Raw genomic sequence first — 72,089 nt, forward strand, 5'->3', positions numbered from 1 at the left:
AGAAGAATATTATTTAACTGGTAAACGACATTTTAATACCACCTTAAAAAAGGTCTCAGTCTATCTTATTACCAAATAATGTGTTGAACAGACACCCTTGCCAAAGTGTTAACCATCACCTGACTTTATATTAAATATATTTTAAAAAGATAGCCTAAGAACAATTAAGTTACAAAAATATAAATGCTACATTTTCTCCTTAAGAAACAAACTCTTATATCCAAGATTGGGGCATAGGAAATCCAGTTATTATTTTCCTATTATAAATTTTATGAAACAAAGCTCTTGAAAATATTCCTGGTGGATCGACCTGAAAACCTCAGGAAGAATAAGAGGGAAAACTGAACTTTGTTTCTCAAAAGGGGATATCAAGTTATAAATGCTGAAAAACACTGCTCTGGAGAATGGACAACTCAACATTCTATAGGCTTCCTGAGCATGATCATTTGACTGGGTAAAATATATTACAAGTTAGGTAAGGTGGGTCAACATATGGTCTCTTATTTTAAACTCCAAACTGCAGAGGAGATTCTCAATTAAATTTGAGTGTTCTCAGAGTCATATACATATATTTAATACCACAAAATGTTTTTAGAATGATAGTTTTGGGGGAAGAACTGATATGATCGTGGAGGTTAACTCACTTTGACAGTAAAATTTTAACAGACTCATTTAGTATAAAATTAATATATATTCAATATACAAATGAAATTAAGTAATACAAAAATAGAGAGTAGAACTCTATCAAAATTGGAAAGAGATTAGGGAGGGAATAGGGTTGGAAATGTCTGTTATATGCATTACTGATAATCAAAAAATAGAAGAAGAGAATGGTGATTTTACATCAAGACAGTTGCATCAAAATGACTGTATTAAAATGTACCAGTAGTTAGAATGGCGACCATTAAACTGTCTTGCTTTGTTATTTAATGAATCACCGTTTACGATGATGACAAAGGTTTTACTTCCTTTGTTAAGTATGTATTGAAAAAGTTATTGAAAGCCAGCTTTCTATAGAGGAAAAACTGAAATTTAAAAAGTGTAAAATGTAAAAATTGAAAGAGCCCCAGCAGCTGTCCTGAGAGTGCACAGGAAGTCACTCATTATAAGTTTGTGAAGATGCTAGTTTGCCTGCAAATATTTTCACTGTGTTGGAGAAATAGGTTAAGGTGCACATGCAGGTAAGTTTACATTCTCAAGCTTCACACTGTGCTCACACAAGGCCATCTCACATAAATCAATGGCCTCATAAGCCTTGCCTTAAGACCAAGTAAAGACCAAGGTAGTAAAGACCAATGTCAGCCTTAGTAGAATGTGACGTAAGTCAATTTTATTTTTAGTATCTCCCTTTCAGCACTATTCCATCCTTACCATATTGTCTCCATTATGATTGCTCCTTGCTCTTCTCCCAGGCCTGTGCACCCCTCTTTGTACACACACCCACTGACATCTTGCTCTTATCCAGCTTTTAATTGGAGAAGACCTGATACACAAATTCATCCTAGGGTGGCAATACCTAATAAGTCCTATCCCATCCAGAGAGGCACGTTTTAACATTGAAAATGTGGCTCCAACAACTGAATTTCTTGATGGGCTGAAAGAGAAAACGTGCCCCAAATCTCATCACGTGGATATGTAAGGTTGCTGCCTACTTCACTTCTCTGAAAGGCTGGCCTTGTCAGGGCATGTTAGTGACATGAAAAATATATGTACAACCTGCTTAATATAAAGGTTAGAGACTGGTTATTTATGGTAAATAATTTTGTTAATGTTGTTAAATGTGTTAATTCTCACTGTATATAGAAGAGTACCAAGAGTTATATTATAATGTATAATGTATATGTGTACATTCACAACCTGATATTCTCCAAGTCTTTAAAATGTTGGGTACCTGGTGATTTCTGTGGCTATTTTAGCTATATAAGATTCAATTGATCTTAAAAAATAAGTCAGTTGACCTGATTTGTCTCCAGCTGTCATTCGAATTTAGTAATACCTTCCCTAAAGCCCTACTTATGCTACCTATGCTACTGTGAAATATGTATATCACAGTCAAGGTAATAATTTAGGTAATGTATTCAAAGTCTCCTGTGAAAAATGATCAGTTGGACAACTGTGCTTCTCCTGAGCTGGATAAGGTTTGTAATATCAGTAAGTATCAAAAGTAAACATTATCTTTTTTCTGTAAAGCCATATCAGCATTTAAAGTTTCTTCTCAGAAAACGCTAATGTAATGAAGAAATGGTGTACATACATTGACTCTACACTGTCATGGTAGGATTTATACTTGTTGCTCTCTTGACATATATATTAAGAATTTAAGGATTTTATCTTCTATCTTTTAACCTTTTATTTATGTGGCCTTCTATTGCTAAGAATAAATACAAATTCGCTTAGAATTTTTTTTCAGTATGAGTTCTTTGATATAACTGAGTGTCTATTATTGCAGAGTTTTTTCTCTAGATAATTAAATTACTTTAGTTAAAACCTAAGTAGACTATAACAAAAATCAAGTATTACCTACACTGATAGACAATTCCATTATTTCACTCTGAAGTGTATTGTACTTATTTGCTTTATTCACAAATAGTTTAATTTCTTGGATTTGATAAAATAAGTGTATTTTATCACTCTTCAACTCTTCATTTGGTTAAAGTAAATAATACATAATTAAAACTCATGAAATGTATACAGAATTGAGTGTTAAGTAACAGAATATAGTGTGTCCTGTGCAGAGTATATGCCTTTTATATCACCTACAGGAACAAACATGGTACAATATCTCGCACATAATATGTATTTAATAATATATTCAATAATTTGTTCAATAATAATGAACTAATAATGGTAAAATAATGGCACTTCTAGAAGAGAGGTACTCAATCAGGCATGATTTTTAGCAAATGAATATATATACACATTTAAAGCATAGGAAAACCTCAGCCTTTGTAAGACAATTCCACATGCCTCACATTTTTTTTACCTTTATTAATATTCCAAAAATTTAAGTGGCCCTTTATAATAATCAATTAAACTGAAAAACATGGCATTAACTAAGTACTTAAAGAAATATTTATTGATTTTAATAATCTAATTGAGCTAATTGATAACTTGAAAAACCACATACCATACACATTTTTCACTCTGAGTAGCCTGCACCAAAATCCACCAAGGCTGACAACATAGTTTAGAATGTACACATCCTAAGCTATTTCAACTGTTCGAAAGAAGTGAAAGTTACTTTATTTTGGAAAGGTAAGTAGCCCAGCAGTTTCAAAGGAGAGTTACATTTCCATCCATACTAGATAATAACAGTAAAATAATTTCACATGTATGTTTTCTGTTTTTGGATATATGCCTTTCAAAATATGCTTCCACTTTTAAAGTATACATTTTCAAAACATTTATATCTCCTTAAATATAAAATATGGCTATAACTTAAGTAACTGCAGTAAGCAAATTAATACATGTCATATAAGAGGATATCATGATCAAAGAGTTTATGACATAAATGTTGATTTTTTTACTTCACTCTTTTAAAATATTTATTAGTCTTAAGTTTAGTACATATTGCTCTAATTTAAATAATACCACATACTTTAAAAATAAAATACAGATATTTTAGTGGAGTGGAATTTTTATGTGTTGTGTGAAATGAATATTTGTGTACTGAGTCATGTTTCTATTGCATTTTACTCTAATTTTAAAATTACTTTACCTCCACCAAAATTATACATGTGATCCTGACAAGTAATACATTGCATAGGTTAGCTTGCTAACAATTGCTTTCTGAAATATTCCCTTTTTGTAAATCTAGGTACGGTCATTCATTTAAATTTCTCAAAATTAAATATCTTTATTTGTATTTTTAGAGATACTAATAAGCTAGTACTAAACTAATAAAAAGACAATAAGAAAACATGAAAATCAAATATTTATGGTATGTTCATTAAAATCTGTATATAGTTAACTGCCATTCCACTGAGTATTCTCATTGACTTCATAAGGTTTTGATTACGAGAGAACAAACTTTCAATGTGTTGCAAGTTTCTTAGCATCATTACTAATGGCACTATCACTTAGATAGCTAGATTAGGCAAGAAACTGTCAGTCATCCTTGAACATCTTCCTACCCCTTATGTCCCATAACCAAATTCATCACTAACTCCTGTCAGCTTTAGCTCCTAAATGTCTTCACTCCATTTCTACCATCATTATACCAGTTTGGCCTTCCATCATCTTTTGTCTGAGTACTGGAATAGGCTCCTAACTAATATGCACCCAATTATACATTTGCACTCCCAAATTCATTCTTCCAAATCTTATTTCTCTTAGAATAAATACCCATATATTTATCATGGTTTATAAGGGACCACCTGATCTGGCCCCTGCCAACCTCTTCAGCATCATATTTTACACTTTCCCCTCACCCTCCTCATGAATGCTTCAGCGGCATAGTCTACTTCCAGTTCCTCGAACTCATCTTCTCTCTCTTCTGTTGTGAAAACTTCCTTGCATTTCCCACCTCTCCTAACACATCGCCAGTTAACTTCTTTTAAACCTTCAAAACATAACCTAGAAGATATTTCTTCTGGGAACAGGGAAGCCCTCTTGCCTACCTACCTCCCAAGACTAAGTCAGCTTCCTCTGTTATATACCCTCATAGGTAACACTGTGTAACTTCCCACCATAGCACTTACCACAGTCCATAATTATACATTTATGTTTGTGATTAGTTGAGGATTGCTACAGCCTCCACTAGATGTGAACTCCATGAGATCAGGAACTGTATTTGCTTTTGCTCAGTATTATATTCTTAGTGACTAGCAGAGTGCCCAACATATGATTCAGTAACTATTCATTGACTGACTAACTGAATGAACAAATTTAGGTATTATCTATTAAAAGTCATTTGTGTAACTTTTTGAGATGGTTAATCTGTGGTTGTTCAATTGCAGAGGATTTTTTCTACTCCCCCCCAGTGGTAGTTATAAATATTGCAGCCTGGTGAAAACTTAAACCCCTCAGTTACTAAGGCCTTAACATAGGGTTGCAAATGTGAGCTACCTACTAAGTTTGACAGCAGTAAAAGTATTGCCATGACTTTAAATGTAACATTAGCTATACAAGCAGCTGACACTTATAAATGCCTAATACCACATATGAATTGTTGAATGGTCCAAGAGGGATATTGAATAGGTCTCTCTTGCCCTGTTCCATGCACTAAGAGCTTCATATTCACATAATCAAATTATATCACTGCTATGCATTATTAAATAAGTAAACTGAAATTTGTGGCAAATGAATTAAGCATAAGTTGTAAAGTATTAAGGATTACTGCTAATGGAGCTTACGTTTCACACTAAAAAAGAATGGGGGTAGGGGAGGGATGAACTGGGAGTTCGGGGTTGGTAGATATAAGATATTACATATAGAATGGATAAACAACAAGGTCCTACTGTATAGCACAGGGAAACATATTCAATATCCTGGGATAAACCATAATGGAAAAGAATATAGAAAATAATGTGTATAACTGAGTCACTTTGCTGTACAGCAGAAATTAATGCAATATTGTAAATCAACTATACTTCAATAAAAAATTAATTTAAAAAGAATATATATATTCACTACATATACTGCATTTAATTATGAATAATAATTGATTATATGAATATATGGAATATATTTAATGAGTATATATATAATATAATTGAAATGTGATGTTACTAAATGAATACATTGCTAAGTAGTCTAATTCTTAGTTCATATTTCCTCCTGGCTAACGAAGCTTTCTCATTTCTACTTTAGTCTCATACTGTACTTTATTTATTTATTTTTTTTAATTCCTTCCTTTCAGTTTATTTATTTATTTATGTATTTTTGGCTGTGTTGGGTCTTCGTTTCTGTGTGAGGGCCTTCTCCAGTTGCAGCAAGCGGGGGCCACTCTTCATTGCAGTGCGGGGGCCACTCTTCATCGTGGTGCGCGGGCCTCTCACTATCGCGGCCTCTCTTGTTGCGGAGCACAGGCTCCAGACGCGCAGGCCCAGTAATTGTGGCTCACGGGCCCAGTTGCTCCACGGCATGTGGGATCTTCCCAGACCAGGGCTCGAACCCGTGTCCCCTGCATTGGCAGGCAGATTCCCAACCACTACACCACCAGGGAAGCCCTGTACTTTATTTTTATTCCACTGAATTGCACTTTGCTATCTTGCAGTGGCCCAAGTTTGTCTTAAATTACATATATCTGCCATAACTCATACATTTTAATATCCTAGTCATGTTTCCATTTTTTCATCTGTTAAAACATCGACAAACAATTTTAAGACAGCACAAGGAGTGCTAGAGCAATGTTTCACAAAACTTACTGTGGATAGAATCATCTGGGGATCCTTTAAATCTGCAGATTCTGATTCATTAGGTCTGAGAAGGAGCCAGAGAGTCTGCGTTTCTAACAAGCTCCCAGGTGATGTTGATGCTGCTGGTGCTTGGCCTATATTTGGAGTAGTAAGATAACAGCAGGAGTCAACAAACTTTTTATGTAAAGGGTCAGATAGTAAATATTTTTGATGTTGTGGACCATATGGTCTCTTGAAACTTTTCAGCTCTGCTGTTGTAGCATGAAGTCAGCCATAGACAACATATACATAAATGAGTATGGGTGTGGCTAGGTTCGAAGAAACCCTTATGAATACTGAAATTTGAATTTTATACCGTTTTCACTTAGTATGATATATTATTCATCTTTTTATTTTTTTCCCAACCATATAAAATGTAAATGCCATTCTTAGCTCATAGGCCATACAAAAACAATCCGTAGTCTATCGACCACACTGCTAGTCCATAAAGTACCAATGGGTAACTTTGCCTGAGGCTGGAGGTGTGTGGTAAGATAGGTTCTGTAGAAAAGATTACAGCTGCCTTGAAGAAGTAATGGTTTTCTGGACAGAGAAGAAGTGGGAAGTAGTGAAAGAGAGAGCTATAGGCAAGCAACAGCATTAGTGGTTTCTAAACTGAAAGCATAGGAGTGTGACATAAGAACAACAAGCCTGCCTAGGTGGAGAAGGCTCAAAGGAAATGGGAATTACTTATATGCATATCTAAATAGTTTCCAGTTTTAATGAGTAGTGATGTCAGGTGAGCAGAATGAGGAGTGGGGGATCCTATTAAGTTCCACATTTTAGAATTTCCAGAGAGTACTGGTACACTGGGAGGGAGAAAGAGAATAGAAATGATTAAGTAAACCCGGACAAAATGCATTTGGAAGGTCAGGACTCTCTGCAAGTGACTACAGACTGTTCTCAGTTGAAAGCTTTGGAGAAGCATTGATGTAAATGATCAGGGTTTGCAAATTCATTGATGAATAGTGAAATGAGTATCACAAAGATAGGCAGAGCAAGGCAGGCAAGCCATTTGTCCACTGTTAAAAAGCACACAGCAAACTCAAAAGGGCACCTAAGAACTGACAACTGAAAATTAAAAAGATGGTCTCAGGAGGCGGAGTCAAGATGGCAGTGTGGGAAGATGCAAAGTTAGTGTCTCCCCACAACTAGGGCGCCTGCCGGCTGCTAGTGGGGAACTCTGATGCCCAAGGAGACAGGAGAAACCCCAAGTGAACTGGTGGCTTTTGGGATCTTGGTTCATGAGCCTGGGGTCAGGCCGAAGCTCCTGCAGTGGGAGCTCCAAGTCCTAATCACTGAACTAACAGAGAACCTCAGACCCCAGGAAATATTCACTGGAGTGAGGTCTCACGGAGGTCCTCATCTCAGCACCAAGACCCAGCTCTACTCAATAGCCTACAAACTCCAGTATTGGAAGCCTCAGGCCAAACAACCAGTAAGACAGGAACACAATCCTACTCATAAAAAAAAAAAAAAAAAAAAAATGAGATGGCAAAAAAATATGTCACAGGTGAAGGAGCAAGGTAAAAGCCTACAAGACCAAATAAATGAAGACGAAATAGGTAATCTACCTGAAAAAGAATTCAGAGTAATGATAGTAAAGATGATCCAGAATCTCAGAAATAGAATGGAAGCACAGATTGAGAAAATACAAGAAATGTTTAACAAAGATCTAGAAGAAATAAAGAACAAACAGAGATGAACAACACAATAACTAAAATGAAAAATACACTAGAAGGAATCAATAACAGAATAACTGAGGCAGAAGAATGAATAAGTGAGCTGGAAGGCAAAATGGTGGAAATAACTGCCGAGGAGCAGAATTAAGAAAAAAGAATGAAAAGAATTAAAGACAATCTCAGAGACCTCTGGGACAGTACTAAATGCACCAACATTCGAATTATAGGGGTCCCAGAAGAAGAAGAGAAAAAGAAAGGGTCTGAGAAAATATTTGAAGAGATTATAGTTGAAAACTTCCCTAACATGGGAAAAGAAATAGTCACCCAAGTCCAGGAAGCACAGAGAGTCCGATACAGGATAAACCCTAGAAAAAACACACCAAGACACATATTAATCAAACTAACAAAAATTAAATTCAAAGAAAAACTATTAAAAGCAGCAAGGGGAAAACAAAAAATAACATACAAAGGAATCCCATAAGGTTATCAGCTGATTTTTCAGCAGAAACTCTGCAGGCCAGAAGGGAGTGGCAGAATATACGTAAAGTGATGAAAGAGAAAAACCTACAACCAAGATTACTCTGCCCAGCAAGGATCTCATTCAGATTCAATGGAGAAGTCAACAGCTTTTCAGAGAAGTAAAAGCTAAGAGAATTCAGCACCACCAAACCAGCTTTACAACAAATGCTAAAGAAACTTCTCTAAGCGGGAAACACAAGAGAAGAAAAAGACCCACAAAAACAAACCCAAAACAATTAAGAAAATGGCAACAGGAACATACATATCAATAATAACTTTGAATGTAAATGGATTAAATGCCCCAAACGAAAGACACAGACTGGCTGAATGGATACAAAACCAAGATTCATATTTATGCTGTCTACAAGAGAGCCACTTCAGACCTAGGGAAACATACAGACTGAAAGTGAAGGGATGGAAAAAGATATTCCATGCAAATGGAAGTCAAAAGAAAGCTGGAGTAGCAATACTCATATCAGGTGAAATAGACTTTAAAATAAAGATTGTTACAAGAGATAAGAAGGGACACTACATAATGATCAAAGGATCAATCCAAGAAGAAGATATAACAGTTATAAATGTTTATGCATCCAACATAGGAGCACCTCAATACATAAGGCAAATGCTAACAACCATGAAAGGAGAAATCGACAGTAACACAATAATAGTAGGGGACTTTAACACACCACTTACACCAATGGACAGATCATCCAAACAGAAAATAAATAAGGAAACACAAGCTTTAAATGACACAATAGACCAGATAGATCTAATTGATATTTATAGAACATTCCACCCAAAAGTGGCAGAATGCACTTTCTTCTCAAGTGCACACGGAACATTCCCCAGGATAGATCACATCTTGGGTAACAAATCAAGCCTCAGAAAATTTAAGAAAATTGAAATCGTATCAAGCTTCTCTTCTGACCACAACACTATGAGATTGGAAATAAATTACAGGAAAAAAAACTGTAAAAAACACAAATACATGGAGGCTAAACAGTGCACTATTAAATAACCAAGAGATCACTGTAGAAATCAAAGGAAAAAAAAATACATAGAAACAAATGACCATGAAACACGACGATCCAAAACCTATGGGATGCAGCAAAAGCAGTTCTAAGAGGGAAGTTTATAGCAATACAATCTCACCTCAAGAAACAAGAAAAATCTCAATCTCAAATAATAAATCTAACCCTACACACTCAAACAACTAGAGGAAGAAGAACAAACAAAACCCAAAGTCAGTAAAAGGAAAGAAATCATAAAAATTAGAGCAGAAATAAATGAAATAGAAATGAAGAAAACAATAGCAAAGATCAATAAAACTAAAAGCTGGTTCTTTGAGAAGATAAACAAAATTGATAAACCATTAGCCAGACTCATCAAGAAAAAAGGGAGAGGAGACAAATCAATAAAATTAGAAATGAAAAAGGAGAAATCACAACTGACACTGCAGAAATACGAAGGATTATAAGAGACTACTACAAACAACTATATGCCAATAAAATGGACAACCACAAAGAAATGGACAAATTCTTGGAAAGGTACAATTTTCCAAGACTGAACCAGGAAGAATTAGGAAATATAAACAGACCTATCACACATAATGAAACTGAAACCGTAATTAAAAATCACGGCAATCAGAGAAGAAAAAGAAATAAAAGAATACAAATTGGATAAGAAGAAGTAAAACTGTCACTGTTTGCTGATGACATGATACTATACATAGAAAATCCTAAAGATGCCACCAGAAAACTACTAGAACTAATCAGTTAATTTGGTAAGGTTGCAGACACAAAATTAATGCACAGAAATCTCTGGCATTCCTACACACCAACAACAAAAAATCAGAAAGAGAAATTAAGGAAACACTCCCATTTACCATTGCAACAAAAAGAATAAAATACCTAGGAATAAACCTGCCTAAGGAGGCAAAAAACTTGTACTCAGAAAACTATAAAACACTGATGAAAGAAATCAAAGATGACATAAATAGATGGAGAAATATACCATGTTCTTGGATTGGAAGAATCAATATTGTGAAAATGACTATACTACCCAAAGCAATCTACAGATTCAGTGCAATCCCCATCAAACTACCAATGGCATTCTTCACAAAATTAGAACAAAATATTTTACAATTCGAATGGAAACGCAAAAGACCCCAAATAGCCAAAGCAATCTTGAGAAAGAAAAACGGAGTTGGGGGAATCAGGCTCCCCGACTTCAAACTATACCACAAAGCTACAGTAATCAAGACAGTATGGTACTGGCACTAAAACAGAAATATAGATCAATGGAACAGGATAGAAAGCCCAGAGATAAACCCATGCACCTATGGTCAACTAATCTATGACAAAGGAGGCAAGAATATACAATGGAGAAAAGACAGTCTCTTCAATAAGTGGTGCTGGGAAAACTGGACAGCTATATGTAAAAGAATGAAATTAGAACACTACCTAACATCATACATAAAAATAAACTCCAAATGGATTAAAGACTTAAACGTAATACCAGACACTCTAAAACTCTTAGAGGAACATATAGGAAAAAACACTCTTTGACATAAACCACAGCAAGATCTTTTTTGACCCACCTCCTAGAGTAACGGAAATAAAAACAAAAATAAACAATTGGGACTGAATTAAACTTAAAATCTTTTGCACAGCAAAGGAAACCATAAACAAGACAAAAAGACAACCCTCAAAATGGGAGAAAATATTTGCAAATGAAACAACAGACAAAGGATTAATCTCCAAAATATACAAACAGCCCATGGAGCTCAATATCAAAAAAACAAAAAATCCAATTGAAAAATGGGTGGAACACCTAAGTAGACATTTCACCAAGGAAGACATACAGATGACCAAGAGTCACATGAAAAGATGCTCAACATCACTAATTATTAGAGAAATGCAAATCAAAACTACAATGAGGTATCACCTCGTGCCAGTCAGAATGGCCATTATCAAAAACTCTAGAAACAATAAATGGTGGAAAGGGTGTGGTGAAAAGGGAACCCTCCTGCACTGTTGGTGAGAATGTAAATTGATACAGCCACTATGGAAAACAGTATGGGGGCTCCTTAAAAAACTAAAAATAGAAATACCATATGACGCAGCAATCCCACTACTGGGCATATACCCTGAGAAAACCATAATTCAAAAAGATATATGTACCACAATGTTCATTGCAGCACTATTTACAATAGCCAGGACATGGAACCAACCTAAATGTCCATCGACAGATGAATGGATCAAGAAGATGTGGCACATATATACAATGGAATGTTACGCAGCCATAAAAAGAAACAAAATTGAGTTATTTGTAGTGAGGTGGATGGACCTAGAGACTGTCATACAGAGTGAAGTAGGTGAGAAAGACAAAAACAAATACCGTATGCTAACACATATATATGGAATCTAAAAAAAAAAAAAAAAATGATACTGATGAACCTAGTTGCAGGGCAAGAATAAAGAGGTAGACATAGAAAATGGACTTGAGGACCTGGGGTGAGAGGGCGAAGCTGGGGCGAAGTGAGAGTAGCATCGACATATATACACTACAATAGATAGCTAGTGGGAAGCAACAGCATAGCACAGGGAGATCAGCTCAGTGCTTTGCGATGACCTAGAGGGGTGGGATAGGGAGGATGGGAGGGAGGCTCAAGAGGGACGGGATATGGGGACATGTGTATGTATATGTCTGATTCACTTTGTTGTGCAACAGAAACTAACACAGTATTGTTAAGCAATTATACTCCAATAAAGATCTATTTGAAAAAAGAAAAAAAGATGGTCTCTACCAATGTCTCAGCATCTGACAGACTTTGCTGATGAGCTACAGTGTAGGCATACACAATGACAGGCACAACAAGCATATAGATTTTATAGAAGATGTTTCTATTACTTCTGTGGAAGTGGCAGTGGAGTGAGATGATGAAATATTACAAAAAACATCAGAGTTAGGAATTATGAAAGATGGAATATCAAGTACAAAATTAACTCAATCCAAATACGTTTTGGAAGTCTTACTCTTCCTCTAATTCTCTTTCCGTTTTCCATCTCATCCCTCCCAAAAGGACTTTGTCCAGTTGTTTTGGAGTTTTGTTTCATTGGAATGCTAGACGTGAAATAAGATTTAATGAGAAATTATTATACACAAGAGACTTCAGAATTAAAAAGAAATTCTCCCAACAAGCTAATAAATGGGGAATTTTTGCTACCACTTATTTACCTATATCTCCCCCAAAACAGGGAGTGCATCTACTAGTAGCTGTGGCTTAGTCATAACCCAGGGATAAAAAACAGAAGGCAGAGCAAAGGGAGAGTTTTCACTTTTCCACACTAGAGGGAACACGCAAATTTTGATCAGAAAATTTTAGGTAATTTTTAAATACTGACTAACCATGAGAGGAAAGGCAACATAGTTTTATTAATCAGAGTTAGAATAGCAAATGTAGACATAGGGAATTGTAAGTTTTTTTAACATTCAAAGGACCTGTGACCAAGTTTCCCATCAAATGAGGAGAGATGTTATACATAGTTATAAGTTATCATTTACTGAACACTACTCAATGTCAGGCAATATGCTGAAAATTATACAAATTATTCCATTTAATTTTCACAACATTCCAATGAAAGTGCTTATTATTACCTGTACTTAATATATGAGGCCTCAAGGCCTTAAGTGAGTTATCCAAAGTCTCCTGAGTCCTATGGACTTGCCAAAGAAAAACTGCTATTATGTCAATCCAGTAATATTAAGTGCCTAGCACATACCAGATGCTAGACAAAAGTTAGCTATTGTTGTTTTTCTTGCTATTATTGTTATTAGTATTATTGCCATTTACTAACCTCCTCTAAGCCTTGTTTAGTTCAACAATAACATGGAAGTTAGTATGATATAAATTTGTCAGATGGATTACATGCAACAACCCACTTAAAGTTTCTAGCATATAAAAGCCACTTAGTAAATGTCAAAACTGTATGAACTGTTCTCTTGAAGGATACTTTTTATTTTTAAATGAGGTCAAACAAGGCAGTAGATATTGATATTTCCAATTATTTAGTGGCATACCCCTGGATAATGAACTGGACAGTTTGTCTTCAGAAAACAATGTTTGACTAGAAAATGAATTTGGTTTAAGTACCTGGTGTCAGGAGGTTAAGAGAGTTTATGGCTAAAATACTCAGCACATACTTCAAAGTTTCTGAGCTTTTTTCCTGCTCCATCTACTACTTCCTATAGTTTGTATCTCTAAAGACTTGCACAGATATTTCCAAAGTATTTGTGTATTTGACAAAATAGTATTATTCATAATGTTATTAAAATAGTATAATTCATTCATTTGTGCCCCAGTTTAAACATTGTCTTTTAATAGTTCAAGCAATGTTTATCGATAATGTGGGAGTACTCAATAAATGTGTTCAATAAATGTATGAAAGTGTGAATGAATGACTCGTACGTTATTATTTATTATTTTTATATCTTTAGATTTCTGCACAGAAAGCTTCCTTTAAATTGCATATATACTTATCTCTGCAAATTCATTTTAACAAAACAAATAATGTTCCCCTGGATATAAAAACATAAATGAATTAGTCTTTTTTTTTTTGGCTGTGTTGGGTCTTTGTTGCTGCGCGCAGGCTTTCTCTAGTTGCAGTGAGCGGGGGCTACTCTTCGTTGCGGTGCGCGGGCTTCTCTTTACAGTGGTTTCTGTTGCAGAGCATGGGCTCTAGGCACACGGGCTTCAGTAGTTGTGGTGTGCGGGCTTCAGGAGTTGTGGCTCACAGGCTCTAGAGCGCAGGCTCAGTAGTTGCGGCACACGGGCTTAGTTGCTCCGCGGCATGTAGGATCTTCCCAGACCAGGGATCGAACCCGTGTCCCCTGCATTGGCAGGCGGATTCTTAACCACTGCATCACCAGGGAAGCCCATGAATTAGTCTTTATTACACTTTATTTTTTTAAATTATATTTAAAATTGACTTTGGTACTTGATGTGCTAACAGTTAAGTGCAGCACACCTTCCTTACATTGTTTGCTCCTTGGTGCTTTTCTTTATTTAATATTCATTTTGATGAGTTGGCACTCCTCGTGCCTTTAAAGTGTAAGCCAAATTTTCAGTCTACAAACAGATCTTTATGTTATTGGCTAACAGTAACCTCTCATTCTAAAAGGGAAAAAATGACCAAGTATCTCTAACATCCTAAAGAAACCTAAAATTTCAGTGTCTTCTCCCAATTTGTCCAATAAAGGCAGAGCTAGAAGGTACTTCTGTTTTCCGGTAAGGACAGGAGAGTCAAATCCACCAGTTCTATAGTTTGTTCCAGCTCCAGAAAAGAATTTGGTGGAGGGGATTATAACTCATGGGTTAAAGAAGATTTAGACTTTTCTGTGGGATTGAATTTTTCAGGTGTATATGGAATTTATAAAGTAAATTCTGTTCCTTGCCAGAACTTTAATTTATGAGATCAGAAAAATGTTTGTGGGCTTCCCTGGTGGCTCAGTGGTTGAGAGTCCGCCTGCCAGTGCAGGGGACATGGGTTCGAGCCCTGGTCCAGGAAGATCCCACATGCCGCAGAGCAACTAAGCCCGTGCACCACAACTACTGAGCCTGCGCTCTAGAGCCTGTGAGCCACAACTGCTGAAGCCCATGCGCCTGGAGCCCATGCTCCGCAACAGAAGCCACAGCAATGAGAAGCCCCATGCACCACAGCGAAGAGTGGCCCCTGCTGGCTGCAACTAGAGAAAGCCCCCTCGCAGCAACGAAGACTGAACGCAGCCAAAAATAAATAAATAAAATAAATAAATTTATTTTAAAAAAAAATGTTAGTTTTGGTACCATGCAAGTCATCGGTGATTTTGATAAGAGTTTTGTGTAGCAGTGGAGACAAGCCAGATTGGAGAGGGTTTAGCTGTAAGTAAGTGAAGACAGCGTGTCCAGACAACATGGTGGAATGGGGTGGTGGGAATTGACAGTAGTTGTCCTAGTTGAGGGTCAGGACTTGGTGACTGGTTGTGAACAAGTAAGAGACAAGGAAGAGCCAAGGATGATTCTCAGCTCTCTGGCTTGTGCAGTTAGTGATATGAGATACTTTCTGCTGAGATGGGGTATACAGGAGGAGGGGAAGCAGTTTTGTTTGGGGAAAGGGACAGAGATAAATTTAGTTTAGACATGTTGGATTTGAGTTGCCTCTAAGACGCCCATTGGGTGATATCTAGTAGGCAGGTGGGTAGGAAGTTTTTCTATGGCTTCCACTTCCATCTCAGCTGTCTCCCATTGTAGACAGCCACTTCCCCATCGTTGATTTACCTGTCAGTACAAACACATCACTTTCCTTCTTCTAGAAATTTGTCTGTAGTTCACTTCCCTTTCTGACGCTATTTTTTTAATTGAGATATAATTGACACATAATACTAAAAAGTACATTTTTAAAGAGAGTGATTCTATGGGGAAAAATTTTTTACTTGAGAGTTGATCATTGAAAAGATAGCTTAGGGAAAGAAAGCTGTAAAGTCAATGAGGGAAAAGAAATGAAGAATGGGTAAGATTTGCTTGTGTTGTAATAAGGTATAAGAAGTGTCTCTGAACTCAGCACTGAAGATGGAGTTGAATTTAGAGTGTGGAGAGGGCAGGAGGAAGAGCATTTCAAATGTGTGTGTCGGGGGTGGGGGAGGGCTGCATGAAAAGATTGGAAACGAATGCGCATTGAATGAGGCAGAGTTGATGGGGCCTGTGACCTTATTGGGTCATACTCAGTAATGAAATAAGGTGGGGTAGACCAAGTGAGAGCAACATGGAAATGATAGAGGAAGATGTTGACTAAGGGGTTTTGATAATATTTATAGCAGCTCTTCTAAAGAGAAACTCCTATAAGTATTTAGAAATATGGGACTGGATCTCTCATCTTTCAGTTCTGATGCTTTGGTATTGTGCTCTCCAATGATTACACCTGTAACAAACATCCCCTACCACCAGGTGGCTATAGAGTCGTGTCATGCTAGGTAGCTTTCCCGTGTTTGGGACTCTAGTGGGACGAAAGTCCTTCCAAGCCACAACTTTTAAAATCTGATCATCTACTTAATGTCCCATCTACTATCTAGACAACCTTTTAGGAAAAGTTGAATTAAGATCTTCACTTCTCAATATTCCCAAGCTTAGGGAATTGACTTATGTGTTAAATTCCCAAGGGAGGCACCAAAACAAATGAAACAGAAGGAGTAAATATGATTTGTATTTAGTTTCTGTGTACTTTACACTGTAACATATGACTTGTTCCCAGACAACTTTCTTTATGTTTGCTATCCAACATTGAATTCTGCCAGTTAAAAATAATTTTTTTACTCCTCTCCAACAATTGACTAATTGAGATTTCCTATGGCAGAGTTATAGCTGTGAGAAGGGATATCAACTGAATTACAGGAAAAGAAAAGTATAGCTAGGCTCTCTAAAGCCTTCAGGAGAAGGTCAGTGGCAATTTGGATAGTAGGAGTTGGCAGAATACAGATCCAGTAGTTCTGCCTTCATTATACTTTATATCACGCCCCAGAGAACATAAAGTTCTCAGTTTATTTTTTGGGAAAAATATGTAAATCCAAGATCATTATTTTTGACTCTTCATATTAATAAGTAGTGCCTTAAGTTTGCATTAGAACTAAAATGATTTAACCTAGTTTTTAAAAAGCAAAACACTACAATTTACATACCAAAGTACCCCATCACAGGAAAAGGACGATGTTTATTGCTCTAAATTATTCAGTTTTCACACAATTCGCTGTAAACATTTGACTAATAGAAGAGTCCAGAACTAGTAGTTGATGGTGATAACAGTGAATTTTATCTTTTTTCCTCCCACTTGAGTCTCTGGTGGTTAGAATAAAGAATGATTGGACTAAGTTATCTGAATAATATACCCTTAATTATTAGATTAATTAACCAAAATAATCATGGAGAATTACTATGTGATGAGCAGTATGCCAGGAATTGTGGGCGTTGCAGATAACTCTTAGCTAGGATCTATGACATCTCAGGTTGCTTATAATCCTATTGGTGAGATACGATTAATTATGGAAAAACAAACAAAAAAGGAAGAATGTTACAGAAAGCCAAATCATGTGCTCTGAGCAATAAAGATTATACAGGTACAAAGGGGAGGAATCAATGAAGCCTGCATTTCAGCCTTTCAGAATCTTCAGGAAGTGAGCTTACAAATTGGGATGAATTGTACACAAATTTGCCATCATTATCTCTTCCATCTCATTAAGCAGTCTATTTGTCTTTTTACACCTTACCCAGACATTCACGTAAGTATTTTGTACATAAGTATCTTATATGCATAAATATTTGCTGTTTGATCAATTACATTTTTGAGAAGGATATTAGTAAAAGCAAGCAAAAGAGAGACATTTTGCTTTTCTGTCCAATATATAGTTATCTTGATAAAAATCTGTATTGACCATGGATAGAGTACCTTATCATTAGATCATAGTGCCAGTCTGAAAGTAAAGCTTATAGATCTGCTTCTTAAAGAGTGCAGTGCCCAGTAGCTCACCCTCACGACATTGAAGAATGAAGGTAAAAATGTGAATGCTTGTTGGATTCTGAAAACAATTTTGGTTCACTGGTCTGCATCAATTAGTCATGACTTAGAATATCAAGATTTTAATAATGCCAGTAGTTAGCTTTTCAGCAGAAATGTTTCTCTAATGCTTCATATATCCAAAAATTGAAGCAAATATTTAAATAGTGTGAGTTTGGTCTCCTTTTAGGAGCAGTATTTAAGTAGTATCTATCTTATGCTTAAGAAAAGCAGGTTTTGTTTTTTTTTTAATCTTCATATCTTTATATTAAGGAACTTTTGTTTGTTTAGACATGCTCCTCTTCCACAAAAACAAGAGGCATTGAATGATATTGTTGCAATTAATGCTAGGCACGTACATAATTTTACTGGGACATGGTTAGACAATAATGACACATCATCATAGATAGGGATAGAATGGCTACCACTGATGAAGTATTGATAAAAACCTTGACTAAATTTCTTTTAGGTGAATTATCTCTACTACAGCATTGCATTTTGATGAGTATACATACTGGAAGTAATATTATAATTTAGCATTAAGGCTGTTGCAATCATACTTACATATAAAATAATTACTCTAGGAAACTGAAAATGCTTTTCAAAATTGTGGAATAATGAACACATATTTTTCTGCCTGATGAATTAAATGGGATGACAACTTCATAAATGAATAGTCTTCTAAAGAAAATGTGAACTATTAGAACACATAATTAATAAACAGTTTATCACATGTTATTTTCCATCTTTTTGTACTTATATCCATCAAATAGTCTGCACACTGAAGACAGTATTTATATTCTAACAGGTTAACCAACAGTTTGGAAATAAGTCTCCTTTGTTGGAAAAATAGAAACAAGTGTGAATTCATATTTTTCTCTTCAATTTGCCATTATTCTAGAATTTTAGGCAGGAAAATACGTTCTTTATCAGTCATAGATAAGCATCATTGTACACTTTAAATTTGGGAGTGCACTTTTTCTCTACTCTTAAATTAGGTATTGCTTACTTTTAAATTGTTTTCTTCCTCCTCATTTTTAAAAACGGTTCACCAACAAGGGCCTAGAATATCACCGGTAGTTCTCATTTTGCTGAGAAAGTTCTCGTATTTGATTCCATTCTCTTTCAGGTGTGTAAGAAAAGTTCTAAACCTCAACTTTGGTAATGAACCTTCCTTATCCAGGGAGGGCAGGCAAGAAGGAAATGGAACATTTTATACCTCCTGTATTGATAAAATCTTTAAAGTTTGAAAGAACCAAGCATTTGAGGGAATGTGAATCAACTAGATTTCTTATGCATTACTGGCAGAAGTATACACTGTACAACTACTAGGGGAAAAAAGTTGGCATTATCTCCTAAAAGTGAATATTCACAATGTGTATACAATGTATTGTTTTATTTTTTCATTGATTAATCGATTTTGTCAATGGAGCCGTGTTGATGAGATGATAATGGTGATTCACATAGCAATGGTTATAGTTAATCCAGTCCTACGCACTTAAGGCCAGACCATTTTTCAAATTCCAGGATGGCTGAGCACCCAAGGGGGCATCATTTGGTAAGGCAGCATAATAGGCTAGGGCAAAACTAGAAGGGGTATAGAAAAAGGCTTTTTTTAAATAGGAACACTCTACATTTAGAGTAGTGCTTGGTTCACAGAATTTTATCAATGACTTCATGAAGCAAATAATGAAAAAGAAGTAATAATGATTATTTGCCAATGGCTGCTTGAGGTGACAAATTTTTAGTCATAACCAGGGGAAAAAATGGGAGGCACATCAAATGGATAGTTTTCTGTTTTGTACATTTGGGAGAATGTGAGTTCCTTCCAGATACACAGGAAAAATGTGTCTTTGTCTTTTACATAATTTCAGAGTAATGATCTACAAATTCTCATCAGGAAACTTTAGGCAATTTTAAATAGTCATATTCAACATTTAAGCCAACATAAACAATTAGGTATAAAGCAACTTGGCTTTTGTAAGGGAAAATTATAAGACAAGTAGAAAAATATGGAATTATTAACAAAAAAAATATCTAAAAATGTTTAAGTAACTTCCTTACAAATGTAATTTGAAAAAGAAAAAGAGAATTGCCATTGGTTACGTGGGAGGCGCTTAGTTGTGACAATAGCTATTATTGATTGAACATCTGCTAATGTCACCTACTGGACTGGACTCTATGAGTTATTTCTTCTAACTCTCGCAACAGTCACATATGAGGAAACATAGGCCAAGAGGGCTTTAATGAGTTTCCAAGTTTCCATAGCTAGTGAGTGTCAGAGCCTGGATTCTGAACCCGGACCTGCCTGATTCTAAACTCACAATTCCTTCACCTGAAGCTGACCCAGGTGTGAGGTAGCCATGCCGAGGGAATGAAGCAATGGATCCTGAGATGTTTCAGGTCTCCCATCCACACCCTCCTTCAAGCTGGTTCTTCGGCACAAAACACAGCGTCCCGACCCTAGCTCCACTGTCAACAGCACTGGCAAGTGACCCACTGGGCTCCTCCTTGACCAACTGGGCATCGAGCAGTGCCAAAGCAAATCCCTCCACAAAGCTGGGAGAGTCATGCTGTGGGCTACTCCTGCATGCAGGTGGGTACATATCTCCTGGGTCCTGGGACCCTGTCTAAGAAAAATGAGGAGGTGGAGAAACAAATCAAGCAGCTCAGTATCTGCTACTACTAGATAAAAGTGACTATGTTTGAATCAGCTTAATAGCAGGTGCTCAATAAATGTTATCACCGTTATTGCTTATTATCATCATAATTGCTAGCTGCTTAGCAATTCACATTAACCCTTTTAGACTCAGTGCCCTAGTCCATAAAATAAGCTTGACACTACTGGAATGATCTAAGATTGTCATAGTGATTATATTACAAGATAAATTCATTTATATTCACTGGCATATTGCTCACTAAGTGTTAGGATAGGAGAGATAAGTTGTTTTCTCCTTTTGATGTGACAAAAATAGATGATAATTATCTTACAGATTTTGGCTCTTGTGTATTTTATTTGCCCCACATTCTTACCAGCTTCCTGACAAACTAGCCTTCCACTGCCTCTTCATTCCCTGTAGATAGTTTAACAGTCTATTTAAATCTAGTGCTGACAGAATTTCTTTCCCAATTATTTCTTGTAATTTAGATCTACGCTCAAGACCCATTCCTAGCCCCTTCTTTCATTCATAATACCTTTGAATACTCAAGTCCCTCTTGAACCTCTCCCTCTATCACACAGTTTGGCAATAACTAGTTTCCCATTTTTTGTACTCATTTATGTTGGTAACTTATTGGCTAAGTTGTAAACTCTTTGAAAACAAAGACCCTATCTTCTCATACATCTTAGTACTTACTGCAGCACCTAGCCCCTTGCCTTGCATAAAGTAGAAGCTCAATAAATAATTACTGATGGAAAAATTCATGTAAGTTACCTATGAAGTCATTCATTAATTCTTACAACCAGGACTTGAAGACAAGATCTAGAAAGTTGAATACCCTAGTTTTAGTACCATACAAAACATGGCACTGTTTTATGTGGCAAATAAAACATAGACTGAAAACTCATTTAAAATCAAGAAAAGATTAGTTTGTGAGAGATGAATTCATGATAAGTTATTTAAGTGAAAATAATTATTTTGAAGTAAGACCTCACACTTTTTTTGTGTTAACATTGTGGATGGTAAACTTGCCTTCCCAGGAAATGTCTTTAGGGCCTTCAGCCAGAAAGGACGTTGGGCTCATAGGTCTAACCTCAGGTCATAGCTATGTTCTGACAATTAGGCCAACATTGTAATATAGTATACACAACTTGCAGCTTATTATAATTTTACTATTTTCAGACAATTGAGATGAAATATATCAGTGAAAAATATATATCGCACTAAATAAATCCTTGTTGATTGAAATACAAAATGAAATAAAAACTATGACACATTTTTTCTGACAATTGATAAGGAATAGACTTTTTATACAGTATATATATTTTTTAAATTTCTTTCAACTATCTTTCAAACTATCATCTTTATTGCCACCCTTGAACCAAAGATAAAAGTAGTTTGAACATCAAGTATGTGAGTGATATGAAATGAAAGTAGAAAATGGGCCATGTGCCTCTATGTAAATTTCCTTGTCTTGAGGTTCCAAAAATTGGCCTCTTTTTTAAAAATGAAAGTAAATATCTTCTTTCTTAGACATATGGCAAGATATTTATATGATCTAACTTTGTGAATTAATGTGTTATAATGATACAGAGTTTTATTTTTCCCCTTATTATTTTAATGTAGAACAAATGCTATTTGAACACTCCCCTATTCCTCCTCAGCCATATACACCCATATTACACTGATAACAGGATGTGGGAAGACAGTCTTTTAAACAGATTTTTAAAACAATTTCTTAAAATAATGTAGTCTAGGGGCTTGTCTTGGAAGTCCGTGTGGGTAGGTGAGAATCTGTCAACATAATGTCTGTTCTCAGCATTTTTCCTAAGGGCAACATGCTATTTTGTTTCCCATGTGATTATTTTTGCTTTTTTTTTTTTTTTTCCTGTTTGTGTACTTTAATTTCATTTAGGAAATGAATGGAATGAGGAATGGCAAAGTACGATTGTTTAGATTCTCTCATAATATAGAACGATTTTTCTGATAAAGGTTATGAATATGAATTCTCTTTGATAAACATCTGCTTATAGTTGAATGAAGTATTATTTAGTTTGGAATGTAGTATTCAAAAGAAAAAGCAATTTATCTAGGAAATGCTTCTTCCCTTGTTGCATTTACCCTCTTGCTGGCTTGATGTATCTGTTTTGCCTATTTGTCCTTTATTACTGTCAAGACAGCAAATTTCTATCTGGAGCAGATGGTGTAACTGCCATTGTTCAAGTGCTTAAAATTCATTCTGCTTCAGGGAATTTTTATCATTAAACCTCTAATTTGGCAATATTAATAAATTGAAACTATGGACTGTTCTGTCTGGGATGTCTGAACCTTTGTTACATATCTGAAGAGAAAAATACATATTTATATGTATGAAAATGAAAACTGTATCAAAAAACTTGTTTGATTATTTCTTAACAAATGAATGTAAAGATTTTTTTCATTAAGTGAGTATATAGTATGATGGGTAAATGCTATAAAATTTTAGTCAGTCATTTTTTGTATATAAATTTATTGTGGACTTTGTTTCCTTTATTAATGTCTCCATGTTTTATCCCAAAAGAAATTTTAAATCATGATGTGTCTTGATATTTTTGAATAGAGTGTTTAAATTTAAATCTATTTTTAAACTTCAAACTTAGGCCTTTTTGTCCATAGCTCCTAACAGCACCCTGCCCGACCTACCCCACATGAAAGTCATGAGATTTCATATTTTACCATCAGGAAAATAGAGAGAATGCCATTTTTCCCACTCTTAGCCACATTTTCAATATTGGAATGATTAAAACTGGACCAGCAGAAGTTTTGCACTTAACTTTACCCTTACAACTTTAAGGCAATAAATGAATATTTTGTGGAAATATTCATAATAACTTGTAAACAAATAACACATACATATACGTATTCAGTAAATAGAATTCCACAATATTCATGATTTTTCAGTGATTACTACTTTAGAAATAATTCCACTCAGTGTAATAAGGTAAACTATAAACAGTATCCCATAGTTGGACGATTATGCAATCATTGGTGAATGATTCTAATTGAACACGTGATGAGCAAGTCAACTGCTGTTAGGGAGATCCTACATTCCAGTTTGTCCAGGATAGTCACAGTTTACACTTATCAAGCAAATATGAATACTTTCTTTGACTCTCAAGAGTGTACCAATTTGGATTCTAAGTTACATGCTTATTCGATCTCTTCTGTACCCATACAAACCTAAGAGTTACATGCTGACATATGTGAAAGAAGTATAAGCAAATGTCCATTACCCAGAGGAGCATGCAAACTTATTAAATGACAAAAGAAATACATGTGACATCATTGCAAAATAATCCATAATTCTTTGTATTAAAATTCTAAATATGTGGTACAGGCAATAAGCAGTGTTGGAATTCAGAGAGATAAATGGAGGTAGACTAGAGCTGTTAAGCTTAGTTTAAGCTACTGCTCTGCTAAAGGGCCTTGCAGCAATGAGGTCACATGGACAAATTTCTAGGGATGGATATGATTATAGTTCACTGCTGATCAATCAACAGTGGAAATGACTGAATACAAAGAAGGGTATGGTAGAGAGAGTAATCACTAAGGACTTGGAAATTCTGGTCTCTCATCCTGGCTCTGCCACTGGTCAACTTTATGTCATTGAGTAAATTACTTCTTCCCTTTGGCTTTATTCCCTTCACCTGTAAAAAGAGGGAGCGAACTGGATGCATCCATTCATCAGTTATTTATTGTGAGATTACTTTGTGCAAGGTACTCTACTAAGGGCTATGTAAAGGATCTCTAAAGTTCATTTCCTGCTCTAACTTCTACAGAAATGTCACTTCCATCACCAATGTTTCCAGGGACATAGTTGTAACTTGGTTTGGGATCATGTGCTTCTCTGTCACAAAAAAAGAACATTTCTTGCAGGTAAGTTAACCCAAACCAGCAAATATTTGTTGTGTTGACTTGAAACTTCTCCTAGCAAGTGTCCTTTATTTCCTAACTGGATTAAGACCGTATTTTCATTCCCTCTGATAATGATGCAACCCTAGAATGGTGGGGGACTCTTGCAGGAGAAGCTGGCATTGCATATTTTCAGAGTGTGAAAACTACCATTATGCTACAGGTAACCAAGGCTTCAGACAGCTCAGCTGGGAAGCCTGGATACCATGCACTGGTCTCCTTTGTCACTTCTCACAACTGAGGCCTGTTACCCATTCTGATATCATAAAGCTTGCTCTTGTTCCCAGTTCTAATCACCTAAAAGGAGAGATCATGCTCTCTGGAGTAAAGTTGTAGCACCTGCACAAGGAACTGTACCACCTCAAAGAAGCTGAGATGTCTTATGTGAATCCAGCTGGTTCAAGGCTGTAGGCTCACTTGCCTTGGCAGTTTTTCCTATCGCAGAGAGTGGAGAAAGCGGCCCAAACCATCAGAATGGATTATACATCACTTTTGATAATGCACATGGATCCTCCACTCCATTAACTGGAGAAGTTGGAGGTAGATCTAGTCTAAAAAGAATCTGAGCAACAAGAGAAAAATTGTACTGGTCTAATATTTATTCTGTCCTTTAAAATTGTGGTGTAATATCCACAAATAATTCTGAGCCTTCTTAATATAGTAAATATAAAATACAAGATCAAATATTAACAACTTTTAAGTTGCTACTTAGTTCATTTACGTTTGGTGCATCATTAAACAGAGACAGATTTTTTTTTTTTTTGGTAGAAGTGCCAGGATGTATTTAAACCCAGCTGCAAGTTCACCTGTCTGCTGTCAGTGTTGTTAGTGGTGGTCATGGTCATGGTGGGAGGGGATGAGAGGGAGAGAAGTCAAGATTTTATAAAGAATAGTTGAATGAAAAACAGAAGTAACAGAAGAAATAGGAGCTATAATAGATGTTTTATCATAAATGATTGCTGCAATGAAAGCAAGTTATGAAATTTAGAACTGAGGGTATTAATTTTCTCCGTATTGTAACTTTGCTTAGGATGGTGTAAACATTGCTGTAAGGGGTTTCCCCTTACTTTTTGCATGGTTAGGCATGAAACGGAAAATTGAAGTCCTTTTAGGAAAATATTCCAAGTGAATTCCAAGTGCTAAGAAATTTCTACTAACCTTACAGGTAGTCCCACTGAAAATGTTAAACTTTCAGTGCATTTTTTTCAGAAATACATATTCCTGTACATTTAAATCTGTAAATGTACTAAAGCAACTACATAAAGCATTAAATCAGAGATATGAACAGCTGAAAACTGATAGGAGCTGAAAATAGAGTTGTAAGTAAATCACTGAGAATCTGTCTTTTCAAATATACTGCTCGTGAATTTTAAATCAATCTGTTTTATTCTGCCACTCATAGTAGACTATTCTACCCCTTGATTTACAAAACACTTAAACTTCAAATACTTCTGACTAAAAGGGGGGAAATGGGAAGAGGAAAAATAAAAGACATATGGAATCACTTGACAATGTGCTGAAATATTAATCCACAGGCATCTCTAAGTGTATTTTAAAATTAAGGCCAAATTCAAAAGTAGATTATTTCTTTTGAAAATGGCCTCAATTATTTCAGGGTGTAGAAGTAAAAACAATTTAAACCTCTACTCATTTTCTGTCTCTGTGTGTGTGTGTGTGTGTGTGTGTGTGTGTGTTTAATCATTGTTCTGGCAAAATAAGAGCATGATCCAAATTCTATGCCTCATTCCCAAACTTCTGGAGATTGGTGACACCTTACAGAGCTGTTGGAAGGTGTAAGACAAGAGAAGGAAAATGAAGGTGTTAACTCACACTGAGATCTGGAGGGGTAACCAGCCGTAGACAACCCAAAAAGCTGAGAACCTGAGCAAGACAAACTTGTTTTTAAAAAGACATTGTAATTGCAATTGAAGAAAGCCAGGACTGGCTAAGGGAGAGCGAGTGTAAGAACAAAAAGAAAGGAATTTGACTTGAGACCAACAGGATGATGGGTACTTTCTTCCTGATGCCATACGAAACATTTCTAGGATAGAAAGCATCATAAGAAGATAGATCTGCACCCATGGTGTTTTAGAGCAACTGACTGGGCTCTATAACAAAGTTATAGATTATTTTGTCTTTTTAATGTAGAAGGAAATAACTGATTAAATAGAATGTTTCACTGATTTTTCCAAACAAGCCTACTTATAGAATTTCAGAAATGGGGAGTGCCTTCTCAGATGAGCTCACGTGAACCTACTCATTTCCTGACCATGTATTGAGAACAAGTTGAGAGGCAGCAGCAAAATAGCCTGACAGTTCAATACAATAAACAAATTCATAATTTAAGGACAAAGTCTATCAGTTTTAATACCTTCAAATAGGGATTTAATGGCATCTGTTGCTATCCATTATTGAAATGCAGAGGCATGAGATGTTATATTCCCTGGGCCTGTAGGTTAGTAAATACATAGATCAAATATGTTGTAAATGGAATTCTTGTACAACTTTAAAAGTGATCATTTGTGATATGTTTTGGGCCATTATGTAATACTATGTCATTACATCATATAATAATATGTCAACTGTTTCAATAATATTCTAAGAGAAGAATTAATATCCTTACTGATCTTTAACATTTTGGGTTTTGCTTTTGCTTGAGCAGCTCCATAAATGAATATTCATTTTGTACATTATTTTTATTGTGAAAAGAAAAATAAATGGCTTCTCTTGTTACAAAAAATAGCTCTATGAATATTCTGATCAAACTTTTATTGATTTCTATTGTGATAAACAATGTGACATTAACATCTAAAAGCCATTTCCTGATGATTAAATTGTACATATTGTTAAATTCCATTTACAAATTATGTGAGGAATTTGTTTTTTAAGGAAAACATGATCAGAGCATTGACACATCTGTTAGGGCAGTCCCACCCAGCCTTTTTCAGAAGGTTGTATTCTGCCATAGTATAAAGAATCCTGATTTGTTCAAGAAATATTTCCAATCTAAAATCTTGGAGGCAGGTGCTCACTTGTCCTCCTCCATGCTTCGAAAATACAGGGAGGAGGCCAGAGTGGCAACTGTCACCATGATTGATTTCGTTGGGATAGAAGATTGACCAGCTGATTGTAATCCATGGATTGAGAATTCTCTCAGAACAGTGAAACTGTTAAAACTCCTCAAGGTAGAACAAAGCAGTAATGTTTCAAAATTTAAGTATTTTGAAATGCAAGATACTTTTCTCATATCATCTATTCTTCTAAACAACACAATGTTTAAGCCATATGTTGTTCACAGATTATAATGTTGTAATGGTAAAATGTACACCCAATGACAAAAATAGTGATAAATGACTGAGATTCTTTATTTTAATTTTATATTGAACTTTGTATAATGCTATTTGGAAAAGTTTTTGTAGAATTATTAGTAAATGTAAGAAGATTCATATATGATCAAAATATTTTACAATCTTCCTGTCCTTAAGTTTGAAGTGTATTACAGGTTAAGCTCAAGCCAGGAAGTAAGATTGTTTTATAGAACTCCATGATTCTCAAAACTGAAATTTGAAGTGAATGTGGTATATCATAATAGTGCAATTAAAATATAAATTAATCATTCATTTTTTATTCAACAAATAACTTATATAACCCTTAATATGTACAAGGTATTTTCCATGCATACTCTATTCTTAATGGTAACCATCTTAGCAACCTAGTAATGCAGGTAGTATTATCTTCAATTGACTGTTGATAATGCATCCCTGAACCATGGAATGTAGGATTGGATGTCATCACTCTCTACGTTTCTGCTTAAAAATATTTTACTCTCACTTTGAATGAAAAGGTGAAACCTAAATATCATTAGGAGTGATTATTGAGTAGGAACAATCAAGGGAGGCTTCCTACATGGCATGGACCTCTGGCTAGAGGGAAGTACACAGATGGGCCATTAGCAAGTGGAACATTAAAGACTTTGTCAATAACATCTTATCTTTTGCAAGACCACAGGTAGAATTGTATCCACATTTTGATCTTATGAGACTCCAATCTCATTCTTCACAGAAGGTGAGTGTCACAGAGTGTTCCCAGGCTATGCCACGTCACAGTGAAGTTTGAGAGCAAATGTTTAACAGCTGCAGTTTTGGTAACAAATTATGCACATTTTAAAAATTATTGAAACTTATTTGAATTTGATATTCAGTGCAGTCACACAAACATCTTTTGAAGACTTAATAGATACCAGACTCTATGCTAAATACAATGAAAACAAAAGCATATTCTGTGCATTCAAGTAGTTTACAGCCTGGAGGTAGAGAGCTCTCAACCCCTTTCAAAAGTAGGACTCTTCAAAATAAAAAAAAAGTAGAACGCTTCTACCTTATGCATTTGAGTTACATCACCTATTATTATATTGTGCTTTCTGTTTCTCCTTGTTTCTTAAACTCAAAGGATTAAGTGTTCACTGGTAGTAGATTTTCTGCTTAAGTGCTACCTGACTACACTGGCATATAAAATTCACAAATAGACTCAGATATTTTTTCCTAACATAAAACTGTTTTCTGCTTTTGCTGAGTCCTTATATTTAAGAACATGAAATCAGGGCCCTTATACTCTGTTGGAACCTCTTCTGATATGGAGACTTTGGTTAGTATAGTCTCATTCAAAGATGAAGAATGGGGGAGTTCCCTGGTTTGCCTAGTGGTTAGGATTCTGGGTTTTCACTGCTGTGGCCCAGGTTCAATTCCTGGTCAGGGAACTGAGATCCCTCGGGGTGTGGCCAAATAAATAAATCTGGTTTCACATAAAGATTTTTAAATAAATAAAGGTGAAGAACCAATTCTGAAATATTGAGAATTGGTGAATATTTGAGAGTGAAATATTGAGAGTGATTTTCTGACTAGCTCTTATATTGAAGGTTTTTTTTGCTAATTGATTAGCTTTTGAAATTAAAAAAAAAAATTCTTGTTATTCCATACTTGTTTAGATGCAAGTGGCTATCCATATAAGATCAACAAGGGAAAACTTAATTTTCTTTCAATAATTACTTTCAACTTTCAATAAAGTTCAAATTGCTCTCAAGAACAAAGTATAACTATTTCCCAGTAGATGATAATTTAAACAGGTCATTAAAAAAGAATATTATCCCATTCCATCAGGATGTAGACTTCATTCAGGCAGTGATAAAATAAACTGCATTAATATTTGTACATCTTTGGAAATATCAAGTCTACATTTTCATAGCTTAGATCTTATTACTGTACCTTACATGAAAAAAAAGATACAATTCAAGTGGAGAATTTTAACTGAATTTTTTTATTAATACTATGTGATATCTATATCAAAACTTTTTAAAAACCTGAGCAAATGTCTTATTTTGAAACTACCGTGGGAATATACAAGTTAGTATTTTATATATAACATAGTAGATGCCATTCAGAGTAATAAATGGGACATATTTTTTTGCATTTTTTAAATGTATTTACTTATGTTTTAATGGTTGTTTCTTGGTTTTTGCTTTGTTTGTGGGGTTACTATACCAAAATGATAACATTTTTTTCTAGGTTCCAAGTTTATTTAGAAAAGTGTGTAATGTTGTAATTTAGGGTATTGAACCATACTAGTTTTATGCAAATTAGTATTTTCTTTTTTTAGAAACACAATTCCAACCATCTTAACTAAATATGGCAAATTCAGTGGCTCATATATCCAAACTAAAATAAGGTAAGGAGTAGTACAGGACTTGGAATTGATGGCATCCTGGAATTTGAAAAGTGTCACAACCACCCCTTTACCCCATTGTTTTACTTCTTATTTCAGCTCTTGTGCATGTGCTATCCTCATTTTCTTAGACTGTTCTATGTGTCAGGAAATGTGACTATTATCATCTTTAGAGAGCCATCCTTACAGATGATCATCCAGGAGAATTGAGAATGCGTTCCCTTAATTTCCACCTTGGAATAATTGAGAAGGACTATAATTGACTTACGTGGATCAAATCATGGTCTCTAGGATCATTAGAGTGACCAAGAGGCTAAGTTACTATTATAGACCCAGACTGAGAGAGTAGCCTCCTCTGGTTGGGGGAGGGAGCTTCCACAGAACCATACAGATTAGCGAAAGTAGAGTTCCTCAAAAGAAGGAAGACACTGGTAACAAAAAAAGGGAGGAGAAAATACTGGAAAGACAAAAGCAACTGATGTCAACTACATAATCCAATAACAAAATTACATATATACAAATATATGTATATCTATATCTACACATACATGTATATACATATGTATATCTCCTTTTAGATCATCAGTAGATTTTTATAGTCATGTTTATATAGATCCTATATACTATCTATTAATATTATTTCGATTTGTTCTTTTTTATTGTGGTATAATTGCAAATTAGTTTTTAACAGATTAGTTTTTTGCAGAAAGATTTCTTGGATTGTTCATGAATTTTCAGTTTTCCACTGACACACATTTGTTTTCTTGTTAACAATAAATTTTAGCTCACCACAATGATTTGATAATTAACCCCCAACTTTTGCATACTGGTGTTACTGATGAGTAAATAAGGAAAAAGAAATTTAACAATGAATTTTGTAAAACAGAACCCATTTCCTAAGAAAATATTTAGAAACTAGGAGACATGATTTTTTTAAAAGTAGAAACAATGCTATTATTAATGAAGTGGATGTGACCTTTGTGATAACATATTACTTTTGCTTCCTTTCTGTGTGCAATTTTGTTCTATATAAATGATGTTTCTGGATAAATCAGTTGCTGCCGTTTACAGAGCATCTGAAAAACAGATCTCTTTTAGTGTTCACAGGAGCCCTAGAAGCTAGGTTACTTATTTGTGTCTTAGAAAAGGATGAAGCAAAAAAAAAAAAAAAAAAAGGATGAAGCAATATTGATTACTTTGGCTCTCTATTTTGTCTTCTTTAATGTATGTTATGTGCTGGTGTTTTTTAATGCAGACTTCTCACTGCCATAATGCTTTGTCAGCCTTCACATATTATTTATTAACATCTTGGTTTTTAAAGATGAAAATATGAACCACAGACAAATTGAATGATTTAACCTAGATAGTACAGGGTAGGATCAGGGTAGGGGAGAGCCTTTGGGCTTTGAGTTTCTGTCCTCTTTGCAGAACCAAAATGAATCAGTTTTAACAGGAAAAACCTTGCAGTGTAAAGGAACTTTGCTAAGAAATTATAAAAGTGCAAGTTAATTAGAATACAGAGCTACTTGCAAGGACTGACAGTTATTAACTACATGTTCTTAGGCTGGCTCAATTTCAGGCAATTTGCTGCTAAACTAAACAATTTCTGTTAGTTTTCAGTCTTGCAGAGAAAAAAAACCCTTCAAAGCACCAACCAAGAAATAACTGCTCTATAAGGTGCAAAGAAAGCAGATTTTAGATTTAAATTTTTGAGCCAGTGTTTTTGGAGGCTTATTCTCTTCGCTATATAACACAATTCTATCAATAGTTAGTGGAACAGTTTGGGAGCTCGTGTGCTTACCTAAGTGAATAGCTGAAATTGTTCAAAAATCGATGTAGCTAGTGGGAGATAAGTGTGAGTTTGCCTTGTTTTAGGCAATAGATACATTTCTGAGAAGTTATATGTAACTGAACTTTCATTAAGTCATATTTTAAGTGCATGGAAACTATCTATAGCACCTCACGAGTCTCCTGGATTCACATAGGAGGATGACTAGAACTACTTGCTAGAAAACAAAATTCAACTGAGTAAATTTTAAAGATCTAATTGGCTTTATTGAATGACTCATTTGTAGGGCAGCACATCCCATCTAGCAGATAGAAAGGAGCTCCAAGGAGTTGTACAAAATGGAAGCCCTTTATAGGCAAAAGCGGGGGAAAGAGTGGATTATTCCAGTCTTAGGTAACCTACCTATGGGGACGGAAGGAGACTATGTGGCAGATTATTTTATTGGTTCTGACTAGAAAATTCCAAACTGACCAGTTAAGACTACATTCCTGGGGGTGGTTGTAACTGTGGTTAGGTCAGGTATTAAGTCTTGGCTTGCTGACATAGAGCTTAGCACAAGTAACTCCATTTGGGGCCTATTGTTTCTTTTTAAACACACTGAATTGTTCCCGTTTAATTTTTTTCCCCTCACACTTTAATCAGATTAGCATCGTATCCTTGAAAATTAGACATGTCGTTCCTATTTAATGGTTTATTAATTTGGCATATCACCTGCTTATAGGATCTGAAGGTTTTGGTATTTGAGCCTTTGTAGATAAGAGTTACACGCCCCTGCTAATAAAATAAGTACTGCTAGAGGCTTTGAAGTAATTCTTTTCTCAGAATTGAAAGTATTAAAAATTGGTGGCAACATGTTATAGAAATAAATGAAAAGTGAGAGCATACTAAATAAAGTTTTAGTCCTCAATACTGAGTTTCTTAATTGTGCTTAGTCCATAGTCGTGATGTAAGCGGCCTCGGGCCTCGGGTATGGGCCAGACATTGAGAAGAAGGTGAGTCAACAGAGAATGGTAGCTCAAATAATCCCCAAAGTAGATTCTCTATGAAAAACATTTCAGGCAGAGAGAACCAGAATACAGCATTTTTCAGGAAGGGACCGTGAGTAATTGGAGAGGAAAGACATATGAAAACAGCCCATAGAAAAGCCGAAGAAAAGGCAGCACTTAATACCTCTATTGTTTTGGGGGGACAAAAGGATTTCTGAGCTGGTGACAATAGTCCCTGTTCTATTGAATGCCAAAAAGCCACTTGACACTTACAAAAGAGAGGAAGGAAGTATGAGGAAGCTCAGGAAGTAACAGAGGAAAATATATATATAAATATCAGGTGGTGACAGGAATGGAAACTATGGAAGAAAATAGATACATTAAGGCTCATGTAAAGAAAAAAGTGCCTTAAGAAAACAGCATGAAGGCGATAGCCCCATGGAGGAGAAAATAATGAATATGAGAAAATACAATGGAAAGCCTGAAAAACAGTCAGCAGCTTCCCCGGGGAGCCACCAGGGGATCAAGAGAGATAGAAGAAGGAAGGAGAGAGAAAAAAAACAAAACCACGAATGAATGACAAAGAATTAGGGAAACAAGCTGCCCTAGTTGGAAGCTGACTTTGAAAGTATAAAGGGCAAAGTCAGGAGAATTTAAGAAAGTTTAAAGGGAATCTTGAAGAATTATTTAAAATCAGACAACCAAGTGTAACACAGTTGAAAGCATGTGCATGCAATGTGTAGTATAAGAATGCAAAAGGCAGGATTATAAAAATTCAGAAGGTTGTGGTGGTTTATGCAATTTCAGGTCAATAAATCAGATTTAATAATGAAAAAACCACTTTTATGAAAAGGGGTGAATATAGATTATTTCTGAATGACCTATATCAGTCACTAGATTTTTTTTTTACAAAACAAACATAGAAGAGTCATTAAAAATATGATTGTGGATGAGAAACAGTATTTTGGCAACATGCTTTGATTCTCATTTTCCAGTATGAACAAAGGTTTTTATGTTCTGTTTTAAAATCAGCATGTCTATTTTCCTCAACTTCAGGTATCTGCAGGTAGTTTGCTTAACACTGCTCAGTTCAGTAATAGTTTACTAAATGCCTACTGTATGCAGGCACTATGCCAGGTGTTGGGGGCCCAAAAAAGATTCAGTTATATTTGTTGTTAATTGCTCCCAGTCTCACAGAGGAGAGAGATATGCAGACAAATAATGAAAATAAAATGGCATGAAGGCAATGATGGAATAAGTATGAGATCCACAGGTACTGTAGAGAAGGGAATGGTTGGCACTGTCAGAGCAGGCTTCACAGAGGACATGATATCTAGCAGTGCTCTATGTCATGACTCTGAGATGGCCAAGCATGGAACGGGTCAAAGGTCATTCCAGACAGAAGAAATAGCATGTTCCAAGACAGGGATGTCTTAAAACAGTGTAGTCTGTGTAAGGAAGGAAAAATAATTTTCCCTCTACCATTCCGAGTTCTTGGCTGAGACCCCCTATAATAAAAGACAGGTTAAGAAGTTTATTAACATGTGTACCTCCTGAATACATGAGAGATACTCAGGAAACTAACTCCCTGAGATGGCCCCAGAGACCAACTTAAATGCTGTCTTCAGCCAAAGACAAAAGAGGATGTTGAGGGTAGTGGTTTGGGACTTCAAAGGGGAGGAAGGCAATTCACATGGAGATGGAAAAGCAAAACGTTTGGTAAATAAATATTTACTGGGCCAGGCAGAGACAATGAGACACAGGGTGGACTCTGAACTCTAGGCCCTCTTTGCCCCCCACCACCATCACACTGAGCCCATATTCTTTGCAGCTATCTCTGGTCATAGCTCTATTCTGGGAAGAGGCCCTCTATCTAAATTCTTTTAGGCAGTTAGGGGGAAGGTCAAAGTTTCTTCCTGAGTCTTTTGGGCCTTGATTGTTTTCAGCTTGAAATAATCTGCATGCCAAAGAGACATTTTGTTCCCCTAAAATATCCACAGTCCTTGGCTCCAAGGGACTAGTAGTACGTCAGTTCAGATGCAGGCATTATATTCTCCATTTTCTCCCCAATTATTTCATGTAAGTGTTTTCCACATATGATCATGACAATTACAGTACTAAATCCATAGTGCCTAATACACTTTTCAAGCATTTGGGAGGATATTCTATTTTCACTTATCAAATTCAGGTTTTCTTTCAACACTATCTAAATATTATGCAGAAACTATTAACAGTTGGGAGCACATTTTGTCATTTTTGTCTACTGGCGAACAATGCAAATAGTAATTTTTATTCTTGTGGGGTTTTTTCTTGATGATTAATTTATTTTGATTATTCCCAATACAATATGATACAGCAGTCTTTCTTTTAGAATAGAGAAACCCAGTACTTATTGCACTGTAAATTGCATTTTTCTCTGAAAGAAGGCTTTGTTTTTTCATAGGTGGGGCACGGGTCAGGGAAGGGAGAGGATGTCAGCAGGGCTTTTAGCTGTAGCTGTAGCAGCCTGAGAAAAACAAGGTAGTCTTTTAGGCTTTCCTCTTTAGTTTTTTAAAATATCCGTATATCATCATTCAATCATTTCGTCATTGAATGACAGGTGAGAAGTAGGATAAAACATGGTTTTATCCACATACAGAGTGGTTCTGTCATTCTGCATGACTTCCTATGAAATGGAAATAGCACAAGACTGATTTGTCAGTCTTTTTTGGCATATCTGGAGAATGAGGACAAAACGGATGGCATAGATCTCTAAGTTGACTAAATTTAATGTCAGTCGTTACTCTATTGCAAAGTATCACATAAACAACTAATTAATGCTTACTAAACACAGATGAAAGGAAAACCCTAAAGTCCAATTTGCAGATCATTTACAAAGTAAAAGAAACCCATCTGATATTCAGTTGAATGTATTGAGAGGATTCAGAAATCACTGGGTAACTCTGAAGGTTGGTTTTTTAGTTCGTTGTAACACATCATTCCATCTTTAAAACCATTCAATGCCTTCTTATCATCATACCATGACTTCAAACACCTTAATGATAGGGTCCCAGGCTTTTCTCTCTAGCTTTTTCTTAAACAACTCATTCACTATTCCCCAGCCTCAGTGGCTCACACCCACCTTAAGCCATTTGCATTTGATGCTCTTTCTGGAACACTATTCTCCCAGATCCTCAACTGACTAATCCCCCTCCTTCTTCAAGTCTCAGGTCATACATCACTGTCTCAAAAATTCTACCCTGATGACCCCATCCAAACTACTCACCCTCACCTCTCATGTTTATCTGTTTTATTTTTCACAGCACTAATACTATATAAAATTATCTTATTTGTTCACTCCCTTACTGACTCTCTCCCTGTCCCTATATTGTAAATTCCATGGTAGCCAGGACCTTATCTGTCTTGTTCACAGCTATATCTCAAGCAACCAGTTTGCATGTTTATTGAAGTAAGAATGATAAGTAATAAAAATAGACCTCAGCCAACTAATTGATTAAATCTTAGGTCTAGTTCAGGGTGGTGGAATTGCATAATGATGTAAGAGAAAAGATTGAAAAGATTTCAGAGAAGAGATACAGAGATGATGAAAGGATTAGAAAATAAGACCTACGAAGAGGAGAAAATGGTGATATGAATTGGAGTATTACTACTCCAGAGAAAGAATCCGTTATAATTGCTTGTTTTTTATAGTTTACAGACTACTTTTGCATGTGTAAAGTCCCTTAACCTTTCACATAATAAATATGTAAATTTGTTATTATTATCCCTGTTTTACAGGCATAGAAACTGCGGCACAGAGAATTTAACTGACTTGTCACATAGTTATAAGGTATAATTCATGTTTTCTTAGTCTCATGTCCAATATTTTTTTCCATGACACCACTTTTGGTTTAGTCTGCAGAACAAGGAATTTAATTTGGATGTAATAAACAAAGACATTTCTTATTACAGTTTGTAAATTCTGATAAGAGTTATCCCAGGTTGTTCCCAAATATCTTTGAAATGCACTTGGAATAGATATTCATCTGTCTGGTATGGTTTGGGAAAGGGTAAAGGATATGGCTAGAGGGTAAGAGATTACTTCAATATGGTCTCTTCAAGTGCTAAGATTTTAGTATAGTCTTTTGGCCAAATTTTCGACTTTCAGAATAAATCATTTCAAATTTATTTAACATTTAAAATTTGACCAAATGATAACTACGTTTTGAGCTTTATATCACAGCTGGACTTGGCTCTAGGATGTGCTCATTGCATGGGCTGTGTATATTTTTATTCAATACCCAGAGCGTGCAGTGTGAACATAATAGAGATTGAAAGACAGCCAGAGGGTAAAACACAAATTCTTAAAAAGTAATTTTGTGTTTCATGTAGATTTATTAACTCTTCATTTCAAGCTTTGTACTAAACCTGCCTTCGAACTTTCAATTCCACAATCTAGATTCCAAACTCATAACTGGAATCTGCGTACTTCTATTTTTATAATACATTTTTTATTCCTCTTTTATTTAGATTAAAAGTTTGCTAAAGTTTCACATGGGTAGTCCAAGTTAGCTTTCAGTAACAGAAGAATTCTTTTAATAGAACTATAAAAAGCACATTTGGAAGAACATAATTATTATGATTTTTTTATCATTTTATTGGTATTTCTTTGCTGACACATCAGATGCTCTCTATTTACAGTTGATAATTAAAATCTCCATAGCATGATTTTACCCCATGATAATATTGGTGAACATATCATCTTGTGATCAGCTAAATGGATGTTTCTTTAACCACCTTGTTAAAAATTTTCTATAATTTCCAATATTTTTACAATGAGAATCTATTACTTCAATGATTATAAATTGATTTTATATCCTTAAGTTGAAACAGAAAAAATATTTCCTAGAGTATTAGAATGAATTAGTTTGACTTGACAGCTGTGTGATCTTTGCATAAAATTCCAAATATAAAATATACTTGCTCCAATCATGACTATAGTCCTCATAATTAGAAAATTGTTTTGTTATTCTTATTTTGGTATCTCCTTGCTTATATTAAGAACCAAAAGCTGGACTTTTAGACATCTAATAGCAAAATATATATTTATAAGTTCTTCTTAAGAGACCTGGACTTGGTTCAAAAGATGAATAAAAAGATATTATAGAAAAGAAAAATAACAAAAGTACATTTGAGTGAACCTATAAACAGAATAGAGATAGAAAATGGGCTTATAGGGAAAGAGGAATTTTAATAAATGCTCGTTTGAAATATTGGGATATTTTCTATAATATTATCAAACAAAATTATGGTGTAATAGTTTTAAAGAAAATGTCAGAATATGTTCAACACATTGTGTTTCTTCATGCCTGGCATATAGCAGGTCCTCAATAAGTATTTGTTGCAAGAATAAGAGAACCAACAAGTCTTATTTGAGCACCTGTTATGTGGAGGATAAAAACCTACGAGCCAAACAGAGCTTATGATCTAATATGGGAGAGAAGAAATATAAGGCTGATGCACAAATAACCACCACATAAGAAAGTGTGTGATAAGAATAAACGTATCTTGAAAGGTCGAGGAAAGCCAGATCATTTCCCATCTGGGAAGGTTTTAGAGAGAAGAGGTGACTTGAGCCTCAGAATTAGTAAAAATTAAGTGAGCAAAATTATTTATTGTAGACGTTTAAGCAAATATATAAAGATTACTAAATCAATATTACTATAAGACACTTAATGAATCAAAAACATCAGATCATCAAGAAATCTTTTTATAATCATCCATTCTTTAAAATTCCATTTGCCTTTTACCTTCTTATAATATGAAATAGTCTAGGTTCCTGGAAGCCTCTTTGTCTCTTGGCTTTTTTTTTCCTTAATATGTCACATATATCAATTCTAGTAGAGCATATGCAAAACATTTCAGTAATTACTCTGTCAATCATTTTATTCTTCAGGTTAAACTTCTAGACTAAGTTATTAGAAATTAATTTAAATCATGAAAACAGCATTAGTTGTTTCTAGTATAAAAACTTGTAACTGTTTTCCTTCCTGGGAAGATCAAAGAGTTTAATTTTTTTTCTCTTTATTTCCTCTTTGGTCACCTTTGTGCGAAGTACACAGTATTAGGAAATGTTGATTTCATCAGGGTAGGGAGCAGTGTTAGGGGTAAAGCAAGCTGATCGCCCCAGCCAAGACATTTATGCCTATCGTATGAATGATATGAAAATCACTTGGATTCTAAACTAGTTTTCTCGCCCCTTTCATGCATATTGCTCCTAACCCACTTTCCCATTTATCAGATAGAATTTAGCTACGCCCATTTTCTTTTTCCTCTTTTTCCTTCTCTATCTCCTGTTTCTTCTTGTTGTTCTTTCTTCTTTATTTATTAAGTGTGCAGAGATCATGCAGGTTTTGTTCACCATTCTTTACCAACTACTAACACAGCCCATGGGCTTGAATGAGCATCCATATAAATATTTGTTGAATAAATTAATAACCACTTGGTCTGGAAAAGAAAACCCAATTAAATATAGCAATCTAATCAAGAAACACAATATAGGAATCAATCTGACTCCTGAGTATACATAGTGCATACTAAAATAAAATGCAAATGCTTTTTATTTTATTAACTCTTTTAAAATATTTCTACTACTGCTTCTCTACCCAACTCTGCCTAAGAGCACAGAAGACTTAGGGCCTGCCTGCCTCACACCCCTTCAACACTTTTTAGCTGTGTAACCTGAAGTCAGTGAATTCATATTCCTGAACTTCAGGTTTTCTAAATATAAAATCTGACTAATAATATCTTGCCGATCTGAAGGCAGTGGATTGAATGAGAAAATCTATTGCTCCAACTTATTATGGATGAAAATGTGAATACAATTTTTTAAAATTTATGTGGAAAAATGCATGTGGAGTATTTTGCTCTTTGCTTATTAATTAAAACTAATTAGTTACTGTAACTAATTCCACATGAGATTCTAAAACCCCCTAAATTAAAAATAAAACATAAATATATATATATCTTTTAATAACAGAACTCATGACACCTACTTAGTAATGCTGATTAATATTATCATTTCGAAGTATGTAATCCGTGACATTTCTAAACACAAATTTTTAAGATCAAAAGCTTTGTCATACACGATTGTATCCCTAGATGTTTAATAATCCTATATTTTGAAGGATTAAAAGTTAAAGAACCATTGATAATGGCCCTTCAATTGAAGTAATTGTAGAATACTTTTTATTGGTGAGCTCCTTTTTTTTTTTAACTTGCACTGCAAATTTATCCATATTGTTCTTTTATTCATTTAATAAAGTTGTATCTAATGTCTGGTATTGTGCTAGGAGCTGCAGATGCAACGATAAATAAGACTCAATCCCTCTCCTCAAAGAGATCAAATTTTATTGGGAGAAGTGAGCAAGTAAGCATACAATTAAAATACCGTGTTGGAAGTGCTACAGCAGGAGTAGCCCAGGATGCTTTGAGAGCACATGAAAGCTCTCCGAATCCAGCCTCCAGGTGAGGGAGTCAGTCAGGGAAGCGCTCCTAGAGAAGGTGGTATCAGCGTTGCATGTCTCCTGCCTATTCATGTCCTTCCCACAGAGGTTGAAATGCAAATTATTTAAATATTTAATGTCTAACTGAGAGATATAGCAAGAATTTATTGTTTGATTACTTTGAGTTTTGTACTACAAGGAACTACAAAACACGTTTCTGGGACTAGCGGTGGAGATGAAAAGAAAAGAAAAGAAAAACTAAGAAACAAAGAGGCAGTTTTCACGAACCTAGTAAGTAAATAAGGTGTGATGAGGAATCAGATGGTCACGGGTACAATTCATGGATATTGTGAATTATGAGGTTGAATGCAATCTGATAGGTGACAATGCTAAGGATTTTTCTTAGAGGGTAATGTACTTAGATTTTTTAAGTACCAAACAAGACACACATTTTGAGTTGTGTGCATTAGGTTGTAGAACTGAACATTGCTAGGAGGGCAATTTGCCATTACACTACTTCTTTAGATGTGTTAAATGGTCTGGCAAACCACCTGTCCAATCTGTTAGCCAAAATGTGTTAATGTGTTATAATGGCTACTTTAATATCTATTCTTAATTACACTCCTTCAATGTGTTCTCAACCCATATTAGTGTATTGCTAATGAATTATGTTAATATTCTTTTGCTGTATATGCTCACCTCATGGTTATTACTTTTTTCATTGTTTCTCAAGTTCTTATGTAATTTCGGCACATATCATAGACTAAGTGTTCCTTTACTATATTTTTACAAATAATTTTACAACTACCTCATGTACCAAGCCAAAAAATGTTAGTAAATGAATTGGTTTACTAAAAATCCCAGAGGAGCTATATCTAGATCTGCCATTTTAGGAGACTGATGAGGCTACACATTGTAGAAATCTTTTCTGCCTCTTAAATTCCTTTCACTGGTTTGACTGGATTCTTTTGGAAGATACTGTACCTTCCCAAGTTTTAACTGTGTAAAACTCTACTCATTTGAATTGACCTGCTAATTAAGGTTACAAAAATAACTTGCTGAATCATAGCACATTTATTTTGATTTTTCCATCCTGGCTTTCTTCGTATTTCCATTATTATTTCAAATATGCATTTACTTTTTGTTTGCATGGTAATTTCAGCCAACTTACCTTCATCTAGCTCACTTTGTACAAGAAAATGAATTATCTCATTGTTTCATCCATTTGATTGATTTCTGCTACTGTATATACTTTTGAACTGTCCCAGATCTTTTCTGAGCTTCTCTATTATCTTTTCTGAACTTTTTATCTCAGAATCACCTGTCATTGTTTTATATGCTCACTTTGTTGCTCTTGGATACTTTGTCTCCCTGCTTATTGTTTAACTGGAGAACTTAAAGATGGAGAGAAAAATAATTAGTTTAGTTTAATCTCCGAATTTATTCCTGTCCTCTCTGCTTTTACACAGTGTTTTTCCTAAGGTATTGCTTCAACATGAAAAAAAAAGAATTCTCCTTTAATCACCCATTGATCCATTTATTCATTTATTTTGTAACTATCATTAACACAGTTGGTTACAAAGGAATGGATATACCCATTAGCTTCTTAATGCAATAAATTCCTATTTCCACTGAGTCAAGTTCTCTTTTGCTTTACCTTTAACTCCCTGTAGTCTAAAAAAGAAGACAGAGAGAGAATATATATATGTGTATGTGTGTGTGTGTGTGTGTGTGTGTGTGTGTGTATATATATATATATATATACACACACACACACACACATATATCTCAAGCATTACTTAGAAAGGGTTTGCTAAAGTTGAGTCAAGTGTCAGGTAATATCAGGTAATTTTTTTTTCTGGAATAGATTTTAAATTGAGCAAAAATTATCTAATATGAAAATATTCTGTTTGAAATAGCCGTCCATTATCACAGACCTTACACAAAACCTTCTCCTGGAAATGAATATTTTTTCTGAAGTCACTTTTAGATATAGTCAAATTGTATCAGGTCATATAGTTTGAAAAGTTAACACACTGATAATTTCATTTAATTTCAATTTGGTCAAAAGACATCTTGATCTAGAAAAGGGCATCTGGGAAAAACAAACAAAAAATTAAATATACTTATATCATGTTTAACTTGGTAGGGAAAAGGCCTAAGTTATCTCAAGAAATGAATATTACATAATAATAAAATAATAAATAAATAATGTTTACAGTGAGATAGTCTTAACTCCAAAAATGAATTTTCAAGTTGTGATTATGAAACAATCTTATAAATAAATAGCTGCAGCTCAATGAAATTGAGAGGCATGTATCTTCAGCATAATTCAATTAGTTGCTATGTCTTTTGTCACACTTCCTTATTTTTAATAAATTAGTTTAAAATAGAAATATTTTCATACATTTCCCATAACTTGATTGCTCTTTCATTTCAAAATAAGGATGGAATGGAACCAGAAAAAAAATCATCTAAAAAATATTCATTCATGTGATATTTTATGTTTTTAAAGACCATTGATGTTTTAGGGTATTTACCTAAATTACCTTTCATTTTTAATTGTTTAAATCTTTATTTGCTGGCAATCAATAGCAGGTTACATGCACAAAACACGTGATAATAAGAATATGGGCAAAACTTTTCTGCTTTGTAAATAATTGATGCAAATTCAGCAATGCAGCCTGAAAATGCATTTTTATAACCTACATGTAATATGGAAAGTATTTAGTGATATTAACAAGTAACCAATTTTAATGAATAGAAGAAATCTGTTTTAATGTGATAAGTCTACTTCCCTTAGGATACAGTTTGTCTAGAGCAGGCATGAATATGTTTTTATACATCATGATCCACCTAATCAAATTCTTCAGGAGATGTAATTATTTTATTTCCTTTTCATATTTTTAGAGTTCATAATTTCCATGAAAAAAAACTGATTATTGATAACTATAGCTTAGAACTCCTGAAGAATAAGCTAACAGCTTGTTCTTTTCTTTTGATGCCTTCTTTAAAACTATTGACCCTTGTCGATTAATTGATGATTTGGGAAGCAGTCAATCATGCTCTGAAGATCTAATGTATCTAGGCTAAAAACCAAGGTACCTCGGCTTAAAATCTCTTGGTTACTACTGGCAAAGCCCTTGATTTATTCATCTTTGAATTTCTAGTATGTAGATCAGTATACAGTAGTTTCTCATTAAACGTTACTGACTGAATTAATTAGTTCCTTTCAGCAGGCATTTATAGGGCACCTGTTATTCTGCCTTCTGTCTCCAAACTCCTACTATACTTCTTGTTTGTACTGTTTTATCAGTACTGTTTTAATACATACCCTGTCTTATGATTGTTTCCCTAGATAGTTTAGGACTTTATTTTATTCATATGTAGTTTATCAACAGAATTAAATTACATGCTCCTTGTAGGCAGGAATCAGGTCACTCATTTCATTTGACTCTTTCATAAAGCCAGCACGTAAATACACAATAAATATTTTGCTGGTTAATTTGAACAGTATGAGAAAACATGGAAAAAATGCTGCCATATTCCCTTATACCACTCAACAAACTATTACACAAAGTAACACGTATTTTAAGGGAAATGAGAGTATATATGTGTTATAAAGTAAAAATAATTTTTACTCCAGAATGTCAGCTAGGAATGCTGAAAACCAAACTTGCATAAAATAATTTGTTTAAAAGAACAAATCAATGCTGGGGGAAGTCTTCTATTTTTTATCTTGCAGAATATACTTGTTTCTTAAATTTTGAGTTAGGTTTTTATTTGAAATTGAGTTATAAATTATATTTATTGCCTAATTTCTTATTTCATGGATAATATCTTGGTCTTCTGTGCCTATTTACTTTCCAACTAATATTAAGACTAGACTGCAATGTGTGTGCACTTCATTGTTTTATTTGTATGATCTAATGTTTCCTTTGTTTACCAAAGAGGTTTAAATAATGTGAAAATAATGTATTCAGTATACAGAGTTTTTCTGTGCATATCTTCATTACCCAATGCCAAGACTAGAGATTCAAAGAATAGGTTGTGTACATTTAAACCTAGTAGGTTTATGAGTATGACTTCATAGCATCTATAATCTCCTAGGATACCTAGCATGAGACTCAGTAACAACAGCAGATAAGATATACTTAATTTTTTCATTCTTCTCAAATCAATCAGTATTCAACACTTATCAAGGAATCTATCTATAAAAAACTATATCTCACATATCTATCCATATTCTGCCCTCCTTTTGGCTTCCAGTACTCTCAAATCCCTAAGCTGTTTAGGGACCACTATTGTAATGCCCAACTGTGGGTTTTTTCTTAACTTTTACTTAAATCTCCCAAGCAAACACACACATCGATCAAGTCTTACTTTCCCTAGGTCTCATTCTTTTTTAACGTTCAATTTGCCAGTTAATCTACAATGCTATAGTAGTCAGCTTGTCAGCCCTTTCAGATAGAATCTTACTGCAAACTAGCCATTTCAAAGTGTTTAAACATATGTAATGAATTTTTATGTATTGTACAGCCAATATGTTGTTTCATTCTATATTGATTTTTCTTTATCAGCAATTATCTTCCTCTTTGGGGCTAAAATATATGCTGAAATAAAAGAGTGGCAGAATTTTTCAATATTATCTGGGAATACGAGATGAAGAGATTGGCTCTTTGAAATAGCAAGGCATTTTAATACCTCACTTAGTACTTCTTAATTTCATATTTATCACACTCATGATAGAGAATGTTGACAAGTATAGAGAATTATTGAATATTTTGCTTAATTTTCTTTACATAGGTGTGAATATTATAAAGTTACATCTTTCTTTTTTTTAACATCTTTATTGGAGTATAATTGCTTTACAATGGTGTATTAGTTTCTGTTTTATAACACAGGGAATCAGTTATACATATACGTATATCCCCATATCTCCTCCTTCCTGCGTCTCCCTCCCACTCTCCCTATCCCACCCCTCTAGGTGGTCACAAAGCACCGAGCTGATCTCCCTGTGCTATGCGGCTGCTTCCCACTAGCTATCTACTTTACATTTGGTAGTATATATAAGTCCACGCCACTCTCTCACTTCGTCCCAGCTTACCCTTCCCCCTCCCCATTGTCGTCAAGTCCATTCTCTACCTCTGCGTCTTTATTCCTGTCGTGCCCCTAGGTGCTTCAGAACCCTTTTTTTTTTTTTTTTTAGATTTCATATATATGTGTTACCATACGGCATTTGTTTTTCTCTTTCTGACTTACTTCACTCTGTATGACAGACTCTAGGTCCATCCACCTCACTACAAATAACTCAATTTCATTTCTTTTTATGGCTGAGTAATATTCCATTGTATTATCTGTGCCACATCTTCTTTATCCATTCATCTGTCGATGGACACTTGGGTTGCTTCCACGTCCTGGCTATTGTAAATAGTGCTACAATGAACATTGTGGTGCATGACTCTTATTGAATTATGGTTTTCTCAGAGTATATGCCCAGTAGTGGGATTGCTGGGTCGTATGGTAGTTCTACTTTTAGCTTTTTAAGGAACATCCCTGCTGTCCACTGTAGTGGCTGTATCAATTTACATTCCCACCAAAAGTGCAAGAGAGTTCCCTTTTCTCCACACCCGCTCCAGCATTTATTGTTTGTAGAGTTTTTGATGATGGCCATTCTGACTGATGTGAGGTGATACCTCATTGTAGTTCTGATTTGCATTTCTCTAATGATTAGTGATGTTGAGCATCCTTTCATGTGTTTGTTGGCAATCTATATATCTTCTTTGGAGAAATATCTGTTTAGGTCTTCTGCCCATTTTTGGATTGGGTTGTTTGTTTTTTGGATATTGAGCTGCATGAGTTGCTTGTATGTTTTGGAGATTAATCCTTTGTCAGTTGCTTCATTTGCAAATATTTTCTCCCATTCTGAGGGTTGTCTTTTCATCTTGTTTATGGTTTCCTTTGCTGTGCAAAAGCTTTTAAGTTTCATTAAGTCCCATTTGTTTATTTTTGTTTTTATTTCCATTTCTCTGGGAGGTGGGTCAAAAAGGATCTTGCTGTGATTTATGTCATAGAGTGTTCTGCCTAGGTTTTCCTCAAAGAGTTTTATAGTGTCTGGCCTTATATTTGGGGCTTTAATCCATTTTGAGTTTATTTTTGTGTATGGTGTTAGGGAGTGTACAAATTTCATTCTTTTACATGTAGCTGTCCAGTTGTCCCAGCACCACTTATTGAAGAGGCTGTCTTTTCTCCATCGTATATTCTTTTTTGTAAATATTTATTTATTTATTTGGTTGTGCCGGGTCTTATTTATTTATTTATTTATTTTTATATTTATTTTTGGCTGTGTTGTGTCTTCGTTTCTGTGCGAGGGCTTTCTCTAGTTGCGGCGAGCGGGGGTCACTCTTCATCGCGGTGCGCGGGCCTCTTCACTATCGCAGCCTCTCTTGTTGCAGAGCACAGGCTCCAGAAGCGCAGGCTCAGTAGTTGTGGCTCACAGGCCTAGTTGCTCCGCGGCATGTGGGATCTTCCCAGACCAGGGCTCGAACCCGTGTCCCCTGCATTAGCAGGCAGATTCCCAACCACTGCACCACCAGGGAAGCCCCATTGTATATTCTTGCCTCCTTTTTGAAAAATAAGGTGACCATATGTGCGTGAGTCTCTCTCTGGGCTTTCTATTCTGTTCCATTGATCTATATTTCTGTTTTTGTGCCAGTATCATTCTGTCTTGATTACTGTAGCTTTGTAGTATAGTCTGAAGTCAGGGAGCCTGATTCCTCCAGCTCTGCTTTTCTTTCTCAAGATTGCTTTGGCTGTTTGGGGCCTTTTATGTTTCCATACAAGCAGTGAAAATTTTTTTTCTAGTTCTGTGAAAAATGCCATTGGTAGTTTGATAGGGACTGCATTAAATCTGTAGATTGCTTTGGGTAGTAGAGTCATTTTCACAATGTTGATTCTTCCAATCCAAGAACATGGTATATCTCTCCATCTGTTGGTATCATCTTTAATTTCTTTCCTCAGTGTCTTATAGCTTTCTGCATACAGGTCTTTTGTCTCCTTGGGTAGGTTTATTCCTAGGTATTTTATTCTTTTTGTTGCAATGGTAAATGGGAGTGTTTCCAGAATTTCTCTTTCAGATTTTTCATCGTTAGTGTAGAGGAATGCAAGAGATTTCTGTGCATTAATTTTGTACCCTGCTACTTTACCAAATTCACTGATTAGCTCTAGTAGTTTTCTGGTAGCATCTTTAGGATTCTCTATGTATACTATCATGTCATCTGCAAACAGTGACAGCTTTACTTCTTCTTTTCTAATTTGGATTCCTTTTATTTCTTTTTCTTCTCTGATTGCTGTGGCTAAAACTTCCAAAACTATGTTGAATAATTGTGGTGAGTGGACAACCTTGTCTTGTCCCTGATCTTAGTGGAAATGGTTTCAGTTTTTCACCATTGAGAACAATGTTAGCTGTGGGTTTGTCATATATGGCCTTTATTATGTTGAGGTAAGTGACCTCTATGCCTACTTTCTGGAGGGTTTTTATCATAATTGGGTGTTGAATTTTGTTGAAAGCTTTTTCTGCATCTATTGAGATGATCATATAGTTTTTCTCCTTCAATTTGTTAATATGGTTTATCACATCAATTGATTGGCGTATATTGAAGAATCCTTGCATGCCTGGGATAAACCCCACTTGATCATGGTGTATGATCCTTTTTTTTTTTTTTCATGGACCCAGTAAGATATTACAACTAGTTCAGACAAGAACTCAACATACCACCTTTACAGTCAGATAGGGATGCTGAAATAAATTTGCAAATGGATGCAAAACTGGGCAATATTCATAGGGTTACAATTACTTGCATTTTACTAGATACAATTTGTATTTCTATGGACAGAAATTGTTTGCATTATTATCAGTTTTCTGCAACTTCTACCTCTACAGAATTGTGCGATAGTCTTGTCAAGGACAAAGGTGGAAGGACTTCCCTGGCGATCCAGTGGTTAAAGACTTCTCGCTTCCGCCACAGGGGGCATGGGTTCCATCCCTGGTTGGGGGAACTAAGATCTCACATGCCGTGCAGCTCGGCCCCCCGCAAAAAAAAAAAAAAGGACAAAGGTGGAGATAACCCAGTTGAAACCATGCACCTCAGACTGGGACTCAAACCCAGCCAAAACTCAGATTGGGACTTGAACCCACGTGGCAGGGACTTGAACCTGGCCAAAACCTGGATTGGGACTTGAACCCACGAGGCTGGGACTTGAACCTGGCCAAAACCCACAGTCTTCCAACTGAGATCACACACCTGGTTTCAGAACTTAATGAAGCTCAGGTTCTTGATGTCACATCACAGAAAGAATTCAGTGAGAGACAAAGTGATAGGTAAGAAGTGTATTTATTTAGAGAGAAACACACTCCACAGACAGAGTGTAGGCCACCTCAGAAGGTGAGAAAGGCTGGTGTATGATCCTTTTAATGTGCTGTTGGATTCAATCTGCTAGTATTTTGTTGAGGATTTTTGCATCTATATTCATCAGTGATATTGGCCTGTAGTTTTCTTTCCTTGTGACATCTTTGTCTGGTTTTGGTATCAGGGTGATGGTGGCCTCGTAGAATGAGTTTGGGAGTGTTCTTCCCTCTGCTATATTTTGGAAGAGTTTGAGAAGGATAGGTGTTAGCTCTTCTCTCAATGTTTGATAGAGTTTGCCTGGGAAGCCATCTGGTCCTGGGCTTTTGTTTGTTGGAAGATTTTTAATCACAGTCTCAATTTCAGTGCTTGTGATTGGTCTGTTTATATTTTCTATTTCTTCCTGGTTCAGTCTCGGAAGGTTGTGCTGTTCTAAGAATTTGTCCATTTCTTCCAGGTTGTCCATTTTATTGGCATATAGTTGCTTGTAGTAATCTCTCATGATCCTTTGTATTTCTGCAGTGTCAGTTGTTACTTCTCCTTTTTCATTTCTAATTCTATTGATTTGAGTTTTCCCCCTTTTTTTCTTGATGAGTCTGGCTAATGGTTTATCAATTTTGTTTATCTTCTCAAAGAACCAGCTTTTAGTTTATTGCTCTTTGCTACTGTTTCCTTCATTTCTTTTTCATTAATTTCTGATCTGACCTTTATGATTTCTTTCCTTCTGCTAACGTTGGGTTTTTTTGGTTCTTCTTTCTCTAATTGCTTTAGGTGTAAGGTTAGGTTGTTTATTTGAGATGTTTCTTGTTTCTTGAGGTAGGATTGTATTGCTATAAACATCCCTCTTAGAATTGCTTTTGCTGCATCGCCTAGGTTTTGGGTCATCGTGTTTTCATTGTCATTTGTTTCTAGGTATTTTTTTAATTTCCTCTTTGATTTCTTCGGTGATCTCTTGGTTATTTAGTAGCATATTGTTTAGCCTCCATGTGTTTGTATTTTTTACAGTTTTTTTTCCTGTAATTGAAATATAGTCTCATAGCATTGTGGTCAGAAAAGATGCTTGATACGATTTCAATTTTCTTAAATTTACCAAGGCTTGACTTGTGACCCAAGATATGATCTATCTTGCAGAATGTTCCATGAGCACTTGAGATGAAAGTGTATTCTGTTGTTTTGGATGTAATGTACTATAAATATCAATTAAGTCCATCTTGTTTACTGTATCATTTAAAGCTTGTGTTTCCTTATTTATTTTAAATTTGGATGATCTGTCCATTGGTGAAAGTGGGGTGTTAAAGTCCCCTACTATGATTGTGTTACTCTCAATTTCCCCGTTTATGGCTGTTAGCATTTGCCTTATGTATTTAGGTGCTCCTATGTTGAGTGCATAAATATTTACAATTGTTGTATCTTCTTCTTGGATTGATCCCTTGATCATTTTGTAGTGTCCTTCTTTGTCTCTTGTCTCTTTGTCTTTATTTTAAAGTCTATTTTGTCTGATGTGAGAATTGCTACTCCAGCTTTCTTTTGATTTCCATTTGCATGGAATATCTTTTTCCATCCCCTCACTTTCGGTCTGTATGTGTCCCTAGGTGTGAAGTGGGTCTCTTGTAGACAGCATATATACGGGTCTTGTTTTTGGATCCATTCAGCCAGTCTGTGTCTTTTGGTTGGAGCATTTAATCCATTTACATTTAAGGTAATTATCAATATGTATGTTCCTATTATCATTTTCTTAATTGTTTTGGGTTTGTTATTGTAGGTCTTTTCCTCCTCTTGTGTTTCCTGCCTAGAGAAATTCCTTTAGCATTTGTTGTAAAGCTGGTTTGGTGGTGCTGAATTCTCTTAGCTATTGCTTGTCTGTAAAGGTTTTAATTTCTCCGTCGAATCTGAATGAGATCCTTGCTGGATTGCGTAATCCTGGTTGTAGGTTTCATCCTTTCATCACTTTAAATATGTCCTGCCACTCCCTTCTGGCTTGCAGAGTTTCTGCTGAAAGATCAGCTCTTAACCTTATGGGGAATCCCTTGCATGTTATTTGTTGTTTTCCCTTGCTGCTTTTAATATTTTTTCTTGTATTTAATTTTTGATAGTTTGATTAATATGTGTCTTGGCGTGTTTCTCCTTGGATTTATCCTGAATGGGACTCTCTGCACTTCCTGGACTTGATTAACTATTTCCTTTCCCATATTAGGGAACTTTTCAACTATAATCTCTTAAATATTTTCTCAGATGCTTTCTTTTTCTCTTCTTCTGAGACCCCTATAATTCGAATGTTGGTGCATTTAATGTTGTCTCAGAGGTCTCTAAGGCTGTCCTCAATTCGTTTCATTTTTTTTTTTTTTTTCTTTATTCTGCTTGGCAGTAGTTATTTCCACTATTTTATCTTCCAGGTCACTTATCCGTTCTTCTGCCTCAGTTATTCTGCTATTGATTCCTTCTAGAGAATTTTTAATTTCATTTTTTGTGCTGTTCATCATTGTTTGTTTGCTCTTTAGTTCTTCTAGGTCCTTGTTAAACATTTCTTGTATTTTCTCCATTCTATTTCCAAGAACTTGGATCGTCTTTACTATCATTACTCTGAATTCTTTTTCAGGTAGACTGCCTATTTCCTCTTCATTTGTTTGGTCTGGTGGGTTTTTACCTTGCTCCTTCATCTGCTGTGTGTTTCTCTGTCTTCTCATTTTGCTTAACTTACTGTGTTTGGGGTCTCCTTTTCGCAGGCTGCAGGTTCGTAGTTCCCGTTGTTTTTGGTGTCTGCCCCCAGTGGCTAAGGTTGGTTCAGTGGGTTGTGTAGGCTTCCTGGTGGAGGGGACTAGTGCCTGTGTTCGGGTGGATGAGGCTGGATCTTGTCTTTCTGGTGGGCAGGACCGTGTCCGGTGGTGTGTTTTGGGATGTCTGTGACCTTATTATGATTTTAGGCAGCCGCTCTGCTAATGGGTGGGGTTGTGTTCCTGTCTTGCTAGTTGTTTGGCATAGGGTGTCCTGCACTGTAGCTTGCTGGTCGCTGAGTGGAGTAACTGTGAGTAGTAGTAACTCCCATAGTCTATTAAATAATGCTAATCTTGCCAGAAGGAGATCACCTCTTATTCTTTTTGAAATTTTCAAAAAAATTGTCAACAAATCAGACACTATATTTTGTTTTGGGAATAAGTGAGGAATCACATGGATTTAGGGAGAAAAATCAACCTAAAATAAAATGTGTACAATAGTATTGCCTTTTATTGTAAAGTACTTGCATAAGTAACAGGAAAATCATGATACTTAATGTAAATGTCCCAAGTATAAGAGGGGCTACTCACATGAAAAAGTACTATGAATTTTCGCAGGACACATTCAGACCATAGCAGATACGTAGTTGCATTCTGTGTGAAGCTTAGAGTGAAAATATGACGAGAAGAGGCTCAAAAACAACTGACATCTATGCTTGCAATTTTCATCCAAATCTCTCAGACGAGTCAACAAAAACCAAACACACATTTTTAAAAAATCATTTCCATCTCCTTGTAGTTTTTGTTTTGCTTGTGCTTTTGGTGAATTGGTTTTATATGATGCTAAGATCTCTGAAACAGCAAGGCTATCTTCCAAATTTAACCACCACCGAGTGAGGGAAAAGTGTTTCTAACAAACCTGTGTTTGCTTTTAATTATTTATTTACTAGGTTGGCCTTTCTCCAGAAGATAAACAGGAAGACAATAAGTTAACTTACCTTGAATGTATTTTTATCAATTGAGCCAGAAGGATAGGTTGAATCTTTGTCTCAGCAGGTAGGACTCTCTAGGAAGAAGAATCACATGAGATCAGGAGGGGACAAGGCAGGCAATTTACTAAGGTCCTAATTAGTAACCAACCAGGAGAATCTCTGATTAGGCACATTACGAATACTGACAGCATTTAAGGTCCAGGCATACAGGAGGTTTATGTCAAAAGACCAAACCTATGCAGCAGGTAGACATCCCAGAAATTAGGCAAATCATGAGATCAGTGGAGACTAGACAGGTATATCTCTTCCCATCTGACATACACCTGTATGGCTGCCACTGGCTGTGAAAGTCATCTCAATTTACCCAAGTACTTCAAGCTGATTCGTAGCTTAAGTTGGAGTTTTCCACAGTGCTGAACAAGTGTTCTGTTTCCTCTTGCTGGTTTTCATGTAAATTTGTAGTTTCATTTTTAAACAGACTTATTGAGATATAATTCAAATATTTGCTTAGTTTTTGATATGCCTTTCTTCTTGGCACATATACCCTGTAAGAAACTAAAGGTCCCTTTCTTTTTTTAGTATCCATGACACATTATTTTCTCCTTTCCTTAAGAGAGATTTTTCTACTTAAAATGTATTCTTTATCTATCTGATGTAACAGTTGTCATTTTTCCATCCCTATCATTTACAACCTAATTATTTCTTGGACTAACACCTGTTTATAAGGAGATATGTTTGCCTGTTTCATGCTGCTGACAAAAGGTTCATAGTGATAGTAGGCAAAGCAACATGTTCAGTTATCAATTAAATATACTAAGGCAGGGGAAACATTAGAAATAAGATCTAATGACCTAGAGACTAAGCAGCAGATTGAAAACACAAGCTACAGTTGTGAGTATTGAGCTCAATTCTGTTCTGAGCTTGCTCTCTTTGCTTCAGCTGTCTCTGCAGAAATGGAGTAAGTCATACTAACCAACCTTCAAAGATAGTTGTGAGGAATGTTGCTAAAAATAATAAAATGTAATAGTCACTAACATAATTTTCTAGAGAAATTGAAATGAAAAGCAAACTGAGTATCGAAGAAATAGTTTTTCTAAAGTTTATTCAGAGAACAACCTTTCTAACAGTCATCTTATTTCTCTTTACGATTATCTAGTTTTACCATATTAGTGTTACCAAGGTGCCATATTATGTAGGATGAGTAGAAAACTTGAATTCTGAGCAAAAATTACATTTTAGGTTTTGTAATAACATGAGGCAATTCAAGATATGAGATTTGTGTTTGGTTATTTACATCAATATTGAACACACTGTGTTTCTTTTTCCTTCTAGTAGACTTGATTTTTAAGGTCATTTACATTAGAGCTTTATTTTTTCTAACACATACCCGTAACTATTATTTTTTTTAAACTATAATCCATTGTACAGCCAAATTTTAAAATGTTTTGAAGGAGTTTGATAATACCTTAGGTTCAATGAATAGCAATATTGGATACTATTGGATACCAAATGCCTTGGGTAAATTATTTGTAATAGAGCTTTATTTTTAAAGCACAGTTTATATTTCAGAAAATGTACAGTAACTAAATTACTTCCCTACACTTTTCCTGACTAATCTTTTACTGTCTTCTGGTTTTTTGGTTGTTGTTTTTTTGTCTGTTTGTTTTTTTACTTAAAATGTTACTTAGTAACTGAAGCAGTAATGTAAATAATAGAGCTCCCTTAAAACATCCTTGCATTATACGTTCATTTTCTGCTCGGATTTATAGTATTCTATATAGTCTGTGGACTATCGGAATCATTGAACTCTTTTTTTAGTCAAACTTCATTAATTCAGAATGGACATAAATTGAGGATGACTAAGTAAAAAACAAAAGAAAAGTATGGGGTTTAGGAAATACTCTAAATTCCTTGAGAAACAATAATGTTGTTCACTAGAAACTCCAGTTTTTTTTTCCCTTGAAAACATTTTTTTTTTTTGCATCATGCACGATTTCTTAGCAATGTGACTGTCACATTATATCAGAACACACAAGTGAGATGATGGGGCACTGTTAATTTGATCTTGAGCAATGATTTCAAACATTCTATAGTATTCAATGATATCTATTATTAAAATAGGTTACAGCAAGACCTTTGCTAGTTACTTCAATCATTACTTGTTATCACTATATAATTATGAAAATAATTTAATAGTTTTACATTTTTATAATTCATGGTATCATTGAACTATTAATCATTTGTTTCTTGAGTTTTAAGCGAACTCTGGGCTCTACTAAATAGAGGAAAACAATGTCACATTCTGGGGATCTTAATATATTCAAACTTGTAAGCAACAATTCTATTACACTTGTGTTCTCTTCTTTTTGGTTTTGTGAATCTATTGTATGTTTTTGATTTGTGGTTGTATGCAACAATTCTAAACAGTAGATTATGAGCTAATCTGAAAATAATACTATCATTTATAGAATCTGTTGCTTTTTAACAATAAAAGATCCCTAGAGAACAACAATAAAGTATTGCTTACAGCAGTGCATTCAGCCGTCCCCCAGATCTGTCTTTTGCTTCAATGGTGTTTGGACAGAACAGACCCAGGGACGCCCCTTGTTCCAGCCTCAACCATCCTCCAACCCTTTTTTCCAGTCGCAGCTTTTGGAAACAGCCACTCAGCCATCCTCAGCTTTTGGGACCAGCCAACACCATTTTTTGAGCTTAACTCCTTATTACTGATCAACCACGAGCTCCCAGATTCCTCAGAATTATTCCGCTGAGGTGGAGGCCGCCGCCAACCTCCTGGTCAACCTGCATCTGGGTCCTCCTACACCTACTTCTCTCTGGGCTTCTATTTCCACTGCGAGGATGTGGCTCTGGACGGCATGGGCCACTTTTTCTGTGAATTGTCCAAGGAGAGGCAGGAGGATACTGACAGCCTCTTGAAGATGCAAAACCAGTGCCGCGACACTACCTTCTTCCAGGACGTGCAGAAGCCGTCCCAAGATGAGTGGGGTAAAATCCAGGACGCTATGGAAGTCGCTATTCTCATGGAGAAGAACCTGAGCCAGGCCCTTGCGGACCCGCAGGCCCTGGGTTCTGCCGGCACAGACATGCACCCCTGTGACTTCCTGGAGAGCCGTTTCCTGCAGGAGCAGCTGAAAATCATCAAGCAGATGGCGACCACCCGACTAACCTCCATAGGCTGCTGGTCCCAGGCTGGGCTCGGCCAGTATCTCATTGAAAAGCTCATCCTCAAGCATAACTAGGAGCCTCCAGAGCCCAGAGGCCTTTGAGGAGCCCCCCTAGTGTCAGGGCTTCTGCCTGAAGCCCCTCTCCGCAGCCACTAGGCAGCTTTTTAACCACCCTGGAGCCTTCGCCCAAGCCTTGGACCAAATGAAAACAATAAAGCTTTTTGCAGCAAAAAAAAACCCAATTATTTACACATGACTTTAATTCTGCTCTCTGTGAAAGGATACTTGGTTTCTGTCTTTGCTTTCCTGAGACCTTGAGAATAAGACAAGTAAATTTTGGAGAAGAGGATTTCTTTAGTTGTGTCTCATTTTCTTTTAGTATTAGTTACTGAACCTATTTGTAATCTGGCATAAACAATTGAATTATTGAATTAATCTAAAAGGAGCAAAGATCAGGCATCTATGCTAGGACGCTAACTTATTTTTTTATTCCTCAATCCAACACTCAAAGCTTAGTCTTTCCTTCCAGTGTCCTATAAAAGATATATTGATACTATAAAATATATACTGACTTGTATTTTGAGGAGTCTAAACTAAATGAAAATAGGACTAATTTGGACTTTGGAAACCTTACAAGAATATTTATGTTATTTATTATATATTGAGGCAACTGAAGGTGAAACTGGAGCTGTGGAACTAGATGGCATTGAAGTCAAATGCAGCATTAATTTCTAAGAAGCCAAGTAACCAAATTGGACCCAATTAGCTTTTCTCAGTGTTGTGACCACAGATTGCACACAGACTCTCTTCCAAATGTGTGTCACAGACCCAAGGCAGCTATGGAAGAAGTCAGAGTGTGTGTCCTGATTATGAGCCAGACACATGACCTTTACTGATAGGCAATGACATATTATGGGGTGTTTAAACATTTCTAGAAATCCACAAACTTTTAAAATGCTTGCATTCCAATAATTTTAGCTAAATTCATTTACATACTTTCTTCTTATGTATGGCAAAATTTACTCTCCTCTAGTAAAACATATCACCTATATCTGCCCATGTCTTGGAAGAGAGAGGACATACTAAAACTTCTGCTTCACTGATACTGAAGAGCAATATATGCATATATCCAGAATACAAACATACATTAGATTTAGTAAACATAGTAAATAATGGGAGGGTTTTAATATCAATATAATAGACTCTCAATGACAAGTCCTATGATTTTTTTCCTTCTCAGTACTTTTTCCTTTGTACAAGATATTGCCTTATGTTTCCAGAATGAGACTGATAATGGGTTTATCCTCCTAACATAGATGCCTGATCTATGCTCCTTTTAGAGTAAAATAAATTCTCTTAGCAAGGGCCTTACACAATAGGTTTGAAGGTACTTTGTGAACACGTTTTGAGAATACCTGAAGTTAATTACTAATCATCTAATTCAAAATGTCAGGTACTCTGATTTACTTTTTCACCTCACCCACACATTTTTAAAAAATTTTAAAATTTTTATTTAGCTCTCAGAAATTCTGTGAGGGAATCCATCCCCTGAAGGACCAAAGTTCTATAATTATTTAAAAGATGTGTATTTATGGCTAGATTTAAATTTAAGATAGGTGGGTGCAGAACCCGAAAAGGCATAGATAGAAGGAGTAAAAGTAGGTTTTATAGCACGTGCCCCAATAAGTAAATTCCACTCCATACACTTCTTTCTTGCAAATACTCTAAATCCAGTGTCATTCTACTGTGTAGGTGCAAAGTGCATATCTCATAACCATTGAAACAGTAATATAATCATAAAAATGGGTACCAGGAATGATTTTTCTTTGTCTATAATATTTCATAAAGATGCTCTTATAACCGTTCTGCTTGGGAGGATCTAAAATTCAAAATGGAAGGGAGATTATACAGTCACAATAGTTCTTTGGAATCATTTAGCTCTTTCAAGTAAAGTTACATACTTTAGACCAAAAATTAACCTCTACTTCAATAAAACATATACATATACATGATATAGTTTAGGCTATTGTCTAAACCAAGTAATTTTTGAAGGGTAGTGGTACTGCTGATGCACACGGCATGAAGAGATATTTTCTTTCAAATGACTTAGAGAGGTCAAAAGTAAAGATGCTTGTGTTATGCTTGTGTTATACTATATTTTCTATGTTTGTGTCAATTTTTGATATATAGAAGAGTCTTTTTTCACTCCATTTCCTTTCAACAGGTTTTTTTATTTTATAAAGTGCATTTTAATAGGTAAGATGTCACAGTAAGAACTGATAAAAAGGATAGCAATCATACGTTGGTTTTTAATCTTTCAAATTAAGCTAAGAATTATATTTACACATAAATAATTTTCTGGTAATAAATTAGAGTTCTCTCAGCATGTGAAATATTACTTTAATTTGATGAGCAGGTTGGTATATTAGAGCTCTTTTATTGGAGTAGAAAAACATAAAGCCTAATTCCCTGGTGATTTATGTAATAGGGCCCAAACCATTACTAAGCCCACTTTGTCTATTAATTAGAATTTTGATGATCAGATGAATTATGAGTCATTTAATTGAGCATAATCATCATCAGGTAAGCCAGTATGAGCCACGCCATTGAACAAATTAAGCTCACTAAGAATGCCGATTTCAAACTAATATAATATTGCAAGTCAACTATACTTCAATTTTAAAAAAACGCTGGTTTCAACTCTTCCCATTCAGTACTTGCCAAACAAGATTATATCTTTTCTCTTTAAAGTTTTCTTTGCAGAGAAAAAATAAATGGTGACCTTGGCATAACAATAATTGGTTATTTCCAGACTCTCCTAACCTAAAGATGAATTAGTTGAACCTCTGAGCTACAAAATTTTCCATGCAACTTTCATTTCTTCTCTGCATACTGGGAACCAAGTCAAACAGTTTTTTAAAGAGACTTTTAGTTAGCATTTACTTTTGAGTAGTACTTTTGAAAAGATATAGTTAACTATGTTACTGATGAATACATACATTTCTACCCTTTAAGCAATGAGTTGAAAGAATACTTTTGTGCAATAAACTAGGAGTGTTGTGCACTGATAACAGCTCACATTCATTGAACATTTACTGTATGCTCAGAATCATTCTAAGAGTATTACATGCATTTTTCACTATCTCTTCCAACAACCTTTTATGATAAGTTTTGCTACTATCCCTATTTAAAAGATAAGGAAATAAACACATAGAAATTAAATAACTGGCCCAAGATATACAGCTTGTACACGGCAAAGCTGAGATAGCTCCTTTAGCAATTTATGGCATAAAGTTTTCCATTTTTATGCTCAGAAATCATTCTTTTGTGTTTGGTCTTTATTAACTATGTAAATATCGTACTGACCTTTGCCCCAAAGCAGTGCACACTTACCCTGAAAAAAGCAGTTGAACAGTTGTACAGTTAAAAGAGAATTGATATTTTTCTTCTCAGCCTAGCGTGCAATAAATAACATATCTTATGGTGTTTACTAATCTAACAATGTGGATTCACTGTGTATAATGACTCTGTATTGACCAAAACTGAAATTTATGCAGTATATTAAATTTCTCATTAAATATATACATTTGTGGCAGATCGATGATTAATACCCCTGCAAGCAAACCCACAGACTGTTATTATGAGTTGGCCATGTGTTTGCTTTTAGGCACTTTGCCTGAATAAAATGTATTCAGGACCAAAATATTCTTCTCTTACACAAAAGTAGTCTGTTTTTTATAATTAATGTATGAGTTTAACTGGAGAACAGACCTGAATAAAGAATGGACTTAAAATGTATTCCTATTTAAAGTTATTGGATGCAGTCAGAAAGAGAAAAACAAATACCGTATGCTAACACACATATATGGAATCTAAAAAAATTAGGGTTCTGATAAACCTAGGGGCAGGACAGGAATAAAGACGCAGAAGTAGAGAATGGACTTGAAGACACGGGGAGGGGGAAGGGTAAGCTGGGACGAAGTGAGAGAGTAGCATTGACATATATACACTACCAAATGTGAAATAGATAGTTAGTGGGAGGCAGCTGCGTAGCACAGGGAGATCAGCTCGGTGCTTTGTGACCACCTTGAGGGGTGGGATAGGGAGGGTGGGAGGGAGACACAAGAGGGAGGAGATATGGGGATATATGTGTATGTATAGCTGATTCACTTTGTTATACAGCAGAAACTAACACAATATTGTAAAGCAATTATACTCCAATAAAGATGTAAAAAAAATAAACTTACTGGATGCATTCAGTGAATTATCTATTCTTGGTTATATATATATATGCATGGTGGCATGCCATGTAAACCATGGACTAGCCTCATCATCGGACTTATGGCCTTTATTTGATATTTTTTGGTCAATGATTTTAATTAGGACATATCCAATATCTTCCACTTTGTGAAACTGTTTCTATACAGTTCTTAACACACCATGGGGGAAATCAAGCTGAAGATTTACATTTAAATATTCATGTATGCCCACTGGTATTCACAGACGGAAAAAATTCTAGAGTGCTTTCTTTACTGAAATATATGAATGGTTCTTGACAAATAAATTTCATCAATTTCAGATAAATTTAAGTGAAAATCTAATTAAAATGACAAAAGCAATTATATGTAAATATAATTATATGCCTTGTTTTCAGATCCCAGATGCCCAACCCCCAAATTACATAAAAATTATTGTTAATCTCAGTAACAAATATTAAAATAAGCATTTTGCTGCATTACTGGTATCTTGCACTTTTTAATCAACAGACTGAAAATTCAAAAGATTTGGGTTTGTAGCATTTAGACTGCTTTGGATTTGACTTTAACTGTGAATTCAGTTATTTTTACATTTCCATCGTGGTTGACGTCTTACAACAATATGGTATTTATTTCTGCAGTTGTTAAGCTGATCTGTGATGGCTTAGAAATTATGTCACACTCCATAATGTGTAGATCTTTTGAAACACCATAAAACTTTTAGAATATTTCTTTGATCATTAGAATTATTAAATGCTAGTCATTGACATTATTGACAGGGACCATATTTTTAAGAATTTGGCATGCACAGTATTGTGCTCAGGCATTACCATTATTCATAGTTGACAGTTCATTGGAAAGTAAAAAAAATATTCAGATACTATTACCGTCTCTTCTCTAAAAGTGCAGACAGTCCTCAACTTACAATGGTTCAACTTAACGATTTTTTTCAACTTTACTGATGGTGCAAAAGTGGTACAAATTCAGTAGAAACCATACTTCAAATTTTTGACTTTTAATCTTTTCCTGGGCTAGCAGAATACAGTATGATACTCTCTCATGATGCTGGGCAAGCTGCAGCTCCCAGTCAGCCATGTGATCACAAAGGTAAACAACCTATACACTTACAACCAGTCTGTTTTTCACTTTCAGTACAGTAGTCAATAAATTACATGAGGTATTCAACACTTTATTATAAAATAGGCTTTGTGTTAGATGATTTTGCCCATCTGTAGGCTAATGTAAGTGTTCTGAGCACGTTTAAAGTGGGCTAGGCTAAGCTATGGTTAGGTGTATTAGTAGGTTAGGTGTATTAAATGCATTTTTGACTTACGATATTCTCAACTTACTATGGGTTTGGGCACATAACACCATTGTAAGTCAAGGAAGATTTGTATAGACAGTTGCATTCACTTGCAACATACTTGAGAATGAGTCTAATATGCACTTGTCATAGAGCCTGTTCATAGAAAATGAGCAATGACAGTACCCAAACACTTATCTTTTCCTTTCTAAAGTACAGAAATGAAAATGTCAGGATTCTGTTAGACATAGGCAAACAAGAAACAAGAAAAAAAAAAACTCTTTGGGAGCATTTACCTTTATAAGAGAGAAGTGTTAAATCTTAAAAGTAGAGTAACTTGGACTACAGAATTAAATTTATCTGAAATACACTGTAAAATAATATTTCACATCACTTGGATAAAATCACTTAAAAATTTCAATTCCATTTTATATTTTGGATTAAGTAACTTCACGCATAAGCATTTATTTATACAAAATAATTTTTAAAGGAATATGCTAGCTATATGACCTTGGGCAATTTACTTAGCTTTCCTGTAAAATAAATATTTCTCACCTTTAAAATGGGGATAACAGCTTTGCTACAAAGATTAAATGAAATAATATAATTACATACATAGTTTTAAATAGCTACAGCTAATATCGATGTTAACAACATTCACTACATGTACAAACAGCCTCAAATTGAGGTGCATACACGTATTCTGTGGATTTTCAAATATGACTTTGGAAAAATGGCAGCCATATGTACACATATGTTTTAAAGTTAATATGCAGAAATTGAGATTATTAGACTGTGTTACAATTTGCTATTCTTAACTAGATTGTTTGGTCAGTGTTTCCTGCCTTAAATTTTCATTATTAAATGAAACATGAACAGCATAGCTATGAAGGAAGGTTATCTTCATTTAGCTATAACAAGATTAATATGGATCAGGAGACTTATCTGATTGCATCCTTAAGATCATCAGGATTTAAAGTGCTGCTTCCCCATGCATAATTGGGCTTTAAAAATTCTATGATTCTCCATTAGTGAGTCAGATATTCTAAGGGCAAAAGCTCTTTCCCAGTTGTCAAGTAGACAAACTTGAAAGCTATATTAACTCTTTAGGTTGCCAAAGAACTATAATGGGCCTAAGGTAATAACTCACTGAATCTGACTTTAGTGACCTGAATTAATTAGAAATTAACTTCAGTTTGGGGTAAACCTTATACTAAATAGTAAATTCCAAGAAAACAAAAACACTAAGAGGTAAATTATTTCACTACATTATTCAAATTTTTATTTTAAACTTCATTTGTATCTTTATATTCCTATGACTATTTTAATGGATTTGATGGAAAATATATGATTGATAAATTTGACAAATATGAGCACTCGCTTCAGCAGCACATATACTAAAATTGAAATGATACAGAGACACTTAGCATGGCCCCTGCGCAAGAATGACACACAAATTCATGAAGCAATCCGTGTTTTCAAGACCTTTGGACTGCAAAAAAAAAAAAAAAAAAAAAAATGACATATGTGATATTAAGCTAAAGAAACCAAGATTTTGAAAGCAACGTTAAGAAATCTAAGGTTGTTACAACTCAACTTTTCCTTCATATAAACTCAAAAAAGCCTCTTGGCCACTGCCTCTTTTCAGGATCTCCATCCTTAATGAAGGACATGCAAATAAATTCAGAAAAGGAGAAACACATTAATCATTTGGCATTTGATAGTCTTGAATTCTACTATTCTTATTATAGACTATCTGGCATCATATGGCAATGTGAGGTTTTATTTTCAGTGAAAAATCTCAATATTAAGTAGAAAAATATGGCTATAAAATGATACATTTTCTATTTCATCTATGTGAAAATATACAGAAGTTTAAAAGTCGTTATATATAAGCATTAAAATCACTCGGGATCTTTATATTCTTTATCTTCTGTTTCTCAAATTGTATATGCTATATATGTATATTGTTTATAAGCAATGGAAATAATGTGATATCTTAAAACATTGGAAATTTTTTTGCCACAAAGACCAAAAGGAGTCTCAAACCTTCTACTTCTATAACCAAAATTTTCTGTCTCCAGATCTCTCAAAATACTTACATTAATAATACATTATATTATAATATATTCTTTTTTTAATAAATTTATTTTATTTACTTATTTATTTTTGGCTGCGTTGGGTCTTCTTTGTTGTGCGCGGGTTTTCTCTAGCTGCAGAGAGCAGAGGTCACTCTTCGTTGCGGTATGCGAGGAGCACAGGCTCCAGGTGCGCGGGCTTCAGTACTTGTGGCACGCAGGCTCAGTAGTTGTGGTGCACGGGCCCAGCAGCTCTGTGGCATGTGGGACCCTCCTGGACCAGGGCTCGAACCTGTGTCCCCTGCATTGGCAGGCGGATTCTTAACCACTGCGCCACCAGGGAAGCCCCATAATACATTCTAATAAGAAAACACATTAGGGCTTCCCTGGTGGCACAGTGGTTGAGAATCTGCCTGCCAATGCAGGGAACACGGGTTCGAGCCCTGGTCTGGGAGGATCCCACATGCCGCAGAGCAACTAAGCCCATGAGCCACAACTACTGAGCCTGCGGTCCGCAACAAGAGAGGCCGCGACAGTGAGAGGCCCGCACACCGCGATGAAGAGTGGCCCCCGCTCGCCGCAACTAAAGAAAGCCCTCGCACAGAAACGAAGACCCAACACAGCCAAAAATAAATAAATAAATAAATAAAGACGCTTTCATTTAAAAAAAAAAAGAAAACACATTAGCCTCTGGCTGCTTCAAGGCTATATTTGATAAGTTTTTGAACTCCCAGCTTGTTATGGGCAGTAGGGAGAATAGCTCTGTTCTCAGTAGTTGTGTTTTTCCCGACAGCAGTTCCTCAGGGCAGTGCACAGACACCTTTTAACACATGAACAAATGTGTTTGTGGGTTAAACAAGGTCCAGGCTCTGCAATCATGACCCAACAAAGGGCTTCATAACGTGTCTTTCCACCTATTTCGTAGTCTAGTTTTTCCAAGATATACTCCTAAGAAAATACTTACCAGAAAAAAAAAAAAAAAAAAAAAGTGGCGTATGGTTCACTCTATCCAGTGTCTGAAGCTGTGTTTCTATGGCAACATTTAGAATTTGAAACACTCCAAGAGCCACCATTTCTCCTGTTAACAACAAACTTTTTAGGGAAACTGCTGAACTCGTAGTGACTTTTTTTTGTTTTTACAGTGAGACGTTTTCAAGAATTTATTTTTCTCTAAGTCTGCAGTAGGCAGGAAAAAAAGGAAAAATGTATCTTCTAACACCGCTTTTTCTTATCTGCTTTCTCACTTCAAACAAGTTTCTCACTGTGTTTCTGCCCATATTTTCCCAAATCCTAAATCGAAAAATTTGAAATAATATATTTGTGATAAGTACTCAAGGCTGATCAATGTTCTTAAGTCAAAATGTACAGCACAATGAGATACTTTATATTAATTACATGGTGTCTTATCCTTAAAAAATTACGTCTATTATTTCATTTGAGCCCCCCAGTAGTGGGACAGTTATTATACCCACTTAACAGATGTGTGATTAAGTTATGAGGGAGTATTTTGCCTAAAGTCAAATGTGTATTAAAAGCAGTGGTGGTTCTAGAACCCATGTTTTCTGACTTTAAACTCTGCTGTCTACCAGATAATCTTCTTGATACTCTCTATTCATTACTGAGGTCTTAGAAGGTGGTAGATCTTAGATCCTATTTTACAGTTTCATACTCTGTTCACAATGGACCCTGAATGCAAAATCATACTTATCTAAACTTTAGAAAAATATGGAACTACACTTAGTCTGATTACAGCTAAACATAGGAGGCACTGTGCCAGTTGCTGCCTTTTGCTCCTACATTGTGCCTACAAAACAAGCAAACTAGTGGCTTTCTAAATATTACATTAACATTTTCTTCAACATAGATGTATTATAAATAATCTAGTGGCATAATTATGAGAAAAGCTTATATATTCAGCAGCAAATATTCTGTATTATTTAATACATCTGTGGTTAGCCAGTTTAAAAGGTTGTATATATGTGATATAGGTACAAAACTATTCCTTCTTATAAATATTAGATAAATTAACCTCAAAACAAGTTGACTTTGTTAAGTTGGAATAGTCTGGTGACACAATTTCTGGTTAAATTCTTTTTGTTTTTTAACTTCAACGCTTATAGTTGTACATCCTTCTAAAATGCATAAGTCTTCTGTTCTGGTTTTTATTCAAATATCTAATCTGTCGTTTACATTAATGGGAGAATTCCAAGGAATACCAAAGAGGTAATCAGTCTATATTTATAGGCTCAAGAGTAGAAAGAGACCCGTGGAATGGCACAGTCTAATTTTCTCTTAATGTGTTGTACTTAGTTTAACACATGCTTGTTGAAAGGTTATTTTATGTTTTCTCCTTGACAGTTCCAGTTTAAGGACCTTTGGTATTTGCATTATTCCTTTTATTCCCTGGAGTTTGTTGTAGTACAGTGAAAAAATGAGTCATCGAATAACATGTGATGACCTGAAATAGTTGCTGTAGGTTCCCAAGAGGCCAGACATAGAAATAGTTTAAACCCTGACATCTTGATCATTTCATTGGACAAAAATTCAAAGGAATAAAAGTTGCAAAAAAATATGAACAATTACTGTAATGTTGAGAGAGTTTTAAAGTTTTTAAGGGTTGTTTTGATAACCATATCTAATAGTGAGTAGGTAAATATTAACTCTGAAAATCATTTGCCTGCAATCGTAAGTTTTGTCTGTAGGTGCCTAACACATATATGAAAAAAAAACATATAAATGAAATTGATTAATCTACCAAAATGACTAAGCAAAAAGGCTTGCTCTCTAACATTCAGAATTCTCCTTAATCTTGTGATATAATCACCTTCGACTGTCCACAGCCATAGTTCCATGCTGAAAATAGAAATGTGTTCCACTTCCGCTTTCTGAGGGGAGAAAAGACCCACTTTTTTTTTTTTTTTAAATTATTTATTTATTTATTTATTTTATTCATGGCTGTGTTAGGTCTTCGTTTCTGTGCGAGGGCTTTCTCCAGTTGCGGCAAGTGGGGACCACTCTTCATCGCGGTGCGCGAGCCTTTCACTGTCGCGGCCTCTCTTGTTGCGGAGCACAGGCTCCAGACGCGCAGGCTCAGTAGTTGTGGCTCACGGGCCTAGTTGCTCCGCGGCATGTGGGATCTTCCCAGACCAGGGCTCGAACCCGTGTCCCCTGCATTGGCAGGCAGATTCTCAACCACTGCGCCACCAGGGAAGCCCAAGACCCACTTTTGACAGGGAAAATAAAAAGATCACTTGGGCTGCAAAATGCAAAAATATTTCCATTTTTATGTACATTGGAAAAATCATTGCTAAGAAATCATTTGAAAAGAAAATTCATTGCGAGCTACAGGTGTGACAACTGTCAAATTGCAATACAGATTTTTTTCTTTCATGGGGCTTTATTAATTGCTGAAAGAATTACTCATGAGAGTTTTAAAATAGAAATGTGGAAAATCACTTCTCCCCAAAAAAGGGCTCAAGTAATTTGTTATTATTGCCCTATGATACTCTGTTTTTCGGTTGTTTGCTTGCTTGCTTGCTTTTTTACTTTTAGATCAGAATGAATATGCTCTATACGAAGTTTTTTTAATCCTTAGAAAACCATCAAAAGACTGCTCTGGAATTATCTGCTTTTGAGCTAAAAACTAGTCAGATAACAGGTGGCCTGAGTGGGTGAGTGTGAAATTCAAGGGCTAGAAGGAGAGGGAGATTTGCTTGCTTAAAATCTTCCTCTAGTTCAGTGTTTGAACTCCTTAATTTAATTAAAATACCGAGCAATTGTATTTGATTTCCTCTCTGTAATAATAAAGGCAGAGACTCGTGAAAGTGCCTGACACATTCAAGAAATATATTATGATTTGTGTTAGATGTGTGTGCATGTGTGCATTTGTTGTGTGTTTGCAGGGCCACTACTGACGGTGGAAATGAGAAATAGGCTTTGGGAATTTTGTGAAGGGCTAAAAAGTTTGGACTTTATTCTGTGGTCAATATAGATTTCTTGAGCTGATGGATAACATGATCACATCTCACACAGGAATTAAGCTATAATGGCAATATTGAAAAGAATTGGAGCAAGTAAGAGTCTAGAGGCAAGGAGAACTATGTGGAGACTTTTGGAATAGTCTAGACAAAAGTTGATGAGGGCCAACAGGAAAGGAGGGAACAGATCCGAAAATATTTTTTGATAAGCTGATGCCTTAAGCTTAAGCCATCTGGGAAAACTACCAGTGTATAATATCTCAATGAAGTATTGATTGCTTTCGTCTTCTCCTTGGAGGGCAAACCTCATTTAACTACAAGAAAATGTTCAGCCCTAGAGAATAATGAAGTACTTACTGGTACTTTAACCATGACACAATGAAACAGTATATCGGACGGAGTTAAAAATTCTGTTTTTCAGCCAGCAGCTTCTTAATGACAAACAAGGCCTTATATTTTAAAACACCAAAAGACTTGGAGATTTTAAAAACTAAAGAGCTCAGATGATAATCCTTTGCTAATAAAAAATCACAATGGACTGTAAATAATCTTGAGTACTTGTCAATAAAGGAGAAAAGTATGATAATTACAAGCAGGCTAAACTTTTTGCAATTATTATCTGCCTTCTTAAACGGAATATAATCGAGCTCAATTCTATGTATCTGAGATTAGGAAAAAAATGAAAATATTACTATACCTATTTCTAATATTACCATTTTTTCCCTTTTATGGTTTGCCAAATTATCAAAATGATCCTCTAGGCCATAGCTAAAAAATAGGTACCCTAAAGCACTCTATTTTTTTGTTTTCCTGAGTTCTTATGACATATAAGGACATTAAGTACTGCTATGAAACAATGCCATTTTACAATTAAAAATTTATTAAATTACTTCTGAACCAGACGGTCTGGCCATCCTCCTCTCCTTTTTCCTGTTCTTTGAATTATTTTTGGACCCCAGCATAAATCAAGGTAAACAGACCCTGTGAATAGAGTATGGGCAGAATGATTCTTCTTCTGAACATGTAGTGAATATTAAAGGTTGATCAGACTGTATGTACTTGACAAGATATTTTAAAACTGCATATTTGGGTTACATGCACAAACCACGCATGAGTGCACACACACACTCACACATTTATAAAGACTGATGCAAAACAGAACCAAATTTAAAGGATCAAACTAACCACCCCCTCAAATTCTGTCAACCTTCCCACCTGTATTCTTACTTCCATGTTCCTAACTCAAACTGGAAAAAAAGTGATAGGCATAACCAGAAAATGCTGTTGTTGATTTAGTAGTGAGGATGGGAACAAGAGAGAGAAAACAAAGTTCTAGTGTTGCAGTGTTGTTAAAGATTAGCAGTCAGACCATACTGGGGAATGAATAGAGCCTCAATACTATTTAAACAGAAAGATAGCATTTACTTTGCTTTTTTCCTCTTGTTTCCAGTTCTGGTGATCTTGATCTTGTGAGGTTCAAATGAGGTGATGAATGTGAAAGTGCTTTGCAAACTGTAAAATACCATAGATTTTAGGAACATTACACATTTGGGTTTAGGTAACATTTCAAATGATGTAGTAATTTTCACCTCTCCTAGTCATTTAGTTTCTCAGCTACCCACACGTCACTTTAAAAATGTTAGCCTTAAGCCATTTCATTTTTATTATGTAACTACTAAGAAGAGCTATGAACTTAGCTAGTAAAATGTTCTTGCTGCCTAAGTAATCTGTCAATTAGGAGTATTTTCACCCACTAAAAGATGTCCTCTTAGACTTCCACAAGTTTCCTAAAGAAAAAAAAAATTAAAATAAAATATAAATAAAACAGGCAGAAATATAAAATATTGGAAAAACAAATCTGCTAAACCACAAATTGGAAACACATTGTTAGACTTCTTAGTAAAATGATTATGTAAACAATTCTGAATTGAGCGCCTTCTGTGGGCATGGGCTTGTTTATTTCTCTCTTTTTCTCATTCCATACTTAATGTACAATTGTTACGTGTCCTGTGTCCTTTCTTTTCCTACATATAATGCTGGCCAATCCTTGGCAATCTGAAAGAACATTACTATCACAGAATTTTTAAAATGAATGTGAATTTAGAGATTATCCAGTAAGAAAATCACACCCATCTGGAAGGTGAGCTCCGTCAAAGTAGAAGCCATATTATATTTACAGTATAGCTGTATTCCTAAACTTAATAGCTTATCTATAATGCATAACTGATATTTATGGAAGAGGAAATTCAGTTCTAAAAAGATTGTAACTTGCCCGAGTTCACAAAACTAGAATCCAGATCTTCACTCCTAGCATAATGCTTTGCCTGACATGCCACAGAGTTTCTTTAAGGATCCGATATCATCTTCAAATGAGTAAAATTTAGGTAGGAGAATAATATTTTCTTGGTTATTAATGTATAACTCACACTAAATTCGTAACTCTTGAATCTGATTATGTTGATATATACTTGGTAAATTATAAACGATACCTACTTCACTTGGTTTATAATTGGACAATATTTGATTACAATTTCTCGACTTAAATTTGGAACCATGGAAAAGACAACAGAATTAAGTGACCAAAATAACAAAAAAGGTATTGTTGTCCCCTTTAAACAAGCAGTAATTAATTACTAGATCTGAAACCACTTCTAATATCCAAGAAGTTTATTAATTATCTTGCCAAGAATGAAATCTAAAAAAAAAAATCTCCAGAAGAAAATTATGCATAAGATTAGTTGATAGGTTATATTCTGTGAGGATTAAAAGTGTTTCAGTGAATAATATACACCAAAAGACTCGTACAGAGACTCTTTGTTTAAAGCAACCTTTGGTGGTAACAAAAGTATTGTTATCTCCCTGTATCCTATATGTCCCAAAGTTTTGCAATTTCAAGCTTTACACGTTTCACAGAAAAAGCCTGCCATTGCCTTCTACTGATAAAAATATTGCCACACAGATCATGGTGCCCATATTCTATGTTTAATTAATTTAGACCTTAGAAGAGAAAGTACTGTACTATACTGGTTAACATTGGTGACAGCCATATGGAAACCTCATTTCATCTGACTATCCGTTTTGCACTCCATCCAGAAACCTATGTCAATACTGAATTTCTTCAGTATCCTTCTTTCTTATATGATAGTTAAATATGTTGTTCCAAAAAGTTATCTTCTTTCACTTTCTATCCCCTGAGGAGACTGAGGACAGTTGGTCATCTTACTCTGAGATTACTATTTATATTTAGATATCATTATGAAATCACTCCCTTGGTCATTGCCAGCCTTAATAATAATTATTATAATATACATCCATTGAATGCTTACTGGGTGCTATGTACTTGCAGGATTCCATGGTTCCCACAATCCTTTGAAGTAGATATTACCTCTATTTTAAAATGGAGGAAACTGATGCTTTGAGAAGATGACTTGTCCTAAATCAACGAGTGGTTGATCAAGCCTTAACATTGGGTAACACTGCAAGAAACAAAAGGATAAAGGGGGCTCAAGTTATGATTTGCAGTTGGGTTTTCTAACCTCTACCTCCAAAGTGAGGAAAAGGAAATAAGAGGCGATGGTGTTGGGGCAGTGGGATGAATTGGGAGATTGGGATTGACATATACACACTATTGATGCTATGTATAAAATAGATGACTGATGAGGACCTGCTGTATAGCTCAGGGAACTCTACTCAGTGCTTCGTGGTGACCTAAATGGGAAGGAAATCCAAAAAGAAGAGGGGATATGTGTGTACGTATGGCTGATTCACTTTGCTGTACAGCAGAAGCTGGCACAACATTGTAAAGCAACTGTACTCCAATAAAAATTAATTAAAAAAAAAAAAGGCAATGGTGTCATCAGTAAGTTTCATTCAAACTTTTGAATGAAGTGATCACCTTTGATCATACTTTTCCTGGTTTGTCTTTTACCTCTCAGATTAATGAAAAGTCTCAGGTATTTTAGTGATCTAATCCCAGGAGATAATCATGATTGTCAGCTCTCTTCTTTCTATAGTGGAAACCTGTGCTGAAGGGACTACCCCTAATGTTTCTGTAACCTGTTAGAAGATAGTAGAGCTCTCTACTGTCAAAACTTGTTCCTCTCTGCCAGTCTGCTTTCTATTAACCACATTCCCCTTCCCTTCAAATACACATTAGTATGGCTAGCATGTCACAAAAGAAATGAGGAAAATGCAATCAATAAAGTGGGATACGGGACACATGGATTCCTTATTTTAATTTTTAGAAGGAGTTTTTCTATCTTTACTATCTGAACAATTTAAATTAAGACTTATTTTTAGTCAAGTTTTGCCACCTCTAAAAATTCAATTGTTAGAGTTACCATATGATCCAGCAATCCCACTCCTGGGCATATATCCGGAAAAAACTATAATTTGAAAAGATACATACACC

General features: G+C 35.2%; 2 non-coding genes and 1 pseudogene across 2 annotated transcripts; all 3 read left to right on the forward strand.

The window, feature by feature from the left end:
- Positions 1-20,662: 20,662 nt before the first annotated feature.
- LOC137757525 (small nucleolar RNA SNORA35) lies at positions 20,663-20,791 on the forward strand. Its single transcript, XR_011072369.1, has one exon. It is a non-coding gene; the product is annotated as a small nucleolar RNA SNORA35 (small nucleolar RNA).
- Positions 20,792-33,270: 12,479 nt separating this feature from the next.
- Positions 33,271-56,139, forward strand: LOC137756408 (ferritin light chain pseudogene; annotated as a pseudogene).
- A 6,857-nt stretch (positions 56,140-62,996) lies between these two features.
- On the forward strand, positions 62,997-63,103 carry LOC137757489 (U6 spliceosomal RNA). Its single transcript, XR_011072344.1, has one exon. It is a non-coding gene; the product is annotated as a U6 spliceosomal RNA (small nuclear RNA).
- Positions 63,104-72,089: the final 8,986 nt, after the last annotated feature.

Source organism: Eschrichtius robustus, chromosome X (assembly GCF_028021215.1).
Source record: "Eschrichtius robustus isolate mEscRob2 chromosome X, mEscRob2.pri, whole genome shotgun sequence".
Lineage (NCBI taxonomy): Eukaryota > Metazoa > Chordata > Mammalia > Artiodactyla > Eschrichtiidae > Eschrichtius > Eschrichtius robustus.